The sequence below is a fragment of the Netta rufina genome, assembly GCF_964035555.1.
Source record: "Netta rufina genome assembly, chromosome: 9".
Lineage (NCBI taxonomy): Eukaryota > Metazoa > Chordata > Aves > Anseriformes > Anatidae > Netta > Netta rufina.
In genome coordinates, this window is record NC_140132.1 from 24,841,767 (window position 1) to 24,913,266 (window position 71,500).

The 71,500-nt window shown below is 51.8% G+C and overlaps 1 protein-coding gene across 1 annotated transcript; it reads right to left on the reverse strand.

Moving 5' to 3' along the window:
• Positions 1-3,457: 3,457 nt before the first annotated feature.
• On the reverse strand, positions 3,458-49,714 carry LOC311212798 (schwannomin-interacting protein 1-like). The gene is given in 9 exon segments (XM_084292420.1): positions 3,458-5,656; positions 6,252-6,345; positions 7,328-7,451; positions 7,572-7,769; positions 8,446-8,563; positions 11,545-11,663; positions 37,348-37,564; positions 37,566-37,960; positions 49,606-49,714. Coding segments are annotated over 9 exon segments (1,323 nt in total). The 5' UTR covers positions 49,612-49,714; the 3' UTR covers positions 3,458-5,604.
• Between the last annotated feature and the right edge of the window lie 21,786 nt (positions 49,715-71,500).

Here is a 71,500-nt window from a genome sequence, read left to right on the forward strand (position 1 = left end):
GGAGACACCCTGCTGGGGACAGTGGTAAATGGTGGCACAGTCCAGGTAAATGGTGTGGCAGGAGAAAATGATGGACAGAATGGGAGGTCCTGGGGGTCTCAGGGCACAAAACCAGTGACCACGAGGAGCAAATTCAACCCTAGGGAATAAGAAACCTCCTAAGAAACCTTGCAACGTGGAGGGGGCCGGTGGCACTTCCAGGTGATGTCTCTCCCTTTGTGAAGGCACCAAGAGCACGGAGGCTTTGCTTTTCCTCATGCTTACATCCAGCTGCTGGGCCTGCTTTGCCAAAGAGCCAGGTCATTCAGGAGTGGGATGGGATGAGGGCAGGCAGCCGGGGTGATGCCAAGCTTAAACATCGCCGTGCGTACCTGTAGGCGGCACACAACCCGCCCTCAGGGCTGCTAGCCCAAAACGACAAGGGAGCTGGGAGTTTTCCCCGCACGGTCCCTGTGACATTCTCACCTCCAGGAGCCGACACCTGGGAAAATTCCTACACCCACAGCTCCACGTCTGCAGGCAGTTTCACGGCCGGGCCGCCGGAGAAGTGCTGAGCAGGCTGACTGGAAACGCCTGCTGCCGCGGGCCGCCGGCCCGGCCGATCCAAGCGAAACTCTGCAATTCCCTTTTTCATAAAATGCTACGTATTTCACTTTTCTTTTGAAAGCATGTTTCTTCCCCCGAAATGCTGCCGTTAGGAAGCCAAGGGTTAGGTGGGTACGGCGGTGAGTGGCACTGTGGCCAGTCTCTGCTGTCCGTGGCTCCAGCCAGCAACCGCAGGCGCTGGAGGCTGAGGGGAACCTGGTGCTAATGGCACAGACCCCAGAGCCCAGGTTTTTCACCAGATGCTGAGCTTTGGGACCAAGGAGAGGTGCTGACAGCATGGTGGCAGCCTGAGCAGGCCCGAAGAGGATGAAGAGCCCATTGTGCCAAGCCACAGGGCCTGCAGCTGGTGCCTCCCTGCCGCCTTTGTGCTGCTCGGGGTTAGCCATGAGGAGCTGGCCCAGCATCCTGCGCTGGCAGCAGGCGAAGGCCTCAGGGTCCCGCACACACGGCTTTCGCTTTACTTTACAATAAGAAGGAAGAGAAACTCCCCAGCACTGGGCGTGGGCTCCTGCAGGGAAGCGAGCTCGGACCGTAAGCGCTCCCTGACGGCTTTTCCTTGGGGGTGCCCTCCGCAAGCCCTGTGGTGGGGCTGCTCCTCCTCGGGGGCTGCACAGCGATTAGTTCCACACCCATCGCTCCTCTCCCTTCGAGCAATAAACCAGCAGCAGCAAAAGGCCACACGCACGTGTTCTGCTGTGGTTCTCCACGCTCGCCTCACTCCCTGCACATCACCTCAGCTCCCAGGGAGATGATGTGCAGAAAGGGCTGGGCCTCCCCGGCCTGCATGCACGTCACAGTGATGCTTGTGGATGAAAAAAATTTTAAAAAGGGAAAAAAAGGGGAACCCAAATGGCAATATTTGCTTGACAGGAAGTAGCTGGTTTATAAATCACATCTCTAGTCCGAGGGGCTGCTTTATATTTGAGACAACTGAATGGGTAACTTCCCGCCAAAATTAGATATATATATATACTTACTGAGTGTACCATTTCATGCTTTTCAAGCACAGATTGGTTTGGGACCAAGAGATGGAATTAAAACACAAAGAAAATGATAAGAAATGTTCTGTTGTGAGACCAGATGGAAGCAGGCAAGGGCTTTTTGTCAGGGTGTGTAGTGACAGGACAAAGGGTGCTGGCTTTAAACTGGAAGAGGGAGGGATTGGATTGGATATAAGGAAGAAATTCTTCACCCTGAGGGTGGTGAGGCACTGGCACAGGCTGCCCAGAGAAGCTGTGGATGCCCCATCCCTGGAAGTGTTTATGGCCAGGTTGGGGCTTTGAGCAACCTGGGCTGGTGGGAGGTATCCCTGCCATGGCAGGAGGCTTGAATTAGGTGGGCTTTAAGGTCCCTTCCAACCCAAACCATTCTATGGCTATATGAAATGTCATCGGATTTTTTACTAGCATACAAAAAAACCTACAAATATATGTAAAAAATATAGATAATATGTATTCCAATAACTAAAAAGCAAGCTCTGGAATTGTCTCCGGTTGTTTCCCACTCTGTGGTGTTGCTGCCCCTGCAGCAGCGGGGCCCAATGGGGCCACGCGAGTGCCGCAGCAGTGATGGGCTTGTAGGGTGCTGTGTCCCAAGGCAATGGAAGATATCTTTGCAGTGTGTGGATTGCTTTTATCCACATGGAATTAAACCATTTGTAGTAAATAAATGATGGCCTATCACCAAACCCCTCTTTTCCTTCAACAGCCAGCACCAGGGATGTTTTCTCCTGCTCGTTCAAGATGAGGCAGGATGGGACAATGGTGCCAAGGGCTGGCGCTGGCCACATCCAAGCTGAGGGTTGCACTTATCTGCACAAAACTTGGCCCAAACATCTCCTGCACCTAACTTGCTGGGTGCCAGCTGCTGGCACTTGTGCCATTTAGGGGTTCCTGCCTGAAAATCAAGGTCCCCCGATGATGTCCCCAAGGGCAGGGGGACAATGGGGTTGTTCTGGGCACTCATGGGTGGGATGCTGAGTGCTTGTAGCTCTGGTGGGCACCATTGCTGCTGTCAGAACAGAAACCACCTCCTACCATCCATGCTGATGTCACCCCATAGAAAGAAACCGTCTGACCGAGGGCTCTTTCAATCGCTTTTGGGGAATTTGGCTCCATGGTCAGAGTACTGATAATGGGAGTCCTAAGTGGAACCGAGTAAATGCCCCATTCATAGAAGGAAAGCAGCAAAAAAAAAGCTATGGCAGAAAGAAAATAAATAAAAAGAAAACAAAATAATACCCACATCTCTGGAGCCCCCAGACACCCCAAATTCCCCCAGTGCAGGAAGCAGCAGCTCCCCGTGGGTGTATGGGCATCACAGCAGCCAAGGCTCTGGCACTGGACAGCCCAGTACAGCCTCAGCATCAATGAGCTGCTAGGGACAGAAATAAACTTTCCCGGCTGAGAAACAGCCCAAGGGAGGGAGTGCAGGGGAACTGAAAACACGCGGGAGACTGAAAAATTGGGAAAGGAATGGCTGACGGAGTACATGTTCTGGGGAAGTCTATTTTTAGGTTTATGTTAATTAATAGGTACCCTGACATGCAAACTTAGGCAAGGACTTCAGTTCCCCCTGGCTTCCCAAAGGCATGGGCAAATCATCCGAACTTTTTCGTTACTTTAGTGTTGAATAAACAGCAAAATGGTGTCACTGCACCGGGCTGTGCCATACGGTTTGTGCTCCAGCAGCATTTGCTCGGCCACACTCCGGTTCGGTGCCGCTCGTGCAGCAGGCGCAGGGGTGACCCTGGCCATGCTCAGGAGCTGGAGGCAAATCCTGGGGCTGGGGCAGCAGCTCAGAAACCACACAACACATTTTTCTTTCAAAAAACGTAATTTAATCCATTAATTCCACAGCATTGCCATCATACACACCAGCACGATACCGTAGTACACTGGACAGAGATCCAAGAAGATGCAGTTACCCAGCAATACTCCTTTTTATTTTTTTTTAACTTTTTCTTTGTTAAAAACCAAACCCTTAAAGATGGGAACACCGCTGGCAGTCCTCGACAGCAGGTTAGCGGAACGTGCGAGGTTCACTTCTCTCCAGCAAGTTAAAGGCACTTATCGGGTGAGCACAACCCCGGGCTGACCAGGCTTCCTGACCCAAGTGCCCAAAAATCTGAAGCATGAGCCAGGAGGGTCAGGGGTGACAGCAGAGAGGGCAGTGGGGACCCTACACCATCCCTGCTCGCTGCACCCCACCGGCACACCTCCAGGCTTTTCAGTTTTAAAGCTGAGCCCAAGCTTTTCTGCACCCCGCGGGGGGGATTTTGGCCTCAGAGGTGAAAACACGGACGTTTTACAGAGCAGAAATACAAAACCAGCAGCCAGCTATCGCCACGTGCAGCTAACAGCAGCAAGACAACCAGGAGATGCAGGGAAGCAAACACCCCCCGAACACAGGCATCTTTTTTTTTTTTTTCTGCATAGATTCCAAAAACGCAAGTGAAATGAGCGGAGTTTACGCTGCCAGCCTGCAGGCGAGCATCTTGCTGTCAGAGCGGGCTCGGAAAGCACCTCGGCAAGGCAAGGCAGCCCCAAAGGGCCCAAACCCCAGCCCTGCAGGTCTGGCACTCACAACCCGTCCTGCGCCGCTTCTGAGAAAGAAGGGAAAAAAAAAAAAAAAAGGTAAATCGTTTCTGTAAATCACATTTATGGCAGGGGATGGAAATCTAATGCAGCTCTCGCCTTGCTGCAAACACCCTGAACAAGTCGTCAGCCCAACACTTGGCTAAGAGGAATTTGTCACCAAGGAAAAAAATCCAAATGCAGGCAGCGGAGCTCTCTGCTCCCGGCCGTGGCCAGCTCTGGGGTGGGAGCTGGGGCCCTGCTCCGGCCCTGGGACAGAGAAATTAAGGCTGGAGACAGAGCTCCCAGCTCGCCCAGTGCCCGTCCTCCTAAAAACATGGGGGGTAGCAGAGGGGGGCACAACAGACAGCACGGTGATGGGGACGGATAGCAGACATGAGGCCAGCCCAAAGGCAGAGGTGAGCAACAACCATATATAATACATTTAATATGCCGCTTAGATTTTTAACATAGATTTCTTTCTTTTATTATTATTATTATTATTTCTGACACTGGTGAGTCATTTAAATATTTAGCCCAGACAATAAAATATAAAAACATCTACTGTATGTGCCTGCTGATTCTAACAATAGTCACAATATTAGGGCCCGGTGAATGTTATTATAGAAGAATATCTTAAGTCCATGTCATACATACATTATGAACTTACAAATAAATAACTCTACAAAAATCCTGTCTTCTCTCCATAGTTTTATGTGATCGGCAAAAAAGGCTCTTTCTGGTGATGGCAAATTAGGAATTGCACATTTAGTTAGACGAGTACATTACTGGTGCATCACCAAGTCAACCACTAGTCAACAAAAAGACATATCATATGAAACAATTTTTTAAATTTTTATTTTACATCTTTATACATAAAACTTCCAAGGTAACTCTTTGAATCCAACTGAATGTTAATAGCACATCTAAAAATGAATGTCAGGTAGTCAACATTCACAAAATGTTGAAAACTGATTAAAATGTACATATTACTGAAAGCTACAACTTCACTACGAGGCAGGCATGTATTTTTTGACTTGTATAGCACCGTCAAGTACAGTCTCTTTATTTAAAACTACAGTGAAGGATAAAAAAGTAGTCAATGGTAAAATATTGTTCAACTTAAAATCTCTAAGCAACCAAAAATAAAGTTAAACTACCCTCTCTTCTCATCCATGATTTATAATGTTATAAGTACTGTACATTTTCTGTAATAATATTATTAAAATGCCTGATATTTAGTGGCACGAGTAAAAAAATTAAAATAAATTAAGAAGCAGAGGCCAATCACCGGACATAAAGCTTCGGACACGACCAATGACTAACACTGATTTTCTGGTGCGCCACCGTGGACATCAGCATTTGTACAGACACAGAAGCGAAGGACAGGCGAGCTCCATCTCTGCTCTGACGGCGTCTCGGTTTACTTTGCCGGCATCTTCTCTGCCATGTGCTTCTGCTGGCTCTCGGCATGTCTGGGAGGAGGGAAAGAAGCAGCCCTGTTACTGGTAATCGGTGGGAGGGAGGCAAACCCACACCGATGGAGGCATGGCCAGAGCTGTGCTGCTCTGGCAGCGCTTCCCAAGGAAATGCAGCCCTGAGCGAGGCCAGGGGTGGGCTGGCTCAGCTGCTCCAGGTCAGGAAGGAAACGCTTCCCCAGCCAGGAAACACCTTCCCCATGGGGTCTGCTTCAGCTTCAGGCACTTCCTCATCTTCCGCAGGGAACTGAGGCTTCCTCGGCCACGAACAATGCCAGGATGCGGCACCGCCACCGCGGCGCTGCCCGGGCTGCCAAATCCCTCTGCTTACTGAACCCCTGCTCACTGCATTTTGGAAGCGAAGCGTTTTCCAAAGCACAGGAGACACCTGTGCAGGGTCGAGCCTGCTTTTCTGGTGCTTGTCTCCCTGCAGCTCCTGCTTTTGTGGGATTTTGGCCCCCAAACCCTGAGTGCTTTGTTACTGCCAACCCAAATCGTCTAGGACTGAAACTCTGCTAAAAGAAGCCCCGTCCACGTTGCCACCACAGAGCCAGGTCCCGAGCGAAGGGAAGCGCACACGGTCCCCCCTCACCTGGTCAGGTCCTCGATGTCCACCAGCATCGCGTCCTGCTCCGTGTGCAGCTCGTCCCGGATGAGCAGCAGCTGCACCAGCTCCTCGTTCAAGCCTGGGGCCGGAGAGAAAGGCGGGGAGTTGGTGCTGTGCCCAGGGGTGAGTTTGTAATATTGTAATTGAATGAATTTCCTAGTGCTTCTGGGATTCAAGCCTCAGTGCTACAGCTTTTGAGGAGTCCTGGGCAATAAAAACTGCAGCAAGCATCCAGCCTGGGGGTATTTAGGCACCACTTGCCCCCTGAGTAGCATCCCTGCCTGTCATGTGAACATTAGAAGAGGAGCGGCTGCTGCTGCCCGCCTGCGGGCAGAAACCAGGGGCAGTCTCTGAGCAGCTCAACATCCCTAGCAGAGGGCTCTGGGGCTGCCAGGAGGGTTGCTAATTAACAAACGCGAGCAATTACAGAGCAGCAAGGGAGCCCAATAAACATTTTTTTTCATTTTTTTGACCTACAGCCACCGGAGAAGTTTCCTCCAAGATTAATTAATTGTTGGCACTGGAAGGTGGAGATGCCTGGGGGAAAAACCCTGGATCCTTTGGAGAGAGCAAAGACAGACAAGGAGGCAAATGCAAGGACCCATGAAACACGTTAACTCGCTGCAAGCTGCCTGAGCAGCACGTTCACCAGAATCTATGTGCCCAGGCTGCCTGCTAGTCTGGAGTTTCCCCCCTTGTGGATGTTCCTGATGCCACAGCACAGCATCACAGGAAAACGCAGCCATAAAGCTGCATAAAGGCATAAAACTGGCAGCAGCTTCCAGATGTCCTGAGAGTATTTTTACCCGACAAGGTTTTGAGTTACAAACGATGCGGCAGGTGCTGGAGCAATGCTGCCACCACCATCCCAACGTTACAGAGCACTCCGAGTGCTTTGGGGAAAAAAAAGAAGGCAAAAAGGAGAAGAATCTGGCAAAAAATCCACCTCCAGCTTCTGCAGTGCCACTTGTATTTGTGTTATTGTACATTTACCAACATTTTTATGTATACCCTGAAGTAGATGGGACATGCCAAAGAAGAATTAAACAAATATCACTTACTTTCTATCTGTGAGTGGAGATCATTGACTATCACTTGTAGCTGCCCGATAGTCATGTCTCTCAAATCAGTGGGTTTTAAGCTTCTCTTCATCAGGCATTCACTTATATGAGGCATATGTGGCAGCTGGAAATAAAGTTTCAACTCTTTAATTATTTCCCTGAATTATCTGTAATTGTTTTCACTTGTAATTATTTATGATAAAGCCAGAGGAGTGATGGGCAGAGGTCCCAGCCCCGCACTTACAAGATCAGCTACCGGAGATTTCTTCCTGTTCTGCTTTTCCACCTCCACCTGCATTTTGGCCATGGGCTTTGCCATAGCCAAGGCCATTTTGGCTTCGGCTTGGAGTTTCTTTTGCCTGGTGAGAAAATCCATGTCATCGAGGGACTCGGACTCCTCCTCGGTCGTGTCTCTGTCGGAGTAGGAAGAGCTCTGCTTGCTCTAGGGAAGCAGACACGCAGCCGTTACAGCCCGGCACCGCCACCGCCGCCGCCAGCGGGGACAGAGCAAAGCAGTTGGCTTGCACCTTATCGCCTTTTTGTGCACTCACAAATGGCATGATTTCTACAGGTAAGGTGAAACGTACACTTTTAAAAATTATTTTTTAAAAATTAAATCTGCAAGATTATTTAAAAAAAACAGTGATTTTGCCTCCTTTGAGTACCAGCAGCAGCTTGAGCACATGCAATTCAAAGGGGAGCCAGGCAGATCAATGGGTATTTAGAGGACGGGCTGGTTAAGCTGGAGGAAAGCCTAGCACGTGTCTGGGGCCTCTGTGTTATATTCACAGAGGAAAAGAGGAGAGGAAAGCTGGTGGGAGCTGATACGGCTTCGAATCCATTACTGCCTGGGCAATTACCAGACCCATGGAGAAAGGAGGGCAAAGAAGGGACATTGCCCATGGAGGTGGCTGGTGTCAGCAGCAGGTCTCTGCTACCCAGGGGCAATGTGCAATCTGCCTCTCAGCACCCTGCATTTCTTTTATTGACCACTGAAGATGCTTCTCTGGCGTTTAGCGCTGCTGTTTTAATAGGCTCGGCTCTCCACGGGTTCCCATTAGGGACGGCGTTAAGGTTTTTGTGCCCCACACCCCTGCGAGAGGCGCCCCCAGACCTACCATGGGCGACAAAGGCGTGTCCAGGCTGGTCTCTGTCTTGCTGTCATCGGCGTCACTGTCCTTGTCGCTGCCGCTGTCATTCACGAAGCAGATCTGCAGGTTCATCCCGCTTTGGAGTCTGTGGGGGAAGGAGAGGTGACAACATGGGGATGGGACGGGGACGGGGACGGGAATGGGGCTGGACACCGTGCTGGGATCCTGCGCTTCCCCCCATCATGTCAACAGGGCCTGCAGGCGAGGTGCTGCAGCACCGGCAGCAGCAGGCCCTGCTTGCCTGATTTTGCACTGACCTAAGAAAAACAGAACCACTTTTTTCCCCGAGAAGATGGTCCCAGAGCTGTTATTTGACGTGGAAACACACCCAAAACACCTCCACTCTCACACACTGAGAGGAACCGCCTCAGTGCCAGGCTGTGGCCCGATGAAGCTGCCTCTCCTCCATGGCCATGCCCTGCGGTGGACCTGCAACAGCGATGCCCTGCTCGGCCCCGAGCAGCCCCAAAGCCCCACCAGCAGCAGAGCAGGGCCAAATGCTGGTGCTGACGGTGACAAGTCCCAGGCAGGCTGCCTCCTCTGCGCCAGGCCAGGCTTCTAAGGGGCATCCCCAAGGGACTGAAAACGCCCGGCTCCGCAATGCTAAGGCCTCTACCCTATATAAAGCCTCTACCACCATCTATTGATGAACTTCAGAACTGCTGAGATACCGCAGAGCTTCGTCATCGCGGGTGGCCTTTAATACCAAATAACGTGGGATGACCAAAATGATTTATTTAGGAGGGTAGTAAGGCTGTCTGTGGCCAAGAGGCAGCGCTGCATCGCACAGCTGCTTCTACAGCTGAAACCTTCCCTGCTTTTGCTCAGATAACCACAGTTAGCAATCAGCTCCCAAGTGAGAGGGAGAAGGGAAGCAGCACAGCCCCAAACCCCGCTGCTGAGCAAGGCAAGGGCAGGACGGAGTTGAGGAGGCACCCCTGTCACCCAGCGCAGTCTCTCAAATCCCAGGTGATTTCACTCCCGCTACCACTTGAGTTATGAGCCGTGATATCGCACATATTTCCAGCTCATCGATGACCACATTCGGTAGCTTCAGGCCAAGCACTGACCCCTCCAGAACCAGGACTGGCCCTGCCGAATGCAGGCAGTCTGCTCCCAGTTCAGCCATTCCCACATCCCAGTCAGCCCCGTGCCGCTGACTGGCCAGGGCAGGCTTGGAGCAGCACATGTGGTGTACCGAGAACTGGGTGAAACCACTTCATCTGGTGCCTCTGGTCAGATAAACATCTCGTAGCACACCAGGAAGTGACTCCTTTTACAAAACCATATTTATGAAACCCCACAGTGGCATTCATCGGGCACAGCAGCCGATGACTGCAGTTATCAGCCTTCCCGCTGCGTGTCCCAGGCACCTGACGTCAGGGCCGGGCCCATTTGCCTCCTACAGATCCTGCTCAGTCTTTGCTCATATTCCAAATTCATTTTTAAAAAATATCCCCAGGAAGCAGAGGTTTCCTGTGCCAGCACTACCAGGCCCCACCACCACGTGCCTAAGATGGGGCAGGCCCACGCACAAGCTCTGCAACAAGGGGGTTTATATCTGTACTTACAGGCAGCAAACTCTAATTTTACATTAGGCTTCGTGGTTTCGTTTATTCATTACTCTACGTTAGCATTAATAATTACACACAGGCTTTTAAGCCAGGCTAAATAAACGTGGGTACCCAGGACGGGGAGCAGGATGCTGCCTTCGGCTTGGCTTAAAACTGCTTCACACAGAAAGGGAAGAGCAAGTGCAAAATGGGGCCTGCGGGATGCCTGCGTGTCAAGAGCGTGACCTAAATGCCCAAACCACACGTCTGCTAGCAGAGGCACCTCTGGGAGCACTGGAGTGGTAGAAACAGGATGCTGGCCGTGTTGTAAAAAGCCTGGATTAAAGCAGCGAGCAGCTGAGAGGCAGCGACCGGCCTGGAAGAGGATGCTACAGTGCGTGGCTGCACCCTGTGCTTGCCTCATGGTACTGGGACAAGGACTGGGAGCACCACGTGGAGGGACAGGGACTGTCACCCCCCTCACATCCAGCCTGTGTCCATGTGGCACCTGAAACATGGCTAAGAGAAGCCAAGCACAGTGCCAGTCCCTTCTCCAGGAGCGGGTTGGCCTCTGCTGGTTCTGAGAGCCTGTGGGCGTCCTGACACATGCAGCGTGTACCAGTGCTTTGCCCGGGCTATAAATACTAACAAAAAGCCAAAGCATTCAGGTACACCTGGTATTTTCTCATGGCACAGCTGCCAAACCCTGCTGCGCAGCGTTAATTAGCCCTGCACTGTAATTACGAGGTAGTGGTTACTGGTTTAGCTGTAACTACACAGCGCACAACAGCTTTCCCTTTCAGATGCCTTGCAGCTCAGTCGAATTTTGCAACTGCACCTCTCTGCTGTGCTAGCAGCATTCCTCCTGCTTTTATACTCTCCCAGTTTTTTTGTGGCCATGCCATGGCAGCAGCCTGTCAGTACCCGGGTGTGGGAGGCTTTCCAAGTGCTGTGGGCCCCCCCGGCAGCTGAACACATCCAGGCCCTCCCCAGCACACCTGGGGCCCGTCCCCATCACACCACATCTCACAAGCCCCCAGGTTGCTGCCCAGGCCAGGACCACGCTGCGGCTCTGCTCCCTGCATGTTCATTTCCCCAAATTTCTTGTCCAGAAAGCTGGAGACCTTGCTGTATCCCCAGGCAATACTGCAGGCATTTCGGGAGGCAGTAGAAGGTAAATTCAGCAAATGAGAAGGAGCTCCAAGGATACGCTACCACCAGGGTAATTATCAGAGAAAGATCCACTTCCAGCAGGCTGCTGCCTCCCGAACCCCTGAAGAAGGATGCACTTTCACAACCTAGTGTGTTTTTTTTTTCACAAGCTCTCACCACGCCAACCCAGGAATAACTTATCAAGCCCCTCCTGCTTTGGGCATGCACATCTTCCATGACAACATTCAAATTCTGCGGATTTTGCAGCTCAACACAGAGATTCCCATGACAAACCCCGCTACCCAGCCCTTCTCCCACCCCAACCCCAGCTCCCCCCACCATCACCATCACCATCACGTACCGGGAGGAGAGGCTGGGCTTGCCGCTCTTGCTGCAGCTGGTGTACAGTCCCGGGCCATCGTCGAAGAAGCTGCCCAGTGCCAACTTCTGCCTGATGGACTCGCGCTCATTCTTCTGCGCCTGCGAGGGAAGGAGCACGGGGCGGCGTCAGGCGGGCAGTGGGGTCACTGGCACCGCGGCCAGGACCGTGCACAAGGGGGCTCAGCACCCAAGGAGCCTTCCTGATGCACGTCTGCACATATATCTGCTGAGATCTAGGGGTACACACAGCCACCGAGGCCATGTTGGCACCAGCAGTGCCTCCACTTCCCCCAGAGGCACCTTACACAGCCCTCTGGGCAACCGACCTGCAGGTGGGTTTTTAACCATTGCCATCAAATTATCCATGGCTTTAAAAATGCATTCATATGTGTGTGTATTTGGGATAAAGTCAGGCTACAAAATGATTTACAAGGAATCACCCGTCGATGGATGTGGAAGTAATCGGTGTGCAATAAGTGAGAATCACAGATCCAGACCCAAATTTACAGCACTACCACACCGCTGGCTGTCGGTAACGGATTATGCACCTGTGCTGGCTACAACTTCTTAAAAGAAGGCAAATAATTGGCAGAAGGAACATTTGGAAGCCCTGAAACATTGCATTTCAGAGGAACACAGAACAACTTCCCAGGGATACCCAACAGCAGAAAACGTAGCAGGCAGGCACAGACTGCAATCCACGCTGCCCATATAGACGTACCTCCCATATTTCACCTAACTAAAATAAAGTATCTACATCTGACAGAAGGGAGTGACGTATCATGAAATGTATATCATTAGCTACAAATAGCTAATCATTTAATGTAACTCCGGTGCCGACCGCCTATATCACAGTAGCACACTGCCCGTTACATTGCCAATCCCTTACCAAAACACACGCTTCATTTGTAACCTAACTCCTTTTTCACCACTACAAATAACCCAAAAATATTAAAAGTAACCCCTCTGGCATCAAGGGGTACTGGATTTTCCAAGTTCAGCTCCTGTTCTCAGAAGTCACAACCTAGACCGCCTAGATATTATTTTTTTATGCCGTTTTTTAAACTTTCAGTAGGCAAGGCCTCAGCCTGCATTTCGAGGAAACACAGCCGGCCCTGCTGGTGGTAGCAGCACAGAGACTAAAGTAAAAATAGATCAGAGACAACGCTTGAAAAACATAAGGCAAACACCCTCAAATGATTATTTTTTTTTCTTTTTTTCCCATGCAAGCCACTGCTTAGTGAAGATGCTCCCGGCCTGGCAGCCTTCCACCCCTTGGGGATCTGGGGAGAGAGGCCGCTATTTGGAGGAGCAACCAAGGAGAGACGAAGCAACAAGACGTACCGCAGGGAAACCCGATCTTTCCGTGGGGTAAGGGCAGGGCGGGGGCTGCCCATGTGTGTCCCTCGTGCTGCCCATCGCGGCCCCCGGCCACGCGTGAGCAGGGCTGGAAGCAATACTGGTAAATAAATGTAGACTGGGCAGCCTCCTCCTTCAAAAAGAGGTTACCGGCGACCCGGCTCTGAGCTCAGCTGCTTGCGAGTGCCAGATGCATCCCCGGGTACGTCCCCAAGGCACGTTAATATTTCATGAAAGCACGGATACTCCTCCTCCCTTCTGCCACTGAGGCGATCCTCGCCCTTACCCTCCCATCTGCCTCTTTTCCATGCCCAAACTTCCCCGTCTCGCCCAGACACTGGGAGCCAGAGGCACCTCCACGGGCTGCTGCTGGACAGAGGACCCCATCCCATCCCATCCCATCCCATCCCATCCCATCCCATCCCATCCCATCCCATCCCATCCCATCCCATCCCATCCCATCCCATCCCATCCCATCCCCAAACTCGCTGTTTTGCCTTAAAACACACAGAGCTGCGGACCACTCTCACGCATTTTCCCCCTTCAGACTGTGCTCTCTCTCTCCAGACCTTTCATAATTTCGCCCCGTGTCCCGACGAGGCTGCAGCTGGTCCCCGTTTGACATCTGTACATTTAATCAATGTGCAATTTGTTTTCTCCACCAGGCCGTTATTGAGGATCCTAAATAACAGTATTCCCAGTACCGAACTCAGCGTCTCCCATTTTATAAAACAGACACAGGATAATGACCATAAAGAAATCGAGAGCCCTATTTGTTATTATAAAATAGGGAACAGTTACTAAGAAATATAATATGCCTGAGGGAGCTGAACTTTATGCTTTAGATAAATTACCCACCAGCTGCATTATACATCCTGAGCTGAGCACTGAAAACTGGAAATTGAGAAGGAAAATTGCAGGTGTTTTTTTTTTTTTTTTTGACTATCAAACACACTTTGTATATAAAAAATAATGTATTGAGTAAAATGTAAAGGTACTAGCAAGGAAAATATAAAACCGTGTTATTTAAATACGCATTTTGACACGGAAATGAAAACCACACGTATTTCCAAAAGGGGGGTCAGTCGTATTGCTGAAGGCTGCTCTGTTAGCCTGTGATTTTTACAGGACACGGTGGGATTCCTGCTTCCCCATGCTGGTGGAGGAGGTCCCCAAACCAGGTGGGAGCGTTTCCAAGAGAGGTGCAGCCCCCACGAGAGGAAGGCATCTCGCCGGGAGGAGCTGAGGCTGCCAGACGCTGCTCCTCCACCCCGCACGCTGCAATTATTGCTGTTTGCACGCCTACTGCAATTTTCTCTCCGCTGTTTGCTGATTGTGCAGAGCAATTTGTGCTCTTAATCACCGCTCCGCTCTGCTCCACGTGCGCCTGCCCCGACACATCGCGGCGAGGCCGTCCCCGTTCCTTGGAGAGAGCTCGTCGGCACCAGCAGCAAACACCTCCCGTCCTCAGGACAGCCAGTGGGGAAAAAATAATAATAATAAAACATCATTTTTAAAAAAAAAAAGTTGTTGGGTTGATGTTTTCTGCTGCTTTCTGCCCGTGCCCGTTTCTGTCCCAGCACCCTGCTGCCTCCTGCAGCTCCTCCGGTGCACGGGATGGGCACGAAGGTGGCGAGTGCCGAGTGCTGCCCCGTTCATTAGCGTTACACCGCTATGGCTGCCTGACCCATTTTATCTCTTCCTGACCCATTTTTGAATGTATTTTCTCCTGCACATACACAGCAATCGGTGAGCACGGGAATTTCCAACTCTCAGCTCACAGAGCCATTCGTCCCTACCTCCCCGTGTACACCCATCTTGATTTAAGCGTGGAGGCACCACGAAAATCCCATCTTTGGCCAAGACCCCAAATCTTGTCCAACGTGTGCCTGCTTCCCACACAAGCACAGTCCTTTGGGATGCATCGAGGAGATCCTAACAGGATTTCTGTGTTTTCTGGGAAGAGCAGCCCGCCCCATATCCCCACGCTGTATTATTTATGTCCCTTGAGGGGCCGCTCTGTTCGTCCACCCCGCTTGGCTGGCTTACTTAGCGGCCTTCACTCCTTGCAGCCGTCGCCCAAAATAGCAAGCCGAGAGTGCACATGAAATATTTATCCCCGATTCAGGTGTAGCAGCACTTTGCCGGGCTCCACCACCGCGCTTCGGGACCATTCACCTTCAGCAGGGACATTTCTGGGGCTGGGACAATCGGTACGAGCCAGGGACGAGCAGAGGCACGGCTTGTTAATACCCTGCCCAAAATGTTTGGAAGGAAAGAGCCACGCAGCAAATACCAGGCCGATGAATGCTGTAAATATTCAGGCAGGACCAAGCAGGGCAGTGCCAGCCCTGTCCGAGCGAGGGGTTAAAACCTATGGGGTTTGTGAAGCTGGGGGACATCAGGGGACATCAGAGGACATGGCCCCACCAGCCCGGGCCTGCCTGGTCCCCACGGGAGCACCAGGCACAGCCACGCCACGGACGCTATTTTTTGCCAGGGTCTGTCATTACCAGACATGGACAATTACTATATTTAAAGTCCCAGGCCCGTACGCAGCCTTTTTTTTATCTCCGTGAAGTACAAAGGCTATGATTGGATTTACCAACAGAAATTATAATTGCACAACACTTGTTTTGATGGATGCATGTGCCGTAAAATACAAAATAAGGTCAACCCTTCGTATTCTCTCAAGCCACGTGGCACAGTGCCTTAAAAATTACAGGTCTTGTGGCATGAGGAGGGGTTTGGAAATGTCTTTTAGGGAGAAGCCGTGACGAGGACACGCAGAGGAGGGGGAGTTTTGCCAAGCAGCACATCAAACCGGGGACAGGGCATCAGCAAGCACATGAAATCAGCATGTCACACGCAGCCCAGCTCTGCGCTCCTTGCACCGTGAAGCTCTGTGCCTGCGGCCCCGTGTCCCATAGCCCTGTGCACGACAGCCCTGTGCCCAAACCCCACGCCTGGAGCTCCATATTGAAGCCCCAGGCTTGCAACTTCATGCCCAAACCCCATGCCCACAGCTCCATCCCCGAACCCCATGCCCACAGTCCCATGCCCAAACCCATGACCAAGCCCTGTGCCTGCAACCCCGTGCCCAAACCCCATTCCCAAGCCCTATTCCCAAGCCCTGTGCCCAAGCCCCATTCCCAAGCCCCATTCCCAAACCCCATGCCCACAGCTTTGTGCCCAAGCCCCATTCCCAATCCCTGTGCCCGCAGCCCCGTGCCCAGCGCAGGGCGCTTGGCAGCAGGGGGCCGCTCGCAGCGCGCGGACAAAAGGCTCCTTTCTGTCCCCTACCTTTTTATAATTCCCCTCCACGTCCCGCGCGGATGCCTGCCCGATGATGTCAGCCATTCCATCACCGGCCCCGCTCATGGCCCCGGCTGCCGGGCGCTCCCCGCCGCTCCCCGCCGTGCCGCGGGGACATGGCAGCGTGGCCCCGGGCACCCCGCTCACCGGCAACGGGGCCTCGCTCGCCGGGGCCTCGCCGCCTCCCTGCCCGCAGCTTGCCCTAATAAAGTCAAAGGCAGCGGCCGGGGCTGATTAGCGGGAGCCGGCGGAGGAAAGAAAGCCGAGGGCTCGCTCCAGCCACTGGCAGCGCCGGGTAAAAATAGCCCCGAGCCCTCGCCGGCTGCGCAAGGGCAGGAAAAATCCCGGTGTCTTATGTCAGAGCCGGGCTGGTGCTGCGTGGGTCCCTCGACAGCAGCAGGGAGCTCCCAGCAGGGTGTTCCCGGCCCAAAGCGGTTCTTTTGGGTGGAAAAAAAAGGTTTCTGGGGGTTAGCGAGCGGAGCCCCAGCAGCCTGGGCTCGCCACCCGCCCCGCGGGAGCTGGACGGAAGCGGGACGTGCGAGCGCAGCTCCGGACACGCGGTTATATAGGGGAGCCTTCGGAGGATGGACCTCACGTCCTGTTTGCCCAGCGAGCCCTAAAACGTGGCGTAGAGGTGCTGGTTTCTGCTGGGACCCAGCTGTGGGGCTGTCGGACCCAGAGCTGCAACAGCCCCGCGGCCGAAATGGTGGTGCCAAGCCCGACTGACTTCATCCCACCCCAAACGCACACGGTGCGGGGTTCACCTCCGCGGTGACACACGAATTGTGCCTTAACTCTGCCCTGAGAGTGGCAGGAAAAAGATAATAAACAGGCAGGATTGTTTAATCCAGTTATTTTCCCAGGATGGTGATTTGTAGCTCCTTGCCTCGGCTGGGAACTGCTGCCATCCGGGCATTTCATTATTTTTGCCCCCCCCGCCGCTGACTCACGGTGCCATTTCCCGCTGCTCCTAAAATTAACTTCCCCTCCCGACAATGGGGACCCTGAACTGACGTCCGCTCTGATAACGCCTTGGTTTCTCCGAGCACCTTTGTTCGGAGCACAATGAGGCCTACGGCACCGCGCCGGTACGCCCCGGCCCTTGTTTTTTTCAAGAAAAGGGTTTTTTTGGGGGTTCTGCAGACACCATCAGCCTGGGAGCTCCCAGAGAGGGGAGGCAGTGTGCAAGGGAGGGGAAGGGCTTGCGGCTGGGATCCCACAGCCTGTGGTGCCGTTGGGGTGCCCACGACCAGAGATAAAGTCACCCTGAGCTCCGGAGAGAGCTCAGCCCCAAAATGGGGACATTTGCTGGGTGTCCCAGCACGGGGAGCCAGCCCAGGCGATGCCGAAGGCCAGCAGGGATGCGCAGCACCGGCCCCACAACCATCCCTTTGGCAACCAGCGTCCTTTTGAGAGGCACCCACAGCACCCGTGGGCTCACAGGAACACAAGCAGCAGCGGCACGGGGCCGTGCTGCAAGGTGGGCTCGGCTTGGGCATCTCGTTGCTGCCGAGCCCTCCTGGGTACGGGGAAGCAGACGTCAGATTGCATCAGCTGCGAGGCGGCTCCATGGTTACAGCGGCCGCTCCTCCACTCAGCGCCGCGCGATGGGAGCGCTGGGGAGAAGCTGCCAGAACCACCTGAGGCCGCTTGGCTTTTTATAGCACAAAAGGAAAACTTACAGCGGGCACGGACGGAGCGGGTCGGCTCGGGGCTGCGCCAAAAAGGAGCATGAAGCCCCGGCCAGTGCCACGGTGCTGGGTGTTTTTGGGTGTTTCTGGGTGATTCTGGGTGCTGCTGGTGCCCCCGTGGTAAGGATGAGCCCATCCGGGGAAGGCAGCCTTCCAGTCGGCTCAGGCGAGGGAAGGAAACGGGCTGCTTCGTGGTTTAAACATGCCAATTGCTCACGAGCACGCAAGGATCTAAATTTAACCAGGCCACGCACACATAACGTTTGTTTGGGTCAATAAAAAGCTCCTAAACACTGCTGGCACACGTCAGCCTCCTCCGCTGGGGGAGGCTCGGAGAAACGCCTCCAGCCCCTCGCTGCTCACCATCAGCCTCCAAACAGCGCCGGTTACCGAGTTACTGGATACAAACCCCCAATTCCCAGTGAATTTCAATGAAAAACACTCAAAGCTCTCCCCAGAAAGGCCGTGCTGGGATCTGAAGCCGGCCTCCACCTGGCGGTCTGCACACGGACAGCACCGGCCGCTTGTGCACCCTCCCCAGAGATGTTTTTGCGGTGGATCATTCACAGAAACCTCACCAGCACCACGTCACGGAACATTTATCTTGTCGTAGAGGTCTGAATAAATCTCCTAGGAGGCGTCCCCTCAACCCGCCGTGCCCCTGCACTGCAGGGATTTGTTAAAACACAGCTCTGCGAGCGGAGGGACGAGGCTGCCCGTGCCCTCCCTCTGCCCACCTGAGCACATCCAGCATTTTGCCAAAAGGCAAAGAAGCAGGGATGAGGCCAGCAACAGCCTGGGGAGCCAGGTTTTGTGGCCTGCAACGCTGCACCCCTTGGGCAACGCTGAAAATATGCGCTCACAAGGCAAGCTGAAACGTCAGCTAAGGCTGCAAGCCAGCGCAGCGCAGCTCAAGCACACATCAGGACAAAAGCAAACGGCTTCACCTTCATTTCGGTGTTAGCATCTGGATCTGCACGCTGTGCTTTCCTTCTGTGTGAGCTCAGGACCTCACTGAACCTCACCTAACGTGCAGGAGCTGGCACCGTCCTTGTCAAATTGTAGGAGAAATGGAGCCCTGAACAAAATTACAAAATCTTTGGCAGAGGAAAATTAAAGAGTACAAAACAGGGAAAGAAATAGCTAAGAGGAAATTACTTTTATCCCTTTTTTTTTTTTTTTTTTCTAATACTCAGTTTATTTGTGGCCTTCAGGCTGCGTGTCCTCATTTAGCCACCCCGCAGAGGTCTGTACGGGCTGTTTTTATATCAGATTTTAGAAAATCCCCGTTGGTGGAGGTGGTGGTGGCCCCGTGGGCACACCAGGACCTGAGCGTGCAGCTGGATGGGGGCTGGCACTGCCAGCCACGGCCCCCAGGGATGGAAAGGCAGCGGCCACCTGCTGGCACCGGGCAGTGGCCCAGGAAAGGTGCTGGGGCCTCCTGGGGCCTCCTGGCCATGAGGCAACCAGGCTGAGCTCGAAGAAAGCAGGTCCCTAACCCCAACCAGCCCAGCACCCTCCTGGTGCGGGCTCTTCTCCCGGCTGTGCTCAGGTCGGAGCTTTTCAGCCGAATTCCTCCAAACCAAACATGTCCTCGGCTTCTCCCAGCGCGCCGGCTCGTTCCTCTATTTGTTTTGCAGCTCCCAGAAATCCCAAGCAGCTCCGGAAAGGCGTGTGGGCAGGGATGCGGGGAGCGCAGCTACACACCGCCACCCTCCTCCCCCCGCAGCGCCCAGGGCGGCCGCCAAAATCCCATCATTTCTGCCCCCGCTTCGAGCCCAAACCCGGGATCATCAGCCGCAGCGGGATTAAAACTTGGCCTGTAGGTTAACGGGCCTCGGGGGGGGCAGGGTTTCTCTGTCTCTTTGCAGTGTTTGGGAACAGATTACGTTCAAAGGACCGTTTCCGCGAGCTCTGCATTCTTTCTGCCTGCTTCCACTCTCGGATTTATCGTTCCGGAGGAGAGAAAGCGGCTCGTAAACAAGCGGAGATTAAAACAGATCCAACGCAGCCCTGCTGCCGCGGCACAAAACCGGGGCAGCAGCACGCAGGGAAGCCGAACAGGCCGGCACCGGGCCTCTGGATGCCAGGCACCGAGCACCAGGCACCGGGCACCAGGCACCGGCTCCCCCGGGACCGGCGATGCAGCCGGGAATCTCAGCGTGCTGGGCAAACATCCGCCGTGCAGAAACAATGGCACCATTGACCGAGGTACGAGAGCAACAGGCTCGGAGCTGCAGCAAAACCAGAGCCCCTCGAGCAGGGAATGAATCAACGGGATTATTATTATTATTATTTTTTTTTTTTCCCAAGGAGCTAAAAAGGGAAATCCATTCCCAGCGGCGTTTGTTACGGTGAAAACACGCACTGCAACAGCTTCCGAACCCTTTTCTCCCTATGTATACACACACTCGCAGAGATATCTTTCCCCTTCGTGATGGATTTGGCATTTTATATGAGAAATGGGCTGAAATCGGGTTAAATGCAGCTGAGGGGAACCCGAGGCTGCGCTGCTGCCCTGGCCAGAGCCTCGTCTCTCGGGGCCCATCTCTGGTGGCCGGCGGTGCCCGCGGGGCGCCCTGCAGCACGCACCCCACCGCACGTCCGCACGCGTTCCTCTCCCAGCACCGCAGCACACGGTTATTTGGGGGGGGGCAACAACCTCCCCAGGCGATCGAGCCCCCAAAATGCCATTCCCCGGGCAGGTGCACCCCCCGCAGCACCCACCCTCTATTCCAGGGGCTGCAGAGCTGCAGCAGCACCCAGGGCCCCTCTCCCCACCCAAAGGATGCTCGGCACACACCGCCACCGCTGCTGCACCCCCACCTCTGCTGTTAACCCCCCCCCAGGACCGGGATGGGCCTTTTTGGGGGTCAGGGCAGGGATCCTGGCCCCCCCCGGGCCACCCCCGTTTTTCTGGGGGCTGCTGCTGGTGCTGGGCACCGCCAGGCCGGGTCCCCAGCACCACCCCGGGGTGCGCACGGAGCTGGGGGGGCCTGCGGAGGGCCCTAACCCGCAGCACCTGCATTTGGCATGGGGGGGGGGGTCCTGTATTTGGGGAGGGGGGGGGCACCTGCATTTGGGGAGGGGGCAGGCTGCATTTGGAGAGGAGGGGGCTGTATTTGGGGAGGGGGGGGCTGCATTTGGCCGGGGGCGCTGCGCTGCAGGGAGGTGGGGGGGGAGCGCAGCGGGGCCGCAGCGCCCATCCCGGACCCCCCCCCCGCACCTCTGCGCCCCAAACACACCCCAAAAAACCTGCAGGAAGCCGCAGCCCCCCCCTCCCTACCCCCCTCCCCATCCCTCCGGCTGCTCTGCCCCTCACCTCCCCGTGTCCCCCCGCCAAGCCCGGCCCCTGTTCCCCTCGGGACCCCCCCAAATCCCCCCCCTCGAGGCTCGGGCCCCCCCCCCCCCGACCTGGTAGGGGCCGTTCTCCTGCAGGACCATCTCGGAGCATCCCGCGGGGAAGATGGACGCTGCCGCCCGGCCCCGCCTGCGCAGCGCCGGCCGCGGCTCTGCCGGGCTCGGGGAGGGGTTGGGGGGGGGGATGGATAGGAGGGGAATAAAAAGGGGGGGGGGGGGGGGGGGACCGCCGGGCCCAGCGCCAGCCGCCGGCTCCTTCCCTCCCACACAAAGAGCGAGCCCGCCGGGAGATGGGGGGGGGATGGGGGGAGGCGAAAATGGGGGAAAAAAAAGGAATTAAAGCTCCCCACCGGGAGCGCCGGGTGGATGGGGGGGGGGCCCTGCGCAAAGCTACGCCCCCGCTGGCGCTGCCCCCGCCTCTTGGCGATATGGGGCACGGGGGGGGACCGGGCATTTCTCGCCTCCTGTGTCCCCCCCTTAGGCAGAAGTGGCTGTGAGGGGGTCCCCAGGGCACGCCCGGTGTCCTCAGGGCGCTGCCCTCCTCAGATCCCCCCCCCCCCATCATCACCGCCCTAAATAAAATAGGGCCGGGGGCTTGGCCACGCTGCCCAGGTGGAGGGATCCGAGCCCCCGCTTGGTTTTCTGCTCTGACAGGAGAAAATGGGGGGAAATGGGGAAGCAAAAGGGTGTTCTCCCATCCCTGCACCTGCAGCGGGATCACCCATGGGTATTATCACAGTTCGGCTTTGCCGCTTGCTTCCCGGGGTGCTGGGTACCCCGAGAGCCCCAGCACAAGGCCTGGGGCACAGCAGGTCCCGAGCCCACCCCGTGCCCATCCCAAAATGCCGCCAGAACCCACAGGGCACCATGACCCAGGCCCTGTGCTGCTGTGGCCGGCGGCTGGGGGCACCCCAGGGCCTAGCCTCCGTCCTCGTCCTCGTGCTGTGGTGCCAGCCATCGCCCGCCCGTCCCGCAGCCAAGTTAGAAATGGAAATGACTGCAGAAACGCTGCACTTGCTCACAGCGCGTCTGGGGTTTGATTCCCCGCAGCAGATGGGCCTCCAGAAAAATCGGCCTTTGTAGGGAAAGGGCCCTGCCCCGGCTCTCCGTGCAGCCAGGCCGGAGATGCTGGAGCAGGGGTGGGTGGATGGAGTGCCCTGGTCCCTGTGCGTTTTGGCGATGTGGGTGGAGAGGAGACCCCAACTCCTCTGCTCCCACCCACCACAGCAGGGTTCAACCCAGCCACAAGCCCCAAATCCCCTGGGAAAAGTCAGCACAGGAGCACACGCACCCCATCAGCAGCTTCACCATGTGTGGAAGGTGCTAATAAAAGAACAGAGCTACGGAAGCTCTGCCTCTTGGGATAGGTTTAAAAATGAAAGATGAGTACCCCAAATGGCCTGGACACAGGCGAGCCACAGCGTCCGTAGCTCTAGTTCTTGGGGCCTTGCTTCAACAAATCCAAAAGAAAAAAACCATACTGTGAGTAAGTTTTGAAGAGAGCCTGGTTTGCTTTTCCTCCAGGCCCACGACGCCCTCACGGGCAGCACACAGACAGGGCCAGACCTCGGCCTCAGCCCAGGGGTTTGCCATTGCCAGCGAGTCAGGCGGGTAGGTAATAATTAATGCAAGGCCTGATTAAACGGAGGGAAAGCTTCCTGGCGGCCATCCAGGCGGGTCAGTGTGGCATGATGTCCCTGGGAGCACCGAGCACCACTGCCCTCTGCAGACGCACAACCCAGTGGGAAGACCCCAAATACCCCAAGACCCCCAGTGGCCCTACAAGCTGGGGAGAGAAGCTTGGGGGCATTTTACGCCATCTGCTTTTGGGTTTCCTACCAAGGCTTCTTCTGCAGAGGGTTTGGGGTGTGGGGAGATGCCTGTGCTTAGAGGGGACAGCTCCCCCTCTGAGCACCAGCTTTACCTGGCACTGAAATCCCCGTGGTTAAACGTTAGGGCTTCATTGCTTATCCCCCCTACAGAAGGAGAAAACACCCGGCGTCCCCAGTTCTGGGGGAAAATGTGTAATTTCTGACTCTGCGCACATCTTTTAGGATTTTTCTTACACTTAACCTTACAGTAAGGCATCACTTAATCACCATGCCCTGGTCCCTTGGGGCACGCACGGGCCTGGAGCTGCCCATGGTCAGCCCTAGGCCATCAGTAACAGAGCCGGGCAGCGCACACACACTCCCAGTGCTCCCAAAGCCATTCCCCCATGGGGAGCAGACCCTGCAATATGACTACACCCGCACAGGAAAGCCGAGCACTCCTGACTGCATGTTCTCACCACCATGGGAAGGAAGTGAAGAAATGTGGGTACCTCACAGGAAGCCGCAGCCAGCCCTTTCCTTCTGTATTCAGAATTTCCCACTGCCCCACGCAGCTATTTTTATGCCTGCCCCACACCACATGCTGAGCCCCCGTGAGCACTGCTCCTGCACCCAGCCAGGGCCAGCGCCGGGGTTGCTTTGCCCCAATGAAAACCCCATAGAGCTCCTATAGGATGGGCTTGGCCCAGCCTTCACACAACTGGGAATCCCATATGGCATCACGGGATTTCATCTCCATTTGCTGATGATTTACTGGGAGTTATGGATTTAGCTCCTCTTTAAGCCAAGCTAAAGCTTCTCCAGGGTTTAAATCTAGCAAGAAGAAGAAAAAAAAAAAAAAAGAAAAAGAAAAGATTATTTTTTTAATCGGTTAATACTAGAAATCTCCTTGGAAAAGGGAATATTTGTTTGGATTACATTCATGTGTAATGCTTTAGACCACTGCTTCTTTATTGAGGGAAGATGATGCTGAGCTGTTTTCCATCATTTTGGACATGTTACTCCTCCTTATGGGGAGGTAATCCTCAGGTGATTTAAAAATCCAGACAATGCCTGTCCCTCTTCCATGGACTTTTCATTTCCACTGACGTTTCTGCAGTCTTTTACACCAAGAAGCTTTACAAATCCTCCCAAAGCACGGGGGTGCCCAAGATAAATATTTAGGATAAAAACTTGTGGAATAAAATATCAGAACAAAACTCTTCTTCTTCCTCTTAGAAGACCCAGTATGAGTTTATCGGGAAATTACAGGGAAAAAAAAAAACAAATTCTTCAGTGAATTTCGATTCTTTTGGAATTTGTATGAGTGGGGAATTAACAGCACCAGGAAAGGTGCTGTTGTGTTGTGGTGCTTCACAAAAACCTCTGTTGTGTTCTTATTTTGATGCAGAAGTTATGATGCACATCTTGCAATCATAACTTTCTTGTGGGACATTTTCAGAGGTAAGAGATTTACGCGGAAAACTTTCTACGTGTCCCCCCAGACAGCACCTGTGGCTTTACATGACCCAACCACAACTTTCTGTTCCCACAAAGCACGGAGCAGAAGGCTGCAGCAACTTCACTCTCCCATTATGATCCCCCCGGCGCACAGGATGGTGAATGCTTTACAGTGAATTACAGCAATTAATTTCAGCCACCCAAGTGTCTACAACTTTCTAGTGCTCCAAAAGTGAGGAACCGTGCAGCAAACAATCAGACTTTGCCATGGAGCTGATCTGGGAAGATGCGCTGATACAGCTGCATGAGCTTAGATTTCAATTGTGCAATTCATAAGCTGGCTCGCACGTGCTTAATAGAGAATTTACAAATGGCCCGATGATTAGTAGGTATGATATCCCACCAGTTATTTACTGCTAATGAATGGAGAACCATTTCTCCATTCTCATTGCTAATGAGCGCGGTGAGATAGCAACAGAAAAGCTATTGCTGCCTCCCTGCAATTTTATTTATGTTCTTAAGAATAAGCTGTTCCTTCGGAAATGCAATACTCACATTATGCAAAATGCTAAGGCGAGCACGAGCTTTCCAACAGAACGATATAAAGCTGTAAGGTTTTGTATTAATATAAATAATTTAAAATGCTACAATCCACCTTGCTTCACAGTGTGGTTTCTTTGGGAGAGGATCTGTGATGAATTTCATCAGCTACAAATAACTTTCAGTGCTTTTGGCCTGGTACCCGCAGGGGCACATGATGTAGACCTGATGCACATTGGAAAGCTGCTTTTCGGGACCAGCTGCCACAAGCCCCAGTCCTGGCACCTCATTTCTACTTCATCTCACCCAAACCAAAATTAAACCTCGCCCGCAGCACAAATGCAGGGCAGCACCAAGCACAAGGCACCCTCTGCAGACAATTACATGACTTCACTGACCAAAGATCATAGTTTGCCCCTTTCCTGCTCTGCTGCTCCATTTCCAACAGAACAAGGCTAAATTAGTCCTGCCCATAGGTGGGGAGTGGTAGGGAGGCAAAATAAATGGGCTTTCCTAATCTCCAGGTGGATGGCAAGAAGGAGTAGGGGAAAATGGGGGGCATTTACAGCTCTCACACAGGTTTTTGCTCAGCAAAGCCCATTTTCTGCACTAAAATGTGCATTTTAACGCAATGCTGGGAGAGGAGTTGGAGCATTTTCCAAAGATGATGAGAAAAGAGCAAAAAAAAAAATAATAATGGTGTGAGAGGAAGGGGAAGAGGAAGCGAGATTTCCTCTGAGATGATGAAGAACAGCTTCCCCAAATGGGGACACGAGGAGTTACGTGGAGATGTTCATGAGTCAGGTGCAGAAAACCAAACCCCACACCCCGAGCTCTGCGCCCAGCAGCCCTTCAGCGGCCTGGGGATGCGGGCACCAGGGCAGCCATGAGAAAATTCGGGATTAAAGCCTTTAAATTGTGACAACGTCCCTGAAACTCCAGCGTGGCCATGCAGGAGCACAGACACACGTATAACCTGTGTTTACACCCACAGGCAATTAATTTGTCTGCAACGTGCTGCATGCTGCAGGCTGTAGCTGTGTTCGTCTGATAACAAAAATCAATTATCAGTGAAGGCCCTGAGCCCAGGGGACCATGAGGGCAGCACGTGTGGGTGGCACCAGCACCGTTCTGGGATTATTCTGGGATCATTCCGGTATCAATTGCCTTGAGCCTGCCTGTCCCATTCCGTTCCCCTCCTTCTTTCCAGCAGGGAGCGTCTGGGAGGCTCGGGTAGGGGCTGGCTTTATATGGGAACTCACTCGAATTGCCAAGCAGGTGGCAAAAACCCAGAACGGGGACTTAGAGGCTGAAGAAGTACACAGACCATGCTACCAAGTCATTCGGAAATTAAAAGTTTCTTTTTCAAACCCAGCCAGATCCTATAAACACGGAGCACGAGGACAGGCAGATAAGAGCAGTGCCCTCTGACTGCTTCCTGAACACAAGCAGGAGCGTGCCAGGACGGCCCTTGTCTGAGTCACGGGCACGACACCAATAAACAGGCGGGGATTTCTCGCCCTGTTTTGAAGTTCAGTGTCTGTAACTCAGCTCCTGCTGACAAAGCCTGGCGGAAATCTATTTTTTTTTTTTTTTTTGAGGGTCTATTTATGCTACGCACACACCTCTGCAAAAATTAATTAGCCCTCACAGAGCTTCACCCCCCCTGAACTGTTGAGATCAAGGATTTCTGGAAGTCTGCAATTGCTGTGTGGGAGCAAACCCAGATCTCAGCCCTCGGAGCCCGGCTCTTGCCGTCTGTTTCACATTTGCAATCCTTCAGAAAACGGCTGCAAAGGCTTGAGAAAGCAAACTAAATCTCGGGATCCCATTTAGGAGAGGGGCACGTCCTGAAATGCCACCGTTAGCAGCAGCTCCACCACCAGCAGCACCCTGCCCGGCCTGGCACCCCAGCTCCCCATGCAGGACTTGCAGGCAGGCACAAGAGGGCCGAAAGCGCGGCGTGCCCTGCCGTGAGAGCTGCCGACAGGGCCGGCACGCCAAGCGTGAGGACGGAAAGCTCTAAAAATAACAGGATAAGCAAGGGTGGATCCCAGCTGAGCCTTGTTAGTCATGGAGAGAGGGAGTCACAGCCGGCGGCGAGGCAGCTCCATATAAGAGCAAGAGAAGGATGCTCCTCGCCTCCCAGCTCCCAGTTTTCACTCCCCCGCTTGGCCGTGGGCTTCTCCTGCCAGCAGGCTGAGCTCTGGGAGCCCACAGCTCTTACAAAGCACACAGCATCACTGCCTGCGGGTTTTTAGGGCCAGGTGTGACACGAGGTATTTCCTCCCTGTGGTATTTTCTCTGTGTGGCATTTCCTCCCTCCTGAAGCCGAGGGGTGGATCGATAACCACACACCAGTGATCTGGGTTAACCCCTTCAAGCTGTGTGAGCTACCTGGTCCCCTTCTCCTCCCCCCATTAGTGCAATTAGGGCACTAATTGCAGGCCCAGCAGCAGTCCTGGCCTGCCCGGCTCCACCCGACCAGGCCCAAAGCCAGCAGGGCCGTGCCCGCAGGGGACACAGGTGACAGCCCCGTCCCTGCGGCCTCCCCTGGTGACGCTCAGCTGGAGGGAAGGAAACGTGCCTGGCGCTGGCAGGCAGCAGCTCCTTGTTCCTGGGCCAAAAAGCAGAAAATTGCTGTTCTGCTCCGGGCAGGGGCCAGCTGCTGCCTGTCTGGGGGCTGCCCCAAGCAGGAGAGGAGCCGCAGGCAGCGTTCCTTTCCCCAGCCCCCTTTTCCAGAGGAACCCATGTGCACACCTTTTGCAAACAAACCCGTGTTTTTCCAAAGCCTTTGGAGCCCCGCAGCAATCAGCCAGCAGCACGACTATTGATACGCCTTTATCAGAAGCTGTTCCTATGTCTCAGACTCCCTCTACGGAGAAATGACAGGCTGCATTTCTGTGTTTCACCAAGCTACCTGTGTCAAAGGAATGGGGGAAAAAGCTGTTCACGGGAAGAAAACGTCAGGGCAGGAGGTTGTCATTGTGCCATGTAGCTTCCTTCCTATCACTCCTGACAGGAGCCACGGGCCATGAGCAGAAGGCCAAGCAATGGCATTTTCATGTGCACCGACCAGGCAGGAGCTACATCGCCCACCGCAGCTTGCACCAGGCTGGGGGCTCTGCAAACCGCCCCCAGCTATGGGGTAGCCCCTCTGCAGGCGTGGGCTTTTGGGATCGTCCAGCACAGTGTCCCCAGGGCAGCAGGGACCTGTCCCCAGAGCGTGTCACCAGCTCGGGCACAGAGCAGGCGCCAGGCCTGGCCTGAAGCTGGTGGCACAGCTTGGTTTTCATTTTGATGGGGGAGAGGGGGAATGGCTGACAATGCTCTTGGGCAAGTACCTGAGCTGTGGGAGGAAAAAGAGAAGGCGATGATAATGCTGGCTGCTACGGCAAAGTAAGGACAACCTGAAGTTACAAAATAAATGTCCCTGGGGGCAGGCAAGCATCAGTCCCCAGTGCTCAGGGAGAGCAGCTCTGCTGCAAAGTGGGAAGCGGCAGCAGCATGGCCAAAGTGCTGGGTGTTTCTGGTTGCCAGCACTCAGACAAGTTCACTTTACCAGCGGGTGTTAGCTCCCCACAAAACATGTGCTCTTGGATGTTTTCATTCACTAGGTTTCATCCAGACACATTACTTCACCAAGGAAAAAACTTCCCATGAAACTAGTTACTAGTTCAAGCCAGCTGCCCCTGTCTCACAGCTGAAATCCTGTCCCTCCAGCACTGCGGGAGGGCAGGGGCTGATCCAGATTTCGGACAGCTCCAGGCTCGGATCCAGTTTTGTTTGGTGAGAAACGCAAACATAAGAGTAATTAGCAGGCATACCGTAAGCAGTATGTCATGTCCTACAGACAACATCAGCACTAAGTTTATATTATAAATCCCCCACTCCAGAAGGCTCTGCATCAGGACCAGGATGTGCAACGAGAGCTCTGCAAGCCACGGAGGGGTGCCCATGGCAGGGACATTGCCACCCGGCTGTCCCAGCTCCTAGGACACCTCCACGCATGCCACCACGGCCACAAACCCAGTGGCCACCTCCTTGAAGCTCTCCTTCTGGTGCCGCAGAGGCTCTCCAGCATCTATTATTAATATCAGTAATTTCAGTGTTATGAACCTTCAGCTAATTCTACGTCCAAACCCATTTCATTAGTATTCAAATGTGCAGCTAACAAGGTAGGAGGGACTGCGAACAAACTGATGGAGAAGATGGGAGCTGGGAGCGACCCTGGAGCTGCAGGGTGGCTCTGCAGGGACAGCATCTTGTCCTTAAATAGCTCCAGGTCAGCCTCCATAAGTGACGAGCTGGGAGATACTGAAGTTAGGAGCCCAGCACCACCGTGCAAGCACCAGGGCTCGCACCTCTGTGCTCAGCTGGCCGAGCTGCCGGCTGCCCTGCAGGAGAAGGGCGCACATTTGCATCTGTCTTTTCTTGAGCACTTTAACATTCCTCTTTTCTCTGCTTTGCTGCAGCACGGCATCAATCTTTTTGTTAGAGCTGTCTGCCCAGGGGAAGGTTGGAGTCAAACAGCACTTAAGGCGTGAGCACAAAGCCTTCACCCTACAGAAAATCCTATTTCACAAGGTCCAGGTGAAAACTTCCACCAGTCCTCTGCCAGTCACCTGTGCTCACCCCTCTGCAGTGTCACTGCCACACTGCTCCCGCACCCGGCTGTGCAGCCCTGTAACTAAATGGGCTCGAGCAGCTCCTCATTTTCCTAATCCAGAAAAAAACAACACCCAATCCTCCCCATAAAAGGTCTTCCCCATAAAAAAGGCCTCTTTCATCTTTGCAAGTCACAGCTAGAAGTTGGTTTTGCAGTTTTCAGCCTGAGAAATAAAAGATGAGGAAGCAGCAGAAGAAAGAACAGGCCAGCCAGCTTGTGTCAGCCTGCACGCCAAGCTATTAGGCATTGACTATTAACGTCTCTATGCAAGGCGTAGAGCACTCAGCAAGGAAACATGATTCACAGATTACTTGTTTTTAAACCACGAAGATCAGTTTATCATCAAATTCCTATCAGGCACGGAAAACAGGAAACACGATGGCCACACATGACCCAGGTACAGAATCCTGGTATTTCCCCAAGTCCCTCTTTAATAAATCCGATACAGGAGTTACATTAAATAAAAAGTTTAGATTAAATTTTTAATAACTCACTAAAAGCATTTCAATCCTCTACGGACTGTACATACTACCAGCTTTTGTATGCAGAGAGAATTAAGCACTTTAATATAGTTCTCCCTCTCTCTCTCTCTGTTTTGCATTGCCACCTACTAACCGAGAGAATTACATCTCATCCCCACACTTCCCCTTCCCCATCCCCTTTGAATTGCAGTTATTTCCTCCAGCTCAAGTGAACGCTTGGATTTCATTTTAACAAAGCACGGACAGGTTGGAATAAATGGCTTTAGTGCAATTTTCTCATTTGAAGGAGATCTATAGATCACTGAGCAGGAAACCAAAATTGGTGATATAAATAAGATCTACTACTGCTGTGACGCAAATGACTCCACAGGCGTGACAGGGAAAGACAAAGTGGACAAAAATGATACAAGTACTTGAAAAAGCTGGAAACCCTTGAAGACAGCAGCTATTACGGAGTGTTCCCATCTCAGGCAACAACTGCAGCTCAGGTAACGCAACATGGGAGCTCATTTCCACCAAAGCCATTAACGCTTTGCTTACAGAATTAGGATTGATTTGGGATAAAGGTTAGCTGGAAGAAATATTTCCGAAGCTGGCCCTGGTTTATTTCAGTTATATCTCAGGACGCTTCTCATGCAAAAGTGGAATTATCCGACAATTAACAGCCAAAATGTACCGAGCCCCACTGCTGGAGAAATTGGAGCCGCTGCTCAGAAGCATTATTCCTCTGTGCTACTTGTGGCTGCTCCGCCTGGCTTGGGTGACCTTACTGTAACAGCCTGCAGCCATAGAAACCCACTGTCCACACTGGCACATGCTGGAAATCACTGAACTGACCAGATTATATGATTATCCCGAGCAGCTGCTTGCTGTAGGAAATAAATATCTATACAGAGGCACGAGGAGAAACTGGGATAGCAGACTTCCTTCCAGAGCCAGCTGTAGCTGACTCCCATAACCGCACCGTGGAAGCACATATACCCTAACAAAAGCCTTTCTTTTTGAAAAGAAGAAATAAAGTCTGTTTTTTTTTTTTTTTTTTCTGATCAAATACGTTTTCAGCAGAACTCTTTAGCACTGCCAGGTTCGCAGGACGTGCAGCACCGGGTACTGTGAAAGCAGCATTCCTAGAAGCACGTCATATTTAAAAGTAACCTCTAAAACATATCGTGCTGTCTGAAAAAATGACAATTTCATTTAAATTTAATACTCAAAGCAGCTCCTGCCCCTCTGTGTTGGCAGCGGGCATCGATGGCTGGCTCTGCACAGCCTAAAAGACCTGGGGCGCAGCTACCATGTGTGGCTGAGCAGCAATTTCCAATTGCAGGCCCTGAGGAAGGGCGATTTGCATGGCAAAACCTCCTTGTTTGTTTGTTAAACTAGCTGCCAAACACAAGTTTCTTAAGGCAAGAAAGGAATCCTTTTGCTTCAGCAGAGGGAGTCGCACAGCCTTCTGAACACAAAGCGCTTGGGCGCTCAGAAAGCTTATTTTATGTGCTTAGCCAAAATACTGGAAAATGATTTGTTTCACATATTAGTGTTTACAAAACAGATCACACAGCGCAGGGGAGCCCATCCTTGCTTTCTGTTTATCCTTTGCTTTCTTAGGACGAGAGACAAACCCCAAGCGTCCTTCATAAGGCAGCCAGCGCTGGGCCGCCTTCCTCATCGCAGCGAGGACGGAGGAGAAAAGTTCATTGCCAAGAGGGAGAAAACAGCGCGTGCTTGTGTGCAGATAAGGGCAAGAGCTGCATGTATGTGTGCCCACACAGAGAATAAATCATGTGGGATGGCTGTGACGGGACGCTTTTCCGAGCAGGGTGGTGCTTTGCTCTGCCGTCCGTCCTGCGGCCTGCACTGCAGGCAGCGTGCTTGCCCCTTGCTCCTGGCTGGGTGCTCCATGGCACAGCCACCAAAGCCTCTCCCCTGGTGGCAGCAGGTATATGGAAAGCAGGAGGCCCCTTTTAGCTACTGGGGGAGACTCAGTGGTGCTAACCTCTCCCAGACACCATTTATCAGACCGGATTGTGGCGGGAGCGCAGCTTGGCGCAGGCGCCATGAAGCTGCCCACCTCAGCAGGGGACAGGCACCAGGCCTGGCCTTCTGCTGGCAGCCCCCAGCCCTCGCCCTCCTTCCAGTTTGGGCACAAACTTTGGAAAACAAGCGAGGAGGCTGCTGTGGGATGGGTGCTGGAACACAAGAAGGGCAGAGGCCACCCTGTGCCCTGTGCCCAGTGCCCTACCCATGCAGCTCCCACAGCCTCTGCCGGCTCAGACATCGGCCCTCCCGCTCACCGTGGTTATTTAATTCCCTTTTGCCACATTCCCACACAAGTCTGAGGGGCTGATGGGCTCTGTATTTGTATTCCTGAGCCTTGGGCTCAATGCTTTGTCAGCAGTGGCCCTGGCAATGAGGCCCGGCCTGCAGCTCGCCTGGCTTTGGAGCACTCCTCCGCAGATCCGAAACATGTTTTGAGTTGCACTGAATAAATACTTGGTCTTTATATGCCTGTTAATACACTCCGCCTATAATTCTCTCTTCCCATACACCATGATTACACACGCACCAGCCCCGGGTAAGCACCAGCCCTGCAGTAACTTCGTCCTTCAGCAGTAAAATAACGGGTTTTACACAGCACAGACCAACTCTGAGAGCTGAAAGCCGCTAACCTGTTCCCTTAGCGCACCCAATATGCAAGAAAAAAGATGCCTAAGTACATAATTATTATCCTATCAAGTGTTCCTACTGCCTGCTGCTGTTTCAACCCCAGGTACCACTTCTGTGTAAGTGGAAATCCAGGGCAGTGGTGGAGGTGCCGGAGGGCAGGGGACGCGGCTCCTGCGGCAGAATGGCTCTGTCTCAGGGTTACGCTGGCAAAACCCCCTAAGGCAATCCAGATTTTGACTTGCATAAAAGCTGAATTCTCTGTTTAGAAACCTTCAGAGTTTGCTGCTTATACCAAATACCCCAAATATGCTTAAAACATACTCATCAACCTTACAACAGGCAGCATCACGAAGGGCGCTCTTCAGCATCGCACACAAGCACATGGCAGAGGGTTTGCTGCTGCCTTCGCTGCTGTCAGCATTTCAATCACCCCGCTCCTCAGCTCATTTTGATGATTTCTGCATAACGTATAAAGCAGTCACTTACCAAACGGCCGGGGAGCAACGCCAGCTTGCTGGTGTCCATAACACAGTAGTTACCATAATATTAATACTCAGATAAAGGAGAAACATTCATCAAAAAGAAATCCGCATGCTGTCACCCCATGTATTTAGCACTTTCTCTAATGAAAGGCTTTGCGGCAGCGACGGAGATGGAGTTTTTGCCCAGGATTATTAATTGTGGTCATTTTGCCCGGACGGGTCTCATGAGCAGCACATATACATCTCCCCCGTCCATGTAATTACCGACGCTGCTCACGAAACAAGTCCTTCAGAGTACCTGCAGCTGTTTCCTTAGCTTAATGACATGGCATGCTTTGGCAGAACCATTAATATCTTGCCAGCCTCACCTAACCTTTGAGCTGGGTGGAAGGCGGCCAAAGTACGCTGCCGGTTGGATGCGGAGGCGGCCGCCACGCGCAGCCTCGCTGCGGCACGTCACACCGCACACGGCCAGCCTGCTGCCTGGCCAAGCTACACCTCTGTCTGAAGGGTGTGCCTGCCTCGTCAGCTGGGCCCTGAAACAAATGGGCTGACCCCGGAGCACCTCTCTCACCCAAACAGTCATGTTCCTCTCTCCAGTCGCCGTAGGAGTTAAATGGTCAAAGCCGGTAAATGGAAGAGCCCCGATACGACTGCTGTCAGGTGGGGACAGGAGGTCTGGCAGCGCTCCTACAGCGCAGGAATGACAGAAATGCAATTTCTTGCAAGCCACAAGTTTGATTTGGAAAATGAGTGTGTCAGAAGTTAAGGCGCTGACAGTTCTCGTCGGGGGAAGATGCCTGCCGGGCATCGCAGCCCTGCCGGTTGCTCCCTGCTCTCAGCCAGCATCGCACGTCACCGAGGGACGGAGAGCCTAACACTTTAAGTGAGCTCCATCGAGCAGCTCTTACTTATTTTAAGTGAGAAGAAACCACTGCCAATCTCGCCAAGCAAACATTTGCTCCCTAAATGCCGGAGATGAAGCACGCAGGCAGCACAGAGCTCTGCAGCGAGCAGCACCACGGCTCCCGTTTGACCCCAGCCCGTGACCGACAGCCAGACACTCCACCAGAGCCAGACCCTGCCCTGGCCAACTATTAAATCATTTCAAGATTTAATCCTGGACCATGATATATACTTTGAATTCGTCTCCATGGGCAGCAGGCCACGGTTAACCGCTCCTTGGAGCAGAGCAGGAGCACTGCGCCCATCTCCTCTAAATCACGCCAGCCTGGAGAGCCAAGTGATTCAGAAGGAAACAAATTTAACTTCCCAACACAGCGAGCATGTTCTGCAGAAAGCAGGAGCCCACACGCCCGAGGGCGAGGTACAAGCCTGGGCAGACCGTGCTGAGGCACGACGTGTTACATATACTGCCAAAGGTACCGGGTATCTGGCATCTGTCTGTCTCGGCAGCGTACGTAGGAACATGCCAGCGATGAGAAGGGAAAATACAGACTCTGACACACTCCCACCCGTGCACAAGTCCTGGAGGCTGCAGGGACAAGCTTTTATCCCCACTGCCTGCAAGGAGCCTGTCTGTGGGCAGCACCATTCGCTCGGCAGGGCCATGCAGCTCCGGGTCATCTCAGTGCTAAAGCCCCGTTAGGGAGACAAGCTGGCTGAGCCACCTCCTGCCTTGCGAGGGTTTTTTTAATTGACTACGGAACGTGCAGATATTATTTTTTCAGAAAACACATGCCATTGATTGTAATTACCATCCTCGGAGATGCAATGGGAAGAAAATGAAAGCCATTAATGCTGATTTTGACTTCATTAGAAGCAGCAGTGGAACTGCGAGCACGAGGCATTGCTTCCTGCGCACCTCCGTGGCCCCGAAGAGCCATAAATCTTGGCACGGCACCTTTGTGACTGCTTCTGATACGGGCAGGATGTGGGCAGGGAGAGAAACCCCGGCAGTGGGCTTCCTGCAGCCGCCTGGTGAGGTCGGTCTGAGCGTGTTACCAACCTTCAACCCCCTTTGAGAACTGAGGGGATTTCTCCTCCAGCACACCAAGGTCCAGCCGTCTAACGCAGAGTGACCCGGCACATCAGACCAGGCTTGCAGGTGGCCTGAACACGGCTGCGGGGCCCATCCCAAAAGAAACCATCCCCTGGGAAGCCGGGAAGGATGCACATCCACCCGGCCCCGCTGCAGCAAGGCGCCGCGAGCTCCACCCGGCCTTCCTTCCCTTCCACCTCACCCAGCTAGGGACGGGAAACGCTCGCCCCTTGTAACAGAACCGGCAGCTTTCAAATGTTTTTTTTTAAAGTCTCATTCTCAAAAACATCACGAAGGAAACACGGCAGAGCTGTGAAGCCGCGAAGTGCAGCCTGGCACCCTCCCCAGCACCCCGCAACAACCGCACGTCCGACGGTGGCACAGCAGGACCAGGCTGCAGCAGGGCACAGCCTCCCCACAGAGCACCATGAAACCCAACGAGAGGTAACCACCCGCAGAGAAACAACTCCTCTCCAGTTTCACAGTTGCTCAGGATTTTGTTTTTCTCAATAAAACATCCACGCTGGGCTCCTGTTAACATATACCAGCCGAAGACACGCTTCCACTCCCAGCAGCAGCAGTTCCCCACCTCGTCCCTGTTGACGAGATCATTCCATAGTACACCGAGGAAGGCCTTAGCACTGAAATTTCTCTTTTTTCCCTTTTTCAAACATATTTGTCTCGCAGTTGGAGCCAACCAGCCCATCGTCTTACTGCCTAGGTTCACCTCGCGGTTTCCATGCTGACAAACGCTGGGGTTTCCAGCAGGCCAGACAGCGTTTTGTTATAAATAGCGAGACGTCGAACCTTAGGAAAATGTCAGGGTCACGAATAAAAACAAACTATCAGAAAGATTTTCTCTTCAAGCTGATTGCAGCGAGCCTTTAAGGCATCGCATCCCTCCGTCCCAGTGTCACCTCTGACATCTGCTGTCACTCCAAACCCATGCCATGGGAGGTCTGTGGGACTAGGAGGTGCCACCCCGCCACACGTTCCTCCCCAGAGGACTTTGGTGGAGACAAAATGCACCTCTCCCATGGGGAAATCAGAGCAGCAGAGCTCGGATCCCTCCTCCTCCCATCCTGGGTGAGGGTGGATCCAAGTCCTGGAGCCTCCAGGAGCATCCCGGGCTCCTGTGGGACAGGAGCGTGCCCGGACAGAGGGGAGCAAGAGCACCCCAGCACCACAACCCACACGAGCTGTTGTTCCTGGAGCTCCAAGAACTCTGTTTGGGGTTTGGGTGGGAGACCGAGGACAGGGGGGTTTCCACCTGGGCTGTGGGCAGGGAAGGAGACCTTCTGCGGGCACAGCGCTGGGTGCTGGGCCCCACGACACAGCCACACACCCCGGCTCGGCGGGGTGAGCCCAGGCAAAGCTTTAGGGGCGAGATTCCTTAGGTGAGACCTCACCTCGCAAAGCGTAACCGGAGGCAAAGAGTTTCCAGCAGCGCTGCTGCTTCCGGCAGCCGGGGCAGCAGGAGTTTATCTGATAGCGCTGCAGAGGAAAGCCTCGGAGCCACAAGAAAAGCACTTTTTTTTTTTTTAAAGAAAAAAGAAAGCTGCATGAATGGCAGGAATGAAGGAGGTTACCTGTCTAGGCTCCTCTGAGCACCGAGGCCACCCCATTCAGCCTTGGAAGGAGAGCCCCGCACGGCAGCTCTCCTTCTGCTTCGGGAGATCCTTCATCCCTGCCAGCACCCGCCCGGATTTTTCAGCAATTAGTGGCCAGGGGAAAACCCCCCCCAGCTCTCGGGGGCCAGATGACTGCACAGGATGCCCGGGGACCGAGGCAACCCCGGCGGAACCGAGCCCAGGCTGCGGGGCGTGGGCGCCGGGGCTCGCTCCCAGCTCCCCGCTGCCACCGCGGCCGCGGGGGGGGGGGGCTTCTCGCCGGCTCCCCCAAACCCCCCCCAAACCCTCCCGCGGACCCCCGAGCCCCACTCACCGAAGCGGGGCTCGCCCGCTGCCCCCTCTCCTGCTCCCGGCACTGCAGCCCCGCCAGGTGCCTCTCCAGGGCCGCCCAGTCCATGGCCGGGGGCTGCGGGTCCCGGGGGGGTTGCGCCCCGTTCCCCCGGAGCCCCCCGGAGCCTTTCCGAGCCCCCCGGCGCCCCCCTCCCGGCCCCGCCGCTCCCCCCCCGGCTCCCCCCCGTTGCTGCTGGGGGGGGGGGCAGCGGCGGGGGGCGCTGGTGCGGCCGCGGCCGGGGGGCTCCGGGCTGGGGGGCGCCGGGGGGGGGGCGCTTCAAGGAGCCGGGGGAGCCGCTGCGGGGAGCGGGCGAGGAGCGGCGGAGGGCATCGGCGGAGCGGCAGGGAGGCGGCGGGGAGGGCAGGGAGCCCCCGTCCTCCTCCTCCTCCTCCTCCTCCTCTTCTTCTTCCTCTTCTTCCTCCTCCTCCTCCTCTTCCTCCTCCTCCGAGTCGCCCAGCGCCGCCAGGTCCAGGCTGCTGGGGGACGGCGAGGACTTGCAGTCGGAGCACGGCGTCACTTTGCTCGAGTTGGACTCGGAGCTGGAGCGGCTGCTGCCGGCGTCGCTCCCTAAATCCATGCCATCCTCGCGGGGGTCCTGCCGGGGAGAAGCGAGAGGCTCCGCGTCAGGGATGCCCGGCCCCGACCCGAGGCCACCGGGGTGGGGTGGGGGAGAAGGAAAGAAGCCGGGATTTGTTTTCTTTTTTTTTTTTTTTTTTTTTTTGGGGGGGGGGCGTGGGGGGAGGCTGCCCCCGAGCACCGGAGCCTCCGCCGAGCCGCCCCGACGCCGCCGCGGGGCGGCCGGGAGGCGGCGCCGGCCCCGCGATCGCAGCGCCCCCGGCGGCTGCCGGGCCCCGAGGGCGGCCGGGGAGGGGGTGAGGGAGGAGGACAGGAGCTTTCTTCCCCCTCCCCTTTTAAAAAAACAGCTCGAGGGGCCTCTGAACAGCCCTGCTCCAAAAGCAGGATCCTCCCCGTGTACGTTCGGGGGGGCTGAAGGGGTGTCCCACCCGCAGGTGCCCCCATCCCCATCCCGAAATCGGCACCGGGGAGCTGCGTCCTGCCGGGTGCTGGGTGACAGGGACACCAAACTTCTCACAGCCACAGGGGCTGGTGCAGGGAGAGCCGGCAGCCCGCCTTAATCGCGGTTTCAGTTCTAAAATTCGGTCATTCAATTGCATTTGGAGTTTGTTTTTTGACAGAAGGATGGGGACCTCAGTGAGACGCACATCCCTATGGCTGCACGGGGTTTTAAAAGGCCACCCTGCGTGGGATTGGGAAGGTAGTGCCTGACACCGATGTGTGTGACATGGGACAGACAAACAGGGCCAGGGTGGATGTCTGGCTTGGCGGAGCTGGTGGCAGTGCCCGCAGCTCCTTGTGCCAGCTCCGCGTGCCCTGCTCACACACACGGGGGCTGGCACAGCCCTGCTGGTTCTTCCGAGCAGCATAAAGGGAAGAGGGGAAGCAGGAGAACATCTGCAGCTGCTTAAGTCCCGTGACTTTTGAACTTGTTGCTGTGCAGCTACTCATCCCCAGCAGATGACAAACCTCTCCCGGAGCAGCCGGGGGAGGCGTTGGGCGATTGCCTTGCACAAAGCGGGGCCAACGCGGAGGTCCCGGGAGCATCGCCCACAGGCTGGTCCCAGAGCTTGCACTCACATACTTGGTTTTAGATGATGGGATTTAGATTTAGATGACAAATGCTGGGGGGAGCTTGCTGAGGTCAGGACACGTTATCAGTGGGCGAGCAGTGTCAGCATAGAGATCTCAGATCCATGTCTCCACAGCTCAGACACAGCCACCACCTCCCCTTTATTAGCGGCAATGATCTGCAACACAAGGAGGTGGCCGTGCTTAGGGGATTGTATGGGCTCGGCCGATTTTGGGGTCCTGTTGTTCTCCCATCTCTCTGGTGACAGGGGACAAGTGAGGCAGAGGTCCCAGAAATAGACACTGGCTGTGACAAACCTTCCCTGTGAGCTCTCCTGGGCAGATGGAAACACCTGCACCTGGTGGTGTGGGAGATCCTGGGTCCCAGACACAGCTCAGTGACCAGTGAAAGCTTGGTCACAAAGACAGGATCTCTCTGGACATCACCAGGTGCTATCCAGGCTCCAGCACAGAGTAAATCCTGGCACACTCCAGCTAACCGAGAGCAGCCGTGGCCAGGGCTGCTTCCCCCATCCCACCCCATCCTGCTTCCCTGCCCTGGCTGCTGGCACCTGCCGTGGGACCCATAAAATCAGTGACTGTGCAAAGTGCACTAGTAAAAATAATCCCAGTGAACGGCAGGAGGGAGCAAGAGTTAAGCCTCCATCCTGGAAATGGATCGCAGTGCAAAAATCTGTCCCAGTTGCACAGCTCTGTGGCTGGGGGGGTTGTGTTTGACATATTTTGTGGGGCGTATTTCTGTATTTGAGCGTATTTCTGTATTGCAAGGCGGGGGAGCAGCCTGATCGGTTCCAGTCTGGTAGTCACAGGCTGCGGAAAGCTTTATTTATAGGATCTCACGGCGCGCGTGATTGATTAGGAAGATTTCTTTTCTTTCCTGTGACAAGTGTAAGGCTAACATCGCGTGGAAGAGGAGGGAGCTCCCCTGCCGCAAGGCACACTGACTTTTCGGGGCACTGCCTGTCCAGGCAGGACTCTGTGGATGCTCACAGTCCTTTCTGTGGTCACCTGAGTTCCCTTTGCACTTCCAATGAATTCAGGTTTCATGCCAAAAAGTCACCACGGGCACAGCAATGTAAGGTGAACACCTCCAGCAGCCGCTGGAGTGTCCCAGGGACACCAAGCCCTTGGTAGAACCCCAGGTGTCTCATTCTAGATGAAACCAGCTAAGTATGGGTGAAAGGAGAAAAAAAACAAAACAAAACAAACAAACAAACAAAAAGAAAACAAAAACATGAGAGGAAGACGTGTCCGGTACCTGAAGAAAAGCAGCCCCTGACAAAATGGGGTCTCACCCTTTGGCTTATGGGGAACAGTTCCTTGTCCCCCGTCCCTGCCAACCCACACCCAGGCCTTCCTCAAGCATGGGCATTCCCTCTTTAGGTTAATCAGAACACATGTGCTTGATGATTGTCTAAGTTTCTCTTTTTTTTCTTTTTTTTCTTTTTTTTCCACTTTCTCTGCAGACAGATGCAGTTGTTTTACCCTTGTAAAGTAGGCCCTCTGCATTCCTAATTACAGATGGGGGCTATATTTCCACTTGACCCTTCAGAAGAAGCTGGTTATTGTTATTCACAACACACATGTAATTTCTTCTCCTTTACAAGCCTACATCAAATAAGTTGCTTCTCCAAAGCGATGAACGGCTTGAAATTCCTATGAATTTTAAGGGGTGGAGGGTGTGAACACAAGCCCTTGTAGATGAAAGAATGTGCTTTACAGTTATTTTATTCAGTGCAAAGGAGGTTTTAATACAAACAAGGCTGGTTGGGTTGATTCTGAAACAGAAATATATCACAAAAATAGAGTCCTTACTACTTCCCCTGAATGAATGCAGGGCCAATTTAAAAGGCAGCTTGCTTATTATCATAAGCTATTAAATTTACTTCATTTTACCGTTTTGGCACTATTCTTTCTCACGCTAACCTGCAGAAGCTGTTAGGGAGGGGAAGGAGGGAGGCAGGGACAGCGAAGGCCCAGGCAGCCCCTTGGGGCCTGTACGCCCAGACCCAGAGGCAGGAATGGCTCTGCAGCAGCTCTTTCTTTCACCTCAGCAATCCCCACCCCTCCCAAAGCTCCCAAACATTCACCTGACATCTTAGCCCAATGCTTTTGGATTGTGATTGCCTTAAATTTGGGCAGGGGCAGAGTTGCCCCTTGTTACCATGCAGGTGGGGCCTTGCCAGGGAAATGGCGCTGCCCTGCCCTGACAGGAATGCCCCGCTTCCTCTGAGCACCAGCAATTTTTGTATTTCCTTTCAAGAAAAAGGAAAAGGACTGTCCAGAGAGCAGTCCTGGTCATTCCTTAAAAACCCATCCAATTTCCAGCTCCGATGGAAAGCCAAGTGGCACTGTCCCACCCCTCCGGCCCCTTCCCACGGCTTGTTTGCACTGTTTCTGAGGGAAAAGCACCATGCTTGGTGCGCCGGGAGGAGCAGGCAGATACCATGGTGACAGACACCTTCCAGTACTGCGAAATCAAACAGGAACTCAGAAATCTGTGTTTTAAGGCCAAATTATATATAGGAGCAGCACATGCTTGACATCTGCTGCTGTTTCCTATTAGTGTCGTTTGCTTGATTAATCCCCCGCAGCCCACCCAGCACAGGGAGGTACCACTCGGGCTCTCTTTGAGGGATTCAGCAAACTCCTGCACAGGCCAGCCCTTCAGGACCTCCTGAGGTCCCACCACCAGCTAACAGGATCTGGGATTTGGGGCTTCATCCCCTGTGCTGCAGGGCTCCCAGCCCCGTGCCTGGTGGTGTTGGGCTCTGTCCTGTTTGTGCAGGGGATGCTCAGTCCCAGCTATGGCCAAGCTGGCAGCTCCAGATGATTTCCACAGACATCAGAGTAGGCACGGGAATGGAAAAGGTCAAATTTAAGGCTGAATGCTGCTGGGAAAGGAACATATCGTTCACACTGAAGTGATAGCTGCAACACATCTCCGGGTACATCCAGGAGAGAGGTGCCCTGCCCTCTGTCAGCTGCTCATGACCCCTCACAACTTCATGAACTTTCAGGAGCTCGAGCAGCCAAATGCCCTTGCATGCTGCTGACTCACCTCACCTGGTATAAGGTTACGTTGCATTTGGTATTTCAGACTTTTTTTTTTTTTTTTTCCTGTTTTACTACTGCTTATTCAATCACCAAAGGCCATCTCCTCTAGAAACCACCAATAACATGCTGCAGTCGGCTGAGCCCTACCACGTGCCACAGCCCCGACGATTTTGCTCGTCGAGGAGCACAGGGTTGCTGCATTACTTCACATTTCCTGGGCAGCCCCATGCCTTCCTGCAGCTCCGGTAACCACCCACCCACCTGCCTGCAACACCACAGCACAAAATAATGCTGTTCCCACTTAAAAATGAACAGCGTGTGGCATGGCACATGCCAGGCAGAGGACAGAGGCAGTGCACAGGGCACCTCGCTCCCGTGGCTGCAGGAAGCACCCGGGGATGTTTCCATCCAGGTTGGCAGGTTTAAACATTTAAATTTAGCAAATTAATCCTTTGCTTAATTTAGAGCAGGGATAAGGAGGGAGGGTTAACGAAGAAGAGGAAATCATGCCCCGCAGCTAGAGCCTAAGTGACTGCGGCCTTATTACAGCTCCTCTGCCAGCAGGAGGAGAGGTGGAGGGGAGGGAGAGCACGGAGCTGGCTCTACAGGCACCACCAGGCTGGTGGTACAGCCACACAACAGGCCCCCAGAGAGTATAAAAAATGGTGCCCAAGTGGTTTCCCTCTAAATAATGAGCTGCAGGCAGGAGGGTGAGCCAAAGCCAACTGCAGATTGACCAGGAAGATTTTGAAAGAGCCTCTCTTAAGTTTCTTATTTGACTCCTTTCTTATGCATCCCTGGCCAAGCCCAGTGGCAAATTCCCCTTCTCCCCTTTGGGGAATTCTCAAAAAGATAACGGTGGGGAAGGAAATAAAAAGGCACACCTCTGCTTTCAGAAGCACCTACCGCACCTTCCTGCTCCCAGTGGGTTATGAAGGAGGAAACGAGGGAGGAACAAATCCCCTTCAATTAAAATTACTTCTTGGCCATTTTAATAGGGCAGAAGAGAAAACTGCTGAAACCCCTGAGACTTGTCATTCAGGACGCCAAAGCGGCCAGTCACGATGACTAATTTTATTCCCAGCCAGTGGGAAATGTGCTGATACACACACCAGAGGTTTTATCACCGCTTCGGCAAGGCAGGGATTACCACCTGAATACAGTCAAAGTGAAATTATGCTGAAATCAGTAGAAAGCAAATACAGCATTAAAGGCAATTACCAAAAAAAATACCCTTCAAGGACTAAATGGGCTGCAATTACCTTATTAGCAGCCCAGTAGCAGTGCTGCCTCCAGAGTGCTCTGCTTGTGCCCTCTCCTCTGCAGGCGAGGAGCGTGGCTCTGCTGCCCCCTTCTCCTTCATCCTTTGGTGTGATGCCCACCTCCCACTGCCCACTCCAGCCCTGCCCATCGCCTGGAGGTGACACCCCGTGACACCTCCACTGTCCCCAGGGCTGGCACACAGCACCTGGGGGCCTGGGGAGCCGGGATGGGTGATTCAGATGTGCCTGATACCTTGGAAAACATGATCTCTCCTCTTCCTCCTCTTCTTCCTCCTCATGCAACGGAGCCAGGACTGTGCCTGCTGTCACATATTTTTCCAGCAAGGACACATTGCCAGGGTTAATGGAAACTCGGTGAGGTTGTGAATTCCCCTTTCCTCTGTTTTTCCTCCTGCTGGGGCTGTTTCCCCCGGTCTGGGCAGTCACAAGGAGCCAGCAGAGCACTCAGAGCAAATGCACTCGGTAAGCACAAAGCGAGGTCAGGAGGGATCCCCCTTATCTCCGCAAGGACCTCTGGAATTCGGTGTAATCACCAAGGCCGTGGAAAAAAAATGCCATTTCCTAAACTGGTTTCGCAGGCACGTTGGTAAGGAATGCAGCTGAGGAAATAGCTGAAATAGTTCTGCATGACTCCACAGCAGCACCGCCACATCTTGATATTTCTGGAGTCGCCCTAAACCTATTAACTCACGAATCCCAGCATGCGCGGAGGAGGTTACTTAGTGCCGAAGGTCAGCGCTGTGACAAAACCCACCCTGCCCTGCTCCTCTCTGCGCATGGGGAGCAGAGGGCAGGGGAACGGGGAGGAACCGGCCCCTTAATGATGTGTGGGCGAGGAGCTGAAGCTGCTGCCTCCATCAGCTCTGCTGGTCACAAAGGTCACAAAGCTGGGGGCTGGTGGTGTTGCGGAGGAGAGTGCTCAGGTCCCTCGGCTGCCTCCAGCCCAGCTGGCTAAGCTCAAGGACACAACGTTGGGAGCAGGAGCCAGCACCTGGGAATTTCTTCTGAGGTGTCCTTCTGGCTGACGGGAGGTTGCACTCCTCGGGCAGAACGAGGCGAGATGCTTGGAGAACTCACCCACTGATGGATGCAGGCCGCAGTTTGAGGAAAAAAAGTTTAGGATATTCCCGAGGCTGTCAGGCACTGCTGGTGAGCTCAGCCCAGGGAGCACCCCTGCTCTGAACCTACCACCGCTGCTGATTCCCAGCGTGTGGCCAAGGGCAGTTACCTTTTGTTACTCCTTTGCCTCTGTGTCTTTACACGCCGGCGTACATTTCGATGCAGTTCAGGCTCACAGGGGCACAGCCTGCTGCTTTGCTTTCCTCTGATGATTTATGATGTGCTTCGTGCAGCCTGCTGGAGCAGCGCGTGGGCACGGCAGCTCCACGGGCAGCCCGAGCTGTTCCTTGCAGCGCCTGCCCGGTGCCCACTGCCCCCAAATTGCTTTCCAAAATCTGTGGGACAGCTCAAAACCTCTCCCTCCTTCATCCCGGGGGTCCCAGGGGACTAATAACCACCCTGCAAATGCAGCAGGGCCACGCCAGCTTTATCTACCATCGGCGTGCAGCTGCCCGCAGGCTGCCTGCCAGCCTTGGACCTGCCGGGGACTGCAGAGCGTACCGGAGAGCCAAGGGCCAGGGACGGCTGATTTACCACATTAGGAATCCGCTCAGCCCTCTCCGGGAAGTATTTTGTTACCAATCTGTATTCCAAATAAGGAACAAAACTTCAAAAAAAGCCAAAAAAAAACCCCATCATGGTACAAAAAAAAAAACAACAAGGAAAATAAAATATGTAACTACAGCACATGTAGCTGCGAGGAAACAAAACCTCTTCCCTGATGATGAATTATCCTTCGCTTGCAACAGATGCAGCTCTTTATATTTGTTTTCTGCATAAATCTACATATTAGCCTGAAAGCAACTGTATGTGCTTTGTCTTGCCTTGGTTACATCAGTCACTGCTCTTTTTAGCTGATTGCCTTCGAGTGCTGGGCTGGGGCCTCCAAGTGCAGCTTCGCTCCTGAAAATGGCCCTGCTTTGGAGCTTTTCCAGCACCAAAAGTGCCTGGTGCTTCTGCAGGGGCTGTGCCATGCCATGGTGTGCCCCATGCTGAGCTCTGTGTGCCCGGAGCTGCCTCCCTGCTGTGCAGGTGTGGGAATGGCCAAGGTCTGCTTCTGCGATGTCCTTTACTTGCTATCTATAATTTATCACCATTGTTTAATAATTTGTAGCCCTTGGAAACTCCTGCCGCATCCCCGAGCCTGTTGCAGGTGGCTGTGGACAAACAGGGGGTGAACATTTCCATTCCAGCCCCAAAACCCTCACCCAGAAACGCTCAGCGTGAGGCTGCAGGGACATGGGGACACTGCTGGGGATCCTCCGCCTGCTTTCTGGCCCAGGGCAAGCAGTGCCCAAAGACACAGTGCCCAGGAGCATCTCTGTCAGTGCAGGGCAGCTGGAGGGGCTGCAGCAGCCCTCCCTGCTGGGTGCCCGTGCCACAAGGGAGGCAGCAGCGGGAGCGTGGTGGGGGCCGGATTTTCTCTGCAGCCTCCTGGAAAAGGGAAAAGTGCAGGTACCGAATACAATTACGTTATTGAACAGCGAGCACAATTTTTTCAGCTTTCCATAATCACATTTAGTGCTATTGGGGTCAAGTGAAATTATTGTTAATTGTTTTTACAAAATGCATCCTGATGAATTTGTTTTTCTCTGTAGGATCGTAACTCTCGGGGAGAATCATTTTCCTCTCCTCGAGAAGCCTTACTTAACATCCGCGTGCTCCAAATTGAAGTGACGAAGCAAGCAAACGATTACTGCAGCACCTCGTTAACGGGAGCAGACTCATCCTAAAGCCATACCCTGGGAGGAAAGCCCTCCTGGCTGCGCTGCTCTCCGGGACACCCCCTGTGCTCTCCAGGGGCACCGCACAGAGGCCGGGTGCTGCGGGCAGAGCCAGCTGCCACCTCTGTCCCCACAGCCTGAACTTCCGTGGCTTTCAGGGACTGAAAAATATGCTTTTATTAGTGGTGGTGGTGTGTTTTTTTTTTTTTTTCCACATGGCAAATCGGGAGTTGAAAAGACCTGCAGAGCCGTGTCTGAGCTCTCTTGTTGCCCAAGCTGCGGGTCAGGCGTGCGCTCAAATCAGCGCACAAATGCCAGAGCAGGACAGCAAAAAATAGAAAGCAAATTGCCATGACCTATTACCGCAGAGAAAAGGTCTATTTCTAATCCATGCGCTATTTCAACAGAGGTATTTCCAGCTAATCTCCGACAGTAACCCACTTAGGCAAAGCTTCGTGCAAAAGCAGCATCACTGCCAGCTGCCGACTGCTCCTCAGCAGCAGCAGGATGGAGCGGCGCCCACCCGGGCTGTCACGGAGCAACAGCACGGCAAATATTTCACGGCTGAGTTACCGGTGGGCACGGATAATATCCAGGATTTCGGGCTGCAGACCTGGCAGGCAGCAGGGTGGGCAAGCAGATCCCCTCCAGCTCTAGGTAAAGCATGGGACGAAGCCTGGTGAGGCACAGGGAGGACAAGCAGTGTTCAGGAGGGGCTGGCAGGGATGCGAGCCCCCAAACCCCTCGTGGCGAGCAGGCAGGACCACTGGCACCTGGAGAGCCTGGCTGCAAAGAGGATAACTGTCAGCATAAGCTCCTGGCGTTCCCAGCCCTGAGCCTGCGACATGGTGGAGGAGAAAAGCTCGCAGAGTGATGGAGAGAGATGTCACCGCTGGCGGCGCCGCTCCCTGATCCAATTCCCAGCAAGGCTTCGAGCCGCAGACTGAAAAACGAGGCGGAGGATTTGGGCTCGGCAAGGCAGCAGTGCAGAGCAGCACGCGTGTGTGCAGCAAACACCTGGAGAAACATCAGAAGTGGTTTGCAGCTCTTGGTGGCCTGTGCCCAAAAATTTCAGGTGGTGCCGTTGGGGTGACACCACGTCCAAGACGAGCAGCAGACAGGGTGCGGCTTCGTGCTCCTACGGGTACTCCAAGACAACATCTTGAATAAACCAACTGTGCCTGTTTAAATGCTTTAATCATCAACACACCTGGTGTGGCAGCTCCGTTACAGGAGTGATAGATGGGAGCCAGCTCCTGGGAGCTCTGTTTGTTTTGCAGAAGCCTTGCGAGGCACAAACTCCATCCTCAGCTGTTCCCGAGCCGCAAGGTAGGCGGCTTGGGTATTTTTGGCTGTGCTGCAAGAAAGCGGGGTATCAACACCCGCATTGCTCCATGGTTAGTGCAGCTAGGGCACGAGGTCCCTCGCAGTGCTATAAAGCCTGGTCCTACCGTCTCTGGAAGAAAATCCTGGAGCTGACTTTCCATGGCCTACACAAAATGGGTACTGAGGAGGTAAAATAGAGCCTCAGGAGCGGGGAAGGCACTGAATGAGCCAAAGAAAGGAGGAAGCAGAGGGGACAGGGCTGCTGTGCTGTGCTCTGCCCCGCTGCTGACCCAGTGCTTGAGGTGTTCCCACTGACACGGGAACCCAGCAGCACAGAAAGTGAGTAATCCTCTTAGCAGCCCCGCGCTGCCCGCGCTGCGCTCCAATTAGCGCCGGCAGCTCAGCCTCGCTGGGGGTTTATTAATTACGGGAGGAAGCGGGGATTGAGGGAGCTTAGCGCATGGCTGCTGGGGCTGGGAGAAAGGAGGGGTCCTAAAATAACCCAGGGCCCTCAAATAACCCAGAGGAGAAAACGCCTTGGCAGCAGAACTGAGTCAGCACAGCTCCCAGCACCGCTGCTCGCGCTGTCCCACTCTCCTTCTGCCCCCAAATCTGAGTCCCTTCCCTGGTCATCATGTACCACGCTCCACAAAGTACCCCCCAAGCGCTGCTTCTGCTCCATCAGGACATTTCAATTGGAAGTGGCATTTTTCATGTCTCCAGCTTGGTATTTCTCAATGGTTTTCACACCGTGGAAAGGCGAGAAGCTTCCCCTGGGCAGGCGTGCACAGGAGGAGCAGGGAGGAGCTGTGGGGTTTGTCCTCCTGCCCCGATCACAGCCCTGCAGCACCCACACCCCAGCTCCAGCCAGGGCAGCTCCCATCCCACCCCTGGCCCGGGCAGCGTGAGCATTTGCCATCCTTAGGAAACTCATTAAGAAGTTTTAGCGCACTTCACAGCTCTCCCATTTAACAGAGAAAGCCCATAAATACTGAGAGCATACTCAGGATAAAAGGCAGCGGTGAGGTTAAGCAGGGGATCGCTTTGGTAGGCACAAACGCCACTTTCTGCTGTGCTGCCAGACAAAATTGTGCACGTCTCCAAAGGGACACGGTGCTTAGAATAAATGGGAAGGTCGCTGGGAACTGCAGGCCGCCTCTTTGTGCGCCTCCCTTTTTCTGTTTTAAGGCAGCTTGGGAGAGAAGAAGCCACAAACAGCCAAGGAAGTGCAACTCTGCCCCCAGACAGACCTCACCGCACGGCTGGGACATGCAGCCCCTCCGGGACACTGAAGGCAAAACCTCATTTTACATTTAAGAGCCCTTAGCACTGATACCCCGCTGAAAGGAGATGAATCACACCTTGAAGTCAAAATCTGTTGGAAGCAGACCCAGGTGGGGTGCCCAGCACCCCCAGTGCTTGCCTGGGAGCCCCCTTTCCTGGGCAGGACTCGTTGCTCAACCCCTCGCCCCCTGGTTTCTCCTCTGCCCTCACTTCTCCCTGCTTCCACTGACGTGCTGGGCACACGCAGAACCTGTCACAATGAGGTACCCAAGCACCAAAAGTCTCCTGCGAGGCAGTGAGATGCCCAAAGGGTCTCCCTCACACTCACAGATGACCACAACTCAAAAGCTGAGCTGGAGTTAATTTGCTGCACGCAGCCTCGGCTGCCAGACACAGAGGCTGGTTGCAGGCCGCGTGTCCTTGATGGACCCGTTATGAAATAAAGCCCATGTAAAATTTATCAGTAGACCAGATGAGGTTAAAAATATCACCTTAGGCTGAGTTCGGCTCTCCCTCGAGGCCCTGGCAGGTTTGCCTGAATACCTCTCTGTGGGAGCAGTGCCTTCACATGGGGCAAAGGTTTTTGCACCCACACCCTCTGTATAACAAACGGGCTCCTGTCCCGACTTTGCTGACCCCTCCCGGCTTACAGCGCTATTTGGACCCAGGCATTCAGACCATTTGCACGTTATTTACAGGATTCGTCTCCCCAACTACATTTCTAGCAGAAGAGAAGGAGCAGCGGGAATGCAGAGGCATCTGCCAGGCAGGGTACTCACGTGCATCTTCCAAAGCAGCCCTCCTCCTTCAAGCCATTTTCGGAGAAATCCCAGTCTCTCGCCGGCCGCCTACGGCATCGCTGCCTCCTCGCCCTGCCCGTTCCCACGGGACCTGGGCTCCAAAGCAGCCCTTAATGCATTTGGCACCGAGATGCAGCCTTAACTCTTCCCAGCAGTTGTGGGGGGACTCCACGGTGAGCCCCCGTGGGGGCTTTGCTCCTCGGCAGCCTGTGGACGGAGGGAGCTCGCTGGGCAGTGCCGGAGAGCACGAGCCGAGCCTCCCAAATCCAGCCCTGTTACGTTCACCGACCTTGCAAGGAAAATCCTGTCTCGTCTGAATTATTCATAATACTTTCTGTTCTGCCAGCCCCGGCATACGGTTTGAATCATTAATATGTCATGACTTTTCATCTTCTCGTCTTTTATCTTCTCTCCTCCACGACCCCCTTCTTTAAAAATAACTCAGCCCTGGGTATATTAATTAGCATTAATCTGATCCACCTAATAGAAAACCCGTCCCCGTCCCGACGCACGTCCTTCCTTGTGGGAAATACCACTTTAACAGCTCCGCGAGCAGGGACTGCGCTGGCTGGTTCTATCTAAAGCAGTGCAAAACATGTTTGGATTTCACTCTTTTGGCAGCACTTCCCGAGCCTGCAAGCCGCTCTGGTGATGGAAAGCAGGGTAGGCTTCCAGGAGAATAAAGGGAGGACAAGGTAGCTGTGCCGGGTGCTGCAGAGCAGCTTGTTTGCCTCCTTTTAAGCAGAGCTGGTGGCAAATCACAGACCCAACGTTCAAAGGCATGGAAAAGAGGGGTGCCGGGGCTGGCTGTGCTCCACAGGGGTGTCCCTGCTGCTCACACCAGGAGCTGCCCACAAGGTTTTCCCCAGTGATTTACTCCTATCCCGGGAAGAGATTGTGTTTTGGGATGAGCAGAACAGCCCCGAGGATGCTCACCGCTCCAGCATGGGTCCCAGGCCAGGCTTGCAGGAGCAACTGAGTGCTGTCCCCTCAGTCAGGAGGCTTGGCTGTCCCCACTTATTAAATTAAAGCCAGATCCAGCAATTAGCGTGCCAACGGGGGGCTGCTGCTTCCCGCAGCTCTCGCTGATCGGGTCCGGGCAGGCAGATCGGGATCGCCAGTCCCGTTCTCTGAAGAGCTAAAAGGCATCTCAGCTGCAGGGAGCTCCTGCCAATAAAAGCACAGCCCGGCATCCCTGCTTTCATTCTTCCTTAAATTATTTTCTGTGCTTAGCAAGGAGCCTGGGCTGGGTGTACGGGAGGAGGCTGGGCTCTGCCTGGCCCCCAGTGCCCCGTGCTGGCTGCTGCAGCTCCGGGTGAGGAGAGATGGGGATGGATGCACTCACCCCTTCCACTCCCATTCCCTGCTTTATCCATTTTACACAGCAGCCACACCTGGCTTCGTAAGAGAAATGCATTGGGAACCTGAGCTATTCAGCACGATGCCCCTAAGGTGGGTCTGAGGTTAATCATTCATTTCTGCCAGCTGGGATGAGGGCTTTTCATTCAGTTCATTTCAGAAGAGAGGAAGAAGAAATGCAGCTGTCTCAGAACAAATCTCAAAAATCAGCCTATCCTGGGGAGCCTGAGCAACACGCAGAAGTCAGCGGGACAGGTCTTGGTGTGCTGCAGTTTTTTATTTTTTTAAAAAGAAGATTCAAATACTGTAAATATTTACAAAAATGTCCAAGGAAGCTGAAAGTGCAAGCGCACACTTTGAGGCAGCCTCGAGCAGCAACCAAAGCCCTGATCCAAAGCTCTGGGAAAATGTTGCTCAGATGTCAGTGGGCTCTCAGCAATCACTGGTTGTGAACCAGGAGGCAATTTCCAACCGCAGGGCTGGGAGCTGCTCCCGATTTCCATCCGGCGATGGAAGGGGACGCACGGAGGAGCCGGGCCCTGCCCGCCGGCCACGTGCACTTCGGGAAATGTTTCTCCTGCTCCTGACCTTTCGTCCCCTTGGCTGGGAAGGAACAGTTTGTGCCTGACTCACTTGGTGCTCTGAGGGAAAATTAATGAATGGCTCATAATGTGCCACAAGCTCAGCACACAAATAGGATAAAACACGCAGCGTTTTGTTGCCTGACCTGCTGTATTTGAGCCCGAGAAGTGACAAAGCCTTGCAGGGCTCCACATGTCAGAGGTGCCTCCGAGGAAGCTCATTTCCAGGCCTCGAAACACAGCCCCCTGTGGTGGGACCTCATCAAAAACGGACCAAAAATGGATGAGCCTCACACCAGAACAGCCAGCAGCTCCTCAGCTGAGCATGGCACGTCCCCAGCACCACAGGGGACACGGAGCATTAAACACACAGGGCAAAGCCCGGGGGCTGCCCTGCCGGGGCACTGGGTGCTGCCCGCACCCCTGGGTGCCCCCGTCCACCCACTTTGGGAAATGCAAGCCCAGACCCCATGCCATCGCTCAGGGGCTGATCGCCGAAGGAAACCTGCATCATATTTCAGGTTCCTTTAATCCAAAGGCTCCGCTAAATTGACCTGGCATAAATTGATAGCGTGGCCGGCTTGCCCTGAAGGAATCCGCATGCATATTTCATCCAGTCACCTTTAAAAGTGCTGAGGTGGCAGTGCCGGCACGGCCCAAAAGACAAAATTTCTGCTCTTGCTGCCTCCCCAGCCTCCCCGTCACACGTGGCCCAGGCGGCAGCCACCGGCTACCCAAAGTTCACAGGTTTCACGCAGTTCCTTCTGTTTTAATTAAATCCCACTGACATTTTTATTTACCGAAAATGTTGCCATTTCAGTCTGCTCTCCCAGCTCACGCCTAGCTGTGTAATTAGGACCAGTCATTACGCCTCTCCCCGGAGTTTTTGATGTTAGCAGGTTTCCTCATCCACTCCAGGCTTTCAGAATCCAGTCATAATAATTTTGTAATGAAAGATGCACAATTCACTCATAATGCTTAGGTCAGTGCTTGTCTGTGTCCGACCTTTCTCGTGCCTCTGTGTTTTATTTCCTTGTTACAAGCGCATCATGACATTTAATTGGCAGGTAGGTAGCAGAGCAGGTTAAAATGCATTAGCATTTATTGCAGTCTCTGTTTGCCTGCTTCCATTTATTCCGGGCTTGCTGTAACTCACCACCCAGGGGCAGGCTGGCTGTGGAGCCTTTCAAATTTGCCCAGTGAAGGTGTGTGTGTGAACATGCAACCTCACCTCCAGCTACATAGAGCCCAAAAGTGCAGCCTACATCCAGGATACGAAGCCTTCCGATGTGTTCCCACGCTGCCTGGCCACCTGCAGGAGCTGAAAGGTTTTCGGGTCACCAATAGACAGTGACCCTGTGCTTTGGGGGTGCTTGGTGCCATGCTGCTGTCCCCAACGCACCGTAAGGGTGGCTGTGAGGGATAGGCTACGGCCACCTCCTCCACCATGGAGGTGACAAGAGCCTGCCTACATCATGCACAGTGCTGGCTGGGGGTTAAAAAGGAGAAAAAGAAAGGAAGAAAGATGCAGGGACAAGCTCTGGAGGCTGCTCAGAGGCACTGGGCAGAGCCAGGGGTTTCCAGCCCACTCCATCCCTGCTCTGTGGCACCGCCAAGCCCCCACATGCATCCCTCTGGGCAGACGAAGTCAGGCATCCTGCTAAGGCTCTGACCAGGGGCTGTCCCCAAAAAATGCAACCCTCTGCTAGCAACCCCACCTGTCTGATAGCAGGAGAAGTGCTGAGGGCACCCGGCATGCTGAATACAGATGCGCTGGGGTTAAGCGTTTCCAGGCCCAGGAAGATTTAACGTGTAAAGCCATGTCTTCTTTCTCTGAGCTGTACTCCAGCTGTTTTCAGAATGTCCGTGTCACTTCATTTTCGTGTCTTTGTGTTGCTTGGGGCTTTGAAATATCTTCTTTGCCAGCAGAAGCCGAGCTTACAGTAAGCCACCTCTATCAGCCCTCCCGAATTAACGCCGAGCACTCCCAGCTCACATTTCCTTCATCAAAGGAGACGTTTGAGGAAGATCCCAATAATTCTTTGTCCTTTGTAACAGCATTAGGATGTAAAAGTATTAAAGGGCAATTCCATGCTAGCTGGTATGTAAACTGCTGTAATTTGAATTTATGAATCAAGTCCACTCCCACCACGGCTGAGTGGTGGTACCTCACACTGTGAAGTGCCCGGGCTCATCTGCTTAGGATTTCTCCTGGCCCACGGTCAGGTTTTCTGGTCCTGGTCCAGCAGTGTTAAAAATTAACAAGAAAACTGCTTTCCAAAAGCCAAATTGCCGTGCTCTATTCCCTGCCTGAAGATTTCTAGAGAGCGTTTGCTGTGCAGGACGGTGGGTGTCTCCTTTCCCTCAGCTGCACGTGGTTTGAGTTGTTGGTGCTCACACAGCGCTGGCACCCAGACCCTGCCCTACGTGTAACAACCTGGCCGAGCAAGAAAAGAAATCCCAAACCAAACCAAGCCAAGATTCCTCGAAGGTTTTAAGAAAGGGTGGGGATAAAGCCATCCAGGAGAGAATTTTTCATTTTCAAGGATCAAAATGTATCCCAATCAAAGAGAAATAAGCTACACTAAAAAAAAAAAAAAACCCACAACACATAATTTGGCATTCTAGGTCCATCTGCTGTTGAAAATATGCAAATATCATGAAAATAGTCTGGCTACAAAGTGTCTCCAGCACAGACAGCTAGTGGGAAGCCCCACCAAGCAAAGCAAGAGTGAGAGCCACGCTCAAGGAGCCAACAGGAAAAAAATGGGGTGAAAGGATCTTAAAAACGTTAAAAAGAAAGAAGTAAAAGTCAGAATAGATGTGGGATGGTGGTGGTAAAGAAGGTAAAGACTGGGAGAGAAATCCCCAAATAAAATAAGAATGAAAATAAAGGGACCTGTCTGAGGTTCCTTTAGGCCTGCAGTGCTGCTTGAAAAAAATATTAAAGCAAAAGTAAGATCATTAATTATTAAATGGTGGGAGAATTAAAAATTGAAAGAAACGTTAGATAATTTAAAAAATAAAACAGAGCCGCACTGCACAGGGTGTTGAGAGGGATGCTGGGCTCTGAAAAAGCAGGAAGAAACGCTTCAGATCGGTAAATAATTGATGTTATGTTTAATTTATTCATATTTCTTTACTTTGCTAATGTTCCAGGGAGAGAAGCAGGACCCCAAGGATGGGGCGGGTTCGTAGCCGTCATGTCCCTTGCACAGACGGGGATGCTGAGGGGTCCCTCCCTGTCTGCCACCACCCTGCCAGGCACACGTTGGGCAGCCCAAGGGCACCCTGAGGAGCTCAGCCTCCTCCGACACTCAGCTCTTTTGCCATTGCACTTTTGGGGCTGGTTTTTGTTTGTTTGTTAGCGTTTGAGCCCCGCATTGGGCCAGTGCCCCAGCCCAGCTGAGCATCACACAGCTATTTTTGGCCAGGGGATGCAATGTAGAGGACAGGAAGGTCCCAGCACCCCATCAATTACCCTTTTGGCTCACTAAAGCTCTCCAAGGGCTGCCAAAATCGGCTTTTTTGTTCTCTTCTTCAGATACAACTGCAGAGAGAGCCACCACTGCCCATTAATTCCTGGTTTTCTCCCTGAACTTTTTATAACTGTCTCCTCTTAGTTGGGGGAGTAACGTATTTCCCTCAGACACACATAATAGGCATAATCAGCAAAGCCCTGTCTTCCCATCCCCTAATTTGCAATGTGATATGATGGCACTTTTTGGCAATAACCGAAGTGATCTATGGTCACGAGGATACAGTCCTCGGGTAGAGGCAGATTTATGGTTCTGGCTATAACAGATATTTTACCCCTCAGCAGCAATAAAGGCATGGCTGAAAGCTCTACAAAATCAAAATAAATGCAGAGAATGAGGAAGCTTGTCAGGTAATAACAGGAGTTCTTTAAATCAATGGCAAGTTTAAGGGAAAGGTGACTGAAGTTTCAGAGCGAGTGCTGCACAAGCCCAGGAGCGCTGCACGATTACTGCCAGCAATGCAGACTTTCACCCTGTCCACCTGTGTTTAATGCTACGTCTGTTTTATAGGGAGGTTAAGCTTAATTAAAATGCTTTTATAGATAACATTATACGGTTTTGTGGATCGTTATTTACTCCGTGGCAAACAAATACCAACTGCTGAATTGCACGCTTGGTGTGAGCAGTGAAGTATCTGGCCCAAACGCCACTCCTGTGAATAACCCCACGTTGGGTTACACTAAAACAAAGCAGAGAAATCCAACAGCAAGGGCTGATGTGCATGTGCCTCCAGCTGAACAAACACACAGTTTTATTGCTGCGCCATGGTTCTCCCCATCTGCCATCCCTTCTGAGTTTTCATTTCTCTCTCCGCCCTTCCCACAGCTCCCGCACGACACAAGAATTGGAAAAAATGTGTCATGTCATCGGCTGCACGGAGCCAGGAGCCCCTGCTGGAAGGTTTGAGGGCTCGAGGCGACCTGGTGAGACAATGATAACAAACTTCATCCATCCACCAAAATGAAGGAAAACAATAGAGAAATACAACACGACGCTAAGCTCCTGCTGAACTAGCCTTAGCTGATCAGTGAGTAACGGTGATGTTCTTGCTATCATCATTAATATAAACATTAATGACCAATTTAAGCCAGTCACACAGTTCCTTTTGTGCTCAGCAGGAGGAGGTGACCCATCCCACCCCACTGGTGCCCACCTGAGGGGAACAAAGCCCTCTGGAGCAGTGTCTGCCCTGCCCATGGCCTGAAACATTGCCTGACACCCGGTGTCTCAGCTAAATCCAAGTGAGACGAACACCATGACATCGAGGTAATTTTTCCCTCCTGTTAGTTTAGCATCAGTACTCAATGGTGCCCTAAATTGGTGGGTTTGGTCCCTCCTTTCAACAGGCAAAGACGGGCACCAAGCAGAGAGAGGACTCCCTCAGAAACCCTCCAACAAAACCTCCCACGTTAGCTCCTGGCAAGACCTCAGGCCCTATTTGCCTCTCTGCACCTGCCCACAGGAACAGTATTTGTATGGGCAAAGTCTCAAAGAGGGACGTTAACATAAAAATATGGTTTTGTGCTCCTCAGAGCATTCACCCAAATTTAAAGTACTTACTGTGGTGCTGGGATGTGCAAGACCACAACCTCACCATCAGACACAGCAGCACCGCTGGCTGGGGACCTCGTTCCCTCTGCCCAGCCCTCAGTGCGCTCACCTAACGAGCTGTGCTTTGTCAAGAAACGTGTCCAGGCCTTCCTGTTGTTGCTGCCTGTGTTGCAGCACTGGTGCTGGTTATTGAAGGGCAGCACACATTTGTTTCCCTCGACAGGAACGGGTGAGGGCCATCAGGAAGAGGAACCAGAGCGCGAGCAGCTGGCGCGCGCCTAACGATGCATTGTTGCGCTGTTAACACAAAGCTGTTACATGCCTTGATAAACATGTAACAGGCCTCACGGAATTAAAAGAAAATTAAAACGTAAATGTTTACACAAGATCTATTTCCCCTCTTGTTTTTAAGCACTCGTTCACCTGCCTGGCAGCCGGTGTTGCCTTGATGCTCCCAGTGGATGAGCCAAGGCTGCCCTGAGCCGATTCAGAGCGGTACAATTACACCAAAACCTTCAGAAAATTATCTACCCTGCTTCAGGTATCACTTCTTACCATAATTACCATTTTAATTCAGCTCTTTAGCCAATTTTTAAAAGACGCCAACACAACGTTGCTGTCTTATGTTTGTAATAGCAAATGCCCTGCTTATGAAAGACTTATTTTCCACCTGGTTGATTTTTCTTACAATTTTATGTAAAGAAAATCCATCTAATTTCAACTGCCGTGGTACTCCAACAGCAGCTGCCCATAACCTTCCCTGTAGCACCCAGCAGGGCTGCTTTCCTACAGAGCTGCACCAGTGCACGTGCACGGGGTAGTTGTGAGGGGAAAGGGCAGAAAGTAGAGATTTTAACTCTAGGTTGTTGGCCAAAACCACTACAAATCAAATAGAATTTGAAAAAAAAAAAATAAAACCCACCAAACTATGGCCACCACAAAAACTTCTGATTTTTTTTTTTTTGTTATTTAAAAATTTCTTTATCACTGCACAAAAAAAAAAAAAAAAAAAAGCCATTTTACAAACACTTCATTGGAAAAGTATTTGGAGGATTTGTATCAATGCTTGCATAAGTTTTAATGGAAAGAGGGAAAAGTTCAGCAACCGCTTGCATAGAGGTATCGGAGCTCGCCATTCCTGTTTCTGATGAACTCCTTGTTGTTTTGCTTTGTATGAGGGAGAGAGATTTTAATTTCTACAGAATTCATAGCACTGAGAAACACGACTGTGTCTGCTAATTTTTAGAAAGCAGGGCAAGCCCAGGTCGGCTCGTTAGGCTTCCTTTTGCAAATGAAAAGAAATCAGGTGGCATAAAAGGTTAAGTTCATTTTCAGTTTGGTGCAAACAAATGACTGCTTTTGCACAGATCCTGGCCACTGATGCCCAGCTTGTCATTAAACCCCTTTTTCACACCATTTTTCTGTTCAGTGATCAAAACAGAGCAACTTAAAACATAAAACAACACCAAAACCCTACTCTACTTCACAATATCCAGTGAATGACAAAATAATGTTTAAATGCACGGCATTAAAGACTTTGTGCAGGTGAGATTATGTTCTGCTTGAGCCTGGAGGAGTGCTGAATATTTAAAGGCAATACAGTTCTGATCCTGAAGCTATTTTATTCTAAAACCTAGTTTGTATTTATCAGGTTATTTAGCCAGGAAAAAAAAAAAAAGCCACCTGGTTTTAGATGATGCAAATCTAATCAATGGGATAATTCTATTTTACTAAATGATAATCATGTTGTAAGACACAGGAGACAAAAGAATACTTACCGTAAATGCATATTCCCTCCTGCCCTAATGTTACAACAGCCTATTCTTAGCTCAGTCAAATAAATATTCATATTTAATTTGCCAGTGAGCTCAGGTAATCAGCGAGCTCAATTCAGCTATAAAAAGTAAGTCAGCAAATATGTTAATTTGCATTTTTTAGGCAGCATCACTCAGCAGCACTGACAAAGCAAAGCTAGGCTTTCTGTTCACGAGTGCTGGGGCCGCATTAATGGCTTGGGTCAAAGCGATGCGATCCCCATGGGGTGTGATGTGCTCCCCTGGGGCTGCTCTGGCACACAGGAGTGGGGTGGTGGAGGGCCAGAAGCTCAGCGAGAACCTTTTTAACAGGGAACCCATGAGAAGAGACCCTGATAAAGGCGTAGCTGCAAACAGATGGCTTTAATAGCCCGAACCAGCCAGCTCTGGCAAAGCCGGTGGAAATTCGACCGTACCCAGTCCTGCAGCATCTCACCCTTATTAGCCGGGCAGGGTGGGGTTTGCAGTTTATTTTTAGGACAAACGTTAAACAGCCCATTAAGACTTCAGTCCTTTTGGCTGACCTGAGCCATTGCTCCCCGAGGCTCAGCCCCACAACAGCACCAGGCCCTCGCGTGCCACCCCCACCATACGCCGACACAAACTAATTGCCTCCGGTTTGCTTCCCCCGTGCTTTTGGTATCATTATCTGCACAAATTTTTAAGAGGCAAGTGAGAAAATGCCAACATCAGAGAAGCTGCAGGCTAAGCTAATTGCTTGATCTGCTTACGTAGATCTAATTTAAAACAGGCGTTGAACTGCTGGAACCGCTGCTTATTTCCTCGGGGGCACATCCATCCGCCGGTGTGGCGTGAGGGATTTCAACGTGCAGGAGATGTTGTTCCTTCTCTCTGGAGGCGTAATTCTGTTGCAGGGGTGAGCACGTGCCTGTGGGCACACCGCAGAGCCTGCAGCCAGCCTTGCCTAAGTGAAGGATGCTCACAGGTGGACCTGCAGTGCGTGCTCCCCCCGTTTGGGTTGTTGAGGGTCCATGGGAACATATGTAAGTGCATGTGCAGCCCGATTAAAATAAAATGTTGCTTTTTCACAGTTTAATCAAACTGTAAAATTAATCAGTGTTACGGCTTATTCTACACCGCTGCTTACAGAGAAGGGAATGCAATTAAAATGTTGCCCAAATTCATAATTGCTGAGCTACTGCAATAAATGTGTACAAAAAAAGGACCCTTGAGATATGTGGTTGGGCCCCAAATTGCCTTTTTTTTTTTTTTTTTAATTCAAGAAGAGCCCTAGCAGCACCAAGAACAGCCTGCCTGTGACAGCTCTGCTGCTAATTACTTTATCAAGACCTGCTGTATCTAAAAATAAATTAAAAAAAAAAAAAAAAAAAGCAGGTGCTGAGATCAGACCTTGTGGCAAAGTCGCAATGCTCAGCCCTCACCTGGCTGCCTCTGCCCAGGGACTGCTCTACACAAGGGGTCCCCAGGGAGGGTACAGGTGATAACAGATACCAGGGATGTGCCCAGGCTGCTCTGCAGCCCCAGCCCCAGCCCCCTGGAACTCCCCACCAAAACGCCAGCCACTATGGGAAGCACTGCCACCGCACCAGTGATTTATCCCTAATAAAAGTCCCTAATAAAAGCCCAGCACGACTAAGCTGTAACAAAAATTGCTGTGATCGTTCCTTATTACTAACAGCTCTGGAGGAAAAACAACAAAAACAAACCGTGTGTGTGCCATTGACGGGACTGGGCAGATACGGAGCCGTGCCAGCTCTGGCTCGAATTGCCACCTGTGGGCTGCACAGGTACTCACGGCACTCAACGCTTTCTAGTCCATATACCTGGACACCAAAGGTTTTGAAGAAGTGCACTGAGAAAGCTTTATTCCCTTTATACTAAACATTGCCACATTCTGGGGCCAAAAAGGCTGGGTGGGCTAATACTGAATACAAAAATTGGCTATGTGAAACTTTTTCCTGATATATGGGAAAAAAATAAATCATGGAACAGGTCTATCGGTAATTTCAGTTATTTTCTGATTGATATTTGGCTATCTGCTATAAAACCTGGGAATATATTCTACGTGTGAATCATTTCCACATTAAACAAACACTGTGCAGCCAGAATTAAGGAACTGGAATCCTACAGCCATTAGGATGCCATTACATGGCATTTTTTTTTGGTTAAATAGTTGAAATTTAACCATTTATTAGGTAGCTTTAGCCAAGGTCCTTTTCAAGCTGCCTCTCCTGCACCCACCTTTACCTCCTCAGTGGGTATTTTAGGCACAATGCACTTGGGCACCTTCCTCCAGATTCACAGGGTGACACCAGGGGAACCTCACTGCCTGCTGCTCTCCTGGATTTTCCCACTGGCACACCAGGGTCTGGTCACAGCCAGCAAGGCAGAGCTCCAGCACTGCTCCCATTTTGTGGAATTACACAGACCTAGGAAAGCCAGGCTGGTGCCCCTGAAAGTCAAATGAAATTCAATGCTTAGGAGGAAGAGACAGAGGAGTGCATTAAGAAAAAAAAGAACAAAGAAAAAAAAAAGAAAACCCTACAAACCTTCAGCTCCCCCAGACAGACTAACATAATCTGGTTTCCCTTTAAGGTCCCTAACCTAATAAACCCAACATTAGCAACAGGCAGTAATGGAACAGATACTGCAAGTAAATGCCGAGCGGTTACACGATGTCAGGAGGCCACGGCTCGATCTGGTGTTTTATCACCTCACTTAAATGCTTTGGGGCTGGAGGGCACCGCACTCCCCCTGCTTCCACGAGGACCTGTTTTAATGGTGTGCCATTTCCTGCCTTGCAGGGGTGCAGGAGGCTTACACCGAGTAAAGGTTATGACCAGAGATGCGCACCACTTGCTTTTCAGCGATTACAGACAAAGAGCTATTTACCAAATTCCTTTATATTCAGGAAAAAAAAAAAAAAAAAAAAAAAGAGAGAGAGAAAGAGGAAAAAAAAAACACAAAACACACACACAAACACAAAAACAAACAAAAAAGTTGAATCAGATAATCATGACAATGCCAGCTCCTGGGGCTGGTATTGCCATGATCATCATCCCCAAAGTGATGGAAGTTTTGTGTTGGGGAAGCTGCCCTACATTTCCCAAAGGGCATCCCAGAGGCAAGATCAGCATCACCCCAAAAATTGCTTTGGTCTACGACAGAGGGGCAGCTCTGATCTCAACGTGCTGTCTGCATTTGCAGCGAGGAGCAAGTTGGAGAGCAGGGCTGCAGAGCACACAGATTTGGTACCAGCAGGATGGCCAAACTCTCAGCAGCAAGAGCTCCAAACTGAAGGCACAAACTCTTGGGATGACCCTAGTGTTACTTTCATTTATGTATATAAAATGAAAACAACGAAAGTAAACACACATGGACACACCATGCCCAAGCACTGGTCCTGTATCTGCACACCAGCTGAACAGATGGGCTTAGCGAAACAAAAACCCAGGAGTTAGCAAAGGCTTCTGCTGCTGGGTTCATCCAAGCTGCTGGGCGGCAGGAGCAGCAGCCTGCAGAATGGTGTTGACGTGGCACACGTATGAATTTCATTCACAGGAAATGCAGCAACAAAGATCTAATGGCTGCACAAATGCAGTCCAGAAATACCATTGATCCTAAAACAGTAGATGGGAGCATCAGATAATTTAATGAACAGCAAAGATCTTTTAACAGCAGCAGCCTGTTTAGCATTGCTTATTTTATCTCTTTACCATGTGAAGCTGCGCATCTTGTTCAGCCCGTATTGTAACTCCCATTGTTTAAACACTGATGTACAAACTATATTTGGGCCTATAAATTCTTATAGTAATTTCCCAGAAAAGTTCTTACATTATTTCCCTCACTAGATATATTACTGGGGCTTTTTACTACAGAGCAGACATTTTCTGCAGCATTGCACCGTCAACTCTACATATGCTCGTCATTGCAAAGCATCTTAAATAACATCTGCTGTGGTCTGTGTGAGACTAGCTCTACACCTCCAAAGTCAATGGTTCATTTTTCATCAACTCCAATAGGAGCAACGCCCGACCTAGATATGCCTGTGCATCAGTATTGTGGGGAACATTCACGCGATCACACGGCAATGCATCAAAGACACTGGATTTCAAAATAATATTGATCTGCTCTGGAGATTTACAGTACCTGTTAGAGTATATTTTCACTGTGTACACAGCAAAAGCTCCAAGAATTTGTGCACTTATAAATGTATAGGAGCGTGCTAGAGCCAGCCATGAGGCTTACAACAATTAGCCAACGCTTTGCTTTGTGTCCCTGGCAGAGCGGGCCCGTATGGAGGGACTTGTCAAGCACCCAACATGTGGTTGTCTCTGGTAAAAAACTTATGGATAAGCAAAACTCTCAGAAATTCAACAACAAACCTTTTAGTCAAGGCCAAATTCATTCCTGGCTTGCTTCTAAAATAAAGTAATAACAATAAAACTTGTATATTCAACTAGTGCTGAGTCGCACCCTTCTGTTCTGAAAACATCCCTTCTTAAGAGTCTGAGGGATAATCCAGGTCGGATTTCCTCATTCTAGCTCCTGCACCTCTTAAGTTTGCAACAATTGTTTGTCGTCAAACCTTGTGTCATTCCAAAAAAACCTGGAAATAATGAAGAGTTGCATAATACGGAGTGAAAAATAGTAAAAGCAGGAAAAACAAACATGCATTTCATTACCATTTTTTGATGAGCAGTTCCTGGGCCATAACCTGTAACAGCAGTAATTAAACCACCAAGCTCTAACACAGGCATTGCCCAGCCCTGCTGCATGCCAGGGACTGAACGTGCGGGGCAGCTGCGAGCCTTGGGATGCTGTCAGGAACATCGGGGAACAATAAATGTGATTGAAGAGCTTGTTTGCAGGGATGGTTAAAATGCTCCCGTCATACTGTGAGCAACAACAAAAAGGGAAAACAGACTTAATTGTCTTCGTTACAACTGTGAGAAAGGCAAGCTACTCGGTAAAGCAACGTGCAGGCTCACAGTGCCCCAAACCCCTGAAATACTGAAGCCCATGCTGCTTTAGTCTCCAGCTGTCATTGTGAAAAAGGCATTTTCAGAGCATAAACAAACAGATTTTGGTAGAACAGCTGCTGTGTGCCTTTTGGATGTGCAAATACAACCCTGTGTCATGAAACCAGTTTCCCCAGTACAGCCTCATCCCTCAGGCCTCTGCCTTTCAGGCCCAGCTCTGGTGCCTTACTGCTCCTCCCTTAACCCCTAGGTAGCACGAGGTGAGGACCTGCACTGCCACACTCAGGATCTGAAAGCCTCATAGGAGATGCTTCTTTAAAACAAGAGGAGAAACGGGAACTGAGGCTTGGAACACAAGCCCAGCAGGGAGGGTGATTTAAATACAAACACCAAGCCCTGCCTCGCATCTCCAGATGCCTGCAGGTATGCTGACAGGTGAACCCTGCAGCCTTCCTCTGCCATCCAGCTCCCCCAGGGCAATCCATCCTCCAGCACACCCCAGAGAGAAGCCGGTCCCATCCCCATCATCCCATCGCTTTTGCCCCAGCTGATGACCACCTCCTTCACCCCTCAGCTGGCCCCCTAAAGCCAGCGGGCTCCTGCACCAGCCCATGTGGCACAGACCCATTGCACCCCGTCACAGCTTTGGGTTCAACCCGCACTCCGCTTCCCTATTTACTATTTCCATGCTATTACTGAAGGTGGTGGGATTAATTAAAGGCAATTAGGTGTGTGATTACAAGCTGCAGGTGTGGCAGAAGGGACCCCAGCCCCGGGGCTGGGCCTGCCCTCCTTCCAGGCCCTGCACAGTGCACCAGGGCAGGGATGCTCTCGCTGGTACAAGGACATGAAGGCAAACAGCCTTTCTGCAGCATTTTAGGAGAAACCAGCAACCACGATACTGTAACCAGGCACAGCAGAGCTCCCCCCACCCTCCACCCCAAAAGTCCAGCCAGCATTGTCACCCACCTCATCTGCTTCTCAGAGCCGGGCATCTAGTGGCATTCGCTGCAAACCCTTAACGAGTTAATCTTTTTTCAGAGACAGAAGAGAATTCCGGGTAAATATATACTCCAAAGGAAAATTTCCGAAGGCATTGCAGCCAGTAAAGTACAAATCCCGGCAGCTGGCAGCTCTGAGGCAGGGTCTCTGGGTCCACAGCTCAGCGGTGCAGCAGCCTGGGAAGCCAGCGGCTGCCTCATAGGGAGCACTGGGAGCACTGGGGGCTCCCACTGCTGCCGTCCCTGTGAGCCCACCGGGGATGCACACGGGGGCTCCGTCTGCCTGCTGACATGTTCAGCAGGAAGGCAGCGATGCTGGGACGTGGTGCTTCTGCTCCCGGAGAGAGGCCGGTGGGAAGGGAAGCTCTGAAAAATGCGCGTTGGGCTGGCGGCAGCTTCCGAGGGAAAACGCAGCAACAGAGCACACGAGGGCGGCGGGTTTGAGTTTGTTTTTTTTGAGGCAGATGAAATTGAAACGTGATTTCAACTGCTCTGCATTTCACATGTTAACAACTCTGTTTGTGTGTTTATACATGTATTAAAAAGAAATAAATAGCATGGGGAGGCACTTACAGCCCCCGGCCCTCAGATATAAGGTACCTCCCGGAGAGGTGAGCACAGCCGGTGCAGGGCACGCAGCACGAATGCTCAGCCTACCAGACATCACGCCCAAGTGAAAATACAGCATCGATTTACTCCCTTTAAGATTAATACGATAGGAATGGAGTAGCCTAATTTTAATGAATGTGAATAGCAGAAAAGCAGCCTGTGACTTTTTAATTGATCTGCTGGCTTGAATGCAAAGTGAGCTCAGGCAGAGGGACAGCTGCTGCAGAGGAGCAGTGCTCCCAGGCTGAACCACAAACACCTCACCCCCAAATTCTCCCCTCACCCCCGGCTTTTCCCCTTGCCCCTCACTTCTCCCCTCATCCCCCATTTCTCCCCTTGCCCCCCACTGCTCCCAAAGCCCTCCTAGCCAGAGCAGAGCAGCTTCCACCTCCTACCAGTGTCCTCCCACCCCTCAGAGACTGGTGACCCCCAGGACCCGTTCCTCTGGCATGGTGTCCCCAAGGGTCTGACAAATCTTTTATTTTAATCGTGAGCCTTTTTTATTCCAGGCAGGGTCCTTTGCTCATTAACAGAGTGCACATGTGCAGGACGTGCCAACTGAGTGATTTCTGTTCTTGTTCAGATTGAAGGAAACATCTCAGGTGGACCAGGTGGGTACTGATACACTGTGCTAAGGTACTGCTGCACCCGTGCACCAACATGAGAAATTCCCTTGGAAAAATCCTTGACTGCCACTTTTATGGTCAGACATCAAACATGCTGATCAAATGCACTGTCACAGGCCATGGAAATTTAATAATTTGCAGCGAGTGTAAAAGCTGTGGCTTGAAAATATTTTTAAATCCTTCTTCAGAGCTGAAGTAGAAGTCTTTCCCATAAACAGGTAGCACTATTTGCTGATATGACAGAACATTTTATTCACAGATTTGGAGATACTTCTGAAAGAAATTTCCTTCCCTTCTCCACAGAAACTCTGCTGAGCCCTTTCTCTTTGCAGTAATGAAGAGAAAAATCAATTCCAGGCATTTTTGTGCCTTCCCTGTTAAAAAGCAGGTGGATCTGGAGACCTGATGGAACTGCTTCCTTCTGCTGCTGGAACAGCCAGTGCAAATGTGCTTGCAGCAAGGACAAGGCACATACACCATCATTACAATTTGTGGTGGTTATGTTGGCAAGGTTGAGTCAAAATATATTCTACCGCGCTAAAAAGGAATAATGCAAATACGGGCCAGCACCTTTACACATTTCCCAGGATGGCTGTCCTGCATCAAAACCTTCTACCAGTCCAGCTTTCACACAGATCAAGGGCTTCAAATCAAGGGATTTTTCTTTGTGAAGAACTGCAGCCACGGCCCTTGCCTGGGTGCATAGTGCAGCTGCCTGTGGGCAGCACATCTGTGCCAATAAATACTCCTCTGACAGATACTAGAATTTATCTGCATAGCACAATAGATAAAATATTAAAAAAAGAAAGCACAAAGCGATTCATGATAGCACCTATCACCTGCCTGTGCTCAGGCATGGACATGATGTCCAGGAGATATGAGGCGAGTTGTCCCTGTCTGCTCACAGATGTCTGATCACAGCATGGAGCCCAGAGACATCAGATAACACCTCCAAAATAGTGACGCAGCTGATCAGTGACTTCTCATCTTTTTCATAGCCACAGGACTTTTCTCCCTTTTGTCTCCTTTTTCTCTATTTTTTTTTTCTTTTTTCTTTTTTTTTCTTATGCTATCAATAACAAGCCTTAGTGCCTGACCGAAAATAGCAGTCCTCCAACAAGCCTCCATTCCTGAGTCAGGATTCACTGTCATGGAGTTATCACATCCTCAGGGGCAAACACAAAATGCAAGGCACCAAACAACACGTAATATCTATTTCTTTCTTTTTAATAAAAAAGGCTCAAATATATATATATACATACACACACTAAATATAGTGAAAAATATTAAAATCTGGAGTATATTGCTTTCTTCCCTAAGCCAGACTCTACAGAATTTGTAGCTCTGATGGGTGGTAGAGGCAAGAGCATCTTCCACAGACATCATCTGGTGCCGGTGAGACCCCCTGGTCCCACTTCCCCCCATGGATCCATGGATTTGACCCTGGAGGCACAGGGCCAGCTGAGTGGGTGGTGGATACGCAGGGGTGATGGAGCAGTGAATGCACAGCCCAGCTCTCCTGGGTTGAAGTGGGCTGGGAGCCTGATGCTCACATCGCTCGAGCTTCCCATGGAGGAAGCCAGTTTCAAGTTGGCTTCAGTAAAATGATGGCTATCATTGAAACGATAAATAACAGCTGAGAGTGGAGTATCTGGGATTACCCTAAGTGCCACAGCCCTACCCAGGAAAGTTATGTGGAAAGAAACTCTACAAACAATACAATATCTGTTCAGAGAGATAAATGATATTCACGGTAATGACTTTTTTATCACCAGGGGGGAAAAAAAGAGCAATTTACTTTGCTGGTTTCCATTTCTCCATACACTGCCTGACAAAATAGCAGGCAGACACAGAACCTTTTCAAATGAGAGCTGGCAGGTTCAGGGGAAACTACTTTAAATATATTTGAGACTAACACTCTCTATTTTATATTGCTCACAGTAAGCATGATCTGCAGCTCTCACAGTGTCAATTTTTTCTATTAATTGTTAATGAAACAGCCAGCTCTCCCGAGGACAGAGGGAGGTGTTGTTTTCTAATTTTTCAAATCAAGAATATTGTAATAATCCCTCATTAATTCAATCATCTTTCTGTCAGGTAACTGCTGTGTAATTTAAGGGGTAAGGTTTTAAATAAAGATCTTGGCAAAACCATCAGATTGATTTAGAGCATATCCTCCGTCTAAGTGAAACTCATAACCCCCAGAAACAAATTAGTCTGAAAATCAAAGGTAGATGGCAACCAAAAAGTCATAACTCTTCATATATGCCTTTTTTTCCCTCTCTCTTTTTTTTTTTTTTTTCTTTTTCTTTTTCACAATCAAAACGCTAATTACGACACTCCTTGGCGGAGCACAGGGCGGGCTGGGGGCTTGCCTCTGAGTTGTTGGCTTGCTGCTGCTGCTGGGGGGAGATTGCTGAGACCTGGTATTTGGCAGTGAGAAGGCACCAGGCACAACAGCCCCACTGAAGCCTTTAAATTTTGCCTTCTCATTCATCTGCAAGCTGCAATTGGTAATGGCTGCTGTATAACCAGGTTTGGGTCGATCCTTGGCAAAATGCTGTATAAACAGCACTGCCTAAATTATAGCCTCTTGTTTAGTGGCTCTGCCCAGAGTTATTTGCTGAATTAGGCAAGCATTCATTGCTCCAAAGGCTGAGGTGATAAAACTGGATAGCACCGAGCTGCTGGGAATGCCTAGGTCTCCACTGCAGAGAGGGAATCTTTTGGGACACGTCCTGAGACATCCACTACTTAACGCAGTGCCAATATCGCAGTGTTAACACCAGTTAACCTCCTCAGAAATACTACCATGTTTATTTAAAAACGTGTGGCATTTAGTTTCTTCATTTTCCCCCGCTGGCAGATGCTGTCCCTTGGGGAGCACCCTTAGGAGGCCCTTATCATGCAGGAGGAGGAATTTGCCTTTCCTCTGCTTGGCTGGGCTGGCTGCGTGCCTCCCCCCAGCATGGGATGCTTCAGTAAACCTGGCTCTTATGGAAATTGAGTCAGATTATAGGAAATTATTTCTCCTCTGGCTGGTATCTCAAAAGATTCAAATTAAGTGCTTTAAAAGCCAGCAAAGTGTGCCTTGCTTCTGAGGCAGGCCTTTCCGCCAGGTAACACATTGTCGGCATTGGGGTTCATATTTCTGCGAAGAAAACCACCACCATTCGGCGAGTATAATTAAAAGATAAACTCAGGGAGCTTACTGTTCAAGTGGGGAAGGAGACCTGTTCAGCTAAAATAAACTTCAAGGCCAAAATGTAGGAGGTTGCTCTTGCAGAGGCTGTGTAAAGAGGAAATACCACAGAGTCACAGCAGCCAACACGGTGAGTAGCACAACGATGTCTTCGAGTTGTAGACCCCACACGTGTGTCCCCAGTCCCGACTGGCTCCTACTCTCAGCCCCTGAGGGTCTCAGCCTCTCCCCCTCTTTTCTTCCCATGCATGGAAAACCCTGAAAGGTCCATGCTGGCACGGAACAAGAGCAAATTTTTCAAAACTAGTTGGTTTTTGATTATGAATTTTTTGTTTTCAAGTCATGTTAAAGCATGACCATGTGCTCTGACTTGCAGCTTCTTAACTATGTCATCCCTGTCAGACAAGACTGTGTTTTATTTTTCAGCTTAGCTGGCCAACAAAAGTTATCAACGCTGCCCTGTCTTAAACCTTCTTAATTGAAGGTCAGCACATTTCCTGGTACCTCATCTCAAAAGAGAGAGAGTTCTTCTTCTAAAATAAGATAAAATAAAATAAAATAGAAATCCAAAACATTCAATGCTTGGGCTGATGTTGAACGATGTTAAATCATGGAGAGAGTGCCAGCAGTGAAGTCAGTGCTATTTGCCGTGACTACATTACTGGGAGAGCACAGAGGATGCTGCCGTACTTCTCACAGCAATGAAAATGATCATTCAATGTAATTCTACACTTTCTTTCCCAGAAAATGCTGTTCTTGGAGAGAAAGATCTTTGATATTTGAACCTTGTGATTTACTCGTCAGGATGATCATTTTAACGTGACACATCAAGCTGTTATTTGTAATTAGAACTACAAATCAAAAGACATAGATACTTAAAAATAAATCTATTTTCCAAATAGCTTCTTAGGTAGAAAGAGAAAATGAAGATAAATCAAAGAGTAACAATGCCAACAGGCTACGTAGATGAATGCAGGAAAGCCACATGCCATGTTGAACACCGATGGGGACAGCCAGAAGACAGCAGGCCACCCATCACACCAGCCAGGGCCAGCCAGCCCCAAGAGGCAGCGGAGAGTATTTGGGGCCTGAGCACTGCAGCGGCTTCCCTGGGAAAGGTTGCTTTGCTTTCCACCTCCACAAACAGCAGTTTTCCAAAAAAAGGCTGCCGAATCTGGAGCAAACCTCCTGGGAAGCTTTGTAAAGTGGCAGCTTACAGGTTTGCCATCACTTAGTTTAAGACAAGAGGTGCCTACCAGGATGCTGTCTGAAACCTGGCACTGCCCGGCACACAGGGAGCACGAGGTTCAAAAAGGGACCTTCAATTAGATCACTTTCTGGATGAGCAGCAGTCAGAGACATAATTAGCATTCTTCAGGTTGCTGGAGCCCCAAAGTCTGAAGAATCGGGTACTGTTTCCCTTGGCTCTGCAGAAATATGCTTCTCCAGGGCATGAACAAGCTCAGACACCTATTTCTTAAAACATGTGCTGGCTGATGCTGCATGAACTCCTTCGCACGCACTGACGGTTTTAAATGGCTTACAAATTCCTCTGAGAACTGGGGGATAAGGGGAATTGTTGGGAAGATTGCAGGGATGTGAGCACACGTCTCCATGCATGCAGGCTGTGTCCTGTGTGTGCCTGGAATGCCCCAATGCTACTGCCCCTGATGCTGGCTGGGCACGAGGTCCCGACCACTGACTCAAATTAAAACCCAGTGAAAAACACGATCAAAAATATGTGCTTCTCCTTATTTTGCCATATCTTACTTTGATCTCCTCCTTAATTTACAGGTTTCTCTATGGAGTTTTACACTAACAATTTTTTGAAGGTCTAGCTGGCTTTCCACATCACTTTCACACTGATTGCTGCGAACAACATCAAGGCAAAGAAGTGGGACCATCAAAGTCTGGATTCAGGACTGTGCATGACTGAGCTAGCTGACTTGAAATGCCGTGGCAGGCTCTAGCTGTCACTGAGCAAATACAAAGTATGCAGGTTTGATTTATTTCCTTTTAAATACTGGATCCTGTCTGTAACTGTTTTAATCTATTTTAATATATTTATAAGTGGTAATTAGAAATATCAACTGTTTTTCTCCCCTGTTCTTTTTTACAGAAATAAGAGTTCTAGAGCTGTCTTCCAGCTGCTACCCACCAAGCAGCCCAGAAGATTTTGGGTCCTATGGAGGACACAGTGAATAGAGTCTGTATCTGGCATCAGAGATTTACTTCAGAGTCCTGCAAATATCACCTTTCCCTGTAATGAGTCTTGCTTCAGACTTCTGTAGAGGTATTTCTGAGGTATCGATATCTTTATGATCATATGAATTATTGTGAGAGGTTTTTAATATCCCAACTTTAAATTTCTCTTAAATTCGTTAGAAATGGAAGCAGAACTGAATACTACAGGTATTAAATAGCTGTCTTCTCCTATTTCAGCTCCTGTTATTTTCTTATATGGACAAAAGCCATTGCAGGAGAATGTTGTATATCCCACCTCTATTTTTCAATGCTCAGAATAACTATTTGCACCCTGGTGACTGCTGCTGGCTGGTAGAGAGCAACGAGGGGCGGGTAATCGAGAAGTCTGGATCCATACGGTGCCTTCAGGGCCTGATCAAGTTG